The 72,089-nt window shown below is 37.5% G+C and overlaps 1 protein-coding gene and 1 pseudogene across 1 annotated transcript; both read right to left on the bottom strand.

Annotated features, from left to right (window-relative positions):
- Positions 1–8,652: 8,652 nt before the first annotated feature.
- Positions 8,653–9,520, bottom strand: LOC116889935 (annotated as a pseudogene).
- Positions 9,521–39,209: 29,689 nt separating this feature from the next.
- On the bottom strand, positions 39,210–40,196 carry LOC116889934 (olfactory receptor 6C6-like). Its single transcript, XM_032890745.1, has one exon. The coding sequence runs from the start codon at positions 40,188–40,190 to the stop codon at positions 39,210–39,212; it is 981 nt and encodes a 326-aa protein (XP_032746636.1). The 5' UTR covers positions 40,191–40,196.
- Between the last annotated feature and the right edge of the window lie 31,893 nt (positions 40,197–72,089).

The raw sequence follows: 72,089 nt of genomic DNA, 5'->3' as shown, positions 1-72,089 counted from the left end.
AAACTGTATGTTTTGTTAATGTCTAAAACTTTCATGTGCTTAAGACATCCACAAATCTGATATCCTACAAAATTGATAACACTTAAAAGTAAAACATTCTCCCAGTAGATTTAATCTATAGTTTGATTACATAATTAGTATAAGTCTTGTCAACATTATATATATCAAAGAAAAAGATCAAATCTTGTGTTGTTAGCTCACATATTTTTATACTAGAATGAAATATCTGTAAGATAACTGACTGATATATCTAGTCATGGTTTCAGATAAAAATATCTTGATTAAATTTTCACTATTATTTTCTAAAATTACTAATTTTTTTCAAGTAAACTTGAGGATAATAAAAATTAGGGGAATTCAAAATATTCTACGTTGACTTTTTGAAATTAAAATGTTTAGTTAAATTATATTACAGCTCTTTTATTATATTTTATCATTCAAAATCATTTTCTGTTTTAGGAAGCTTTATTATTGCTTTGTGAATACAGAAGTTTTTCTTAGGATTTAAATTTTTTAATATTGTTTCCAACTTTTTTTATCCCTCTCTAATTTACTTTAAAAATCATGGTAACCATTTCTTTTATTAGTTTTGAAAACTGCCAAGTAGTGGAGATGCAATCTGTATCCTATAAACATTGAGGCTTATGAATCTGACCTATCAATAATGATCAGACCCGAAATAAATTCCTAAAAAGGAAATAGTGGGTTTCATGTCTTAGCAGCAATCAACAGTTCTGTAATTGGGCCTACAGTCTACTCAACAAGAAGGAAACCTAGTCAGTTACCCAGGAAGTCCTGGATCTTAGAGGAGAATCTACTACAACTAACTTTCATAATTATTAACTGCATGTAAATGTTATCATTATATACACAGATAAGTAGAGCTTTCACCACAGAAGCTTCTATTTGCAGTGGATTGAGGCCATCGCAGAAAACCACAACTGGTCACAATTGAGTACAACTGACCTAGCAATGTCCAGCCCCCAATGACTACACAGACAAGACAACCCTTATAGGTAAGGCTCAGGGGATTTCCCAAAATAGGGGAAAAAAATCACAAGATCCAGAGACCAGGAATCTTGAAGAAATTACAGGGAATCTACATCCAAAATAGAGTTTCAAAGAAAGATTTAATTCATTACCTCATTCCTGGATCTTGTTTTCATTTGGTACTTTTCTTTTTCCTAATATATCCATTTTCTTTCTCAGTCCAAAAACTTAGCCTGTCTGTAATCAAATGTGGGTATCCCACTATTTTCAAACATAAGAAAAAGATATTTGTTTTTCAACAACTGAATTTGGCAATTAGAAATTTTCAAAAAGTTATGCTTGCTCAAAATACATTGATCACAATCAATATTTTCAAAGGACCTTTTTTTAAATAATGTACTAAAACATGTATATTTGATGCTCTTGGGAAAAGTAACTTCTAACTTTTCATGTTTGAATGACTTCTAACATGACTAACTTTTCACTAATTAGCCAACAGGAGGATTACAATTTTCTCTACAATTTTTCAGTGTGGTTTCAGGTTCAAAACCTAGAAATTCAAATATAAGTACCTGAATCAGACTTTATAACTTTTATTTTATAAATATATCGTTGATTAGAAGTTATAAATATTTTATACAAAGAAGGAAAGCAAATTTTATGATTTAGTCACTTATATTAAGTTTCATTATATATATTTTTTAATTTTTTAAATAGTATGTTGTATTCTATGGAAATCGCATGCATTTATGCAATCTACATTGATCACATTTATTCACCACTGCCTCCTTCTATGTCACCTTAGTGTCCCTCAACTTCTCCCTCCTGAGCTTGATGTTGTCCTTTTATTTTATTTTTGTTATAAATAAATTATTCTTAAATGTTTTAAAGAAAATTAATGTCATTATTTCACTTACCATTAATCGAACATATTATCATCACTTTTTCTTGAGTATGTGAACAATTATAATAAAAAGCAATTATACTCATTGAAACAATATTTAATCTTTTGGACAGGAAAATTAAAAGAATTTTCAGATTAAATAATAGCACACAATTAAGATGTGAAGTTTAAAACTCAAAGAGATATTTACTTTCAACCACATCTCTAAGAACCTCAGCTCATGCCTTACATAACAAGTAATTCATTTAACCATTTTTAAAATACCAAAGAAATCATGAGATAAGACATGTATGCACAACTAATTTAATCTCACACTTTCATAACAATTATTAAAGCTAAAATCATCTCCTGGAAATTAGCTAATAATACCAGGTCCCTGTTACTTAAAGAGTAAAATAGCCTCTTTATAAGAAACCTAAGGAGACAGTATCCCTAAGGAAAAGAAAGAATGATTTAAAAATATACAGAGCAAATTTAAAATACCAATAGGCTTTTCATATTTATCACTGAATTAAAATGTTACCAGCTGGAGATTGTGATGTACTAGGCATCAGAGTTATGAAGATGGCAAGTTCAATTCAGATTATTTGTACAGTTAGACCTCATCTTAAAAGTAAATGCCCAACCTAAGAAGTTGAGGCAGGAGGATTGTTACAACTCAGTTAAAGCTAGATTATATGGTGATTACCAGTCCATCAAGGACCATGATATCATTTCCAAAATGTTAATTTTTACAAGTATAAGGATATAAAGTACTATATTAATAATAATCACTTTAGGGACTTGGGAGTTATACAGTGGGGACTAGGTAAGTGGTCTGACTATATAAGCATCAGAACATGAGTTTGGATCACCAAAATCCATATAACAGCTGGATACAGTGTGCCTGTAATCTAGGGATGCTGTTCCTGGAATCTAACTTTCTAGCCAACCAGCCAAGCAAAAACAAGGAGCTTCAGGTTCAATAAGATTTCATATCTCAAAATTTAGGTCAGGTCACCAGGGAAAGACACCTTGATGTTAGCCTCTGACTTCTATACATGCCTATATGGGTGGATGCAAGCATGAACTTGTATCATTACTCTCCATACATACTGAAATTAATAAAAAAAAACATACTTTCAGGACCACTGTAGAAACACTGTAGCAAGTGTGAAATAATACTGAATCCTATGCTAATCATTACTTTGGAGATAATGACAAATTAATCCCTTCTGAGGAATAATTGCTTTAAGGATCTATGCTTGTATTCCCAGTGTGTGAGTCTATCACCAAGGCAACAATATCTGAGTATGTAATTGAAACATTCCTCCTATTTGTTTTCTCAAAAGGTACAGTGTTATATATCAACGAGTTAAATTAAACTCTACACAAATTGTGATTTTGAAATGAATATTGAGTTAGTTAGTTAGTTAGTGTGTGTGTGTGTGTGTGTGTGTGTGTGTGTGTGTGTGTGTGTGGCAACACAGTATGCCTGTAAGACCAGAATACAACACATAGGAATAAATTCTTTTTCAGAATATGAAATACTTATTTACCAAGCCATCTCGCCACCTTCAATTTGGGATAATTACTTCAATGATCTATGAACACCTAAATGCAAACATTACTCAGTATTAATAACTATTATAATGTCTGTCAGATACTTATCACTGCTTTGGGTTTTTTTTTTAATTTTTATCATTATCCTGCTAGGAAAATTAGTAGAATTTTTTGAATTTTGAAAATATAGAGAAACTAGAATGCAGTCCTGCTTTTAGTACACATCTTTAATCCCAAACAATGAAGTTTAATTGAGGGGCAAACAATGTAACAGATCAGAGAAAAACTTGACAGAATAAGTCAGAGACAAGACAGGCCCAACTCTCATGAGAACAGACAGGAAAGAGAGACTATTTAATAGCAAAGTGAGAGAGAGAGAGAAAGGAGAGTAAGTTCAGTTGGTACAATTGGTTGAACTCAGTTCAGTTCAGTTCAGTTTCTGAAGTTTAGAGGCAGTTTCTCTGAGCAGAGCAATTCCGTGTGAAACCTGCAGAAGTGACTGTGAATCTGTCAGATTGTATAAGAGTTTTGAGCCAAAAGAGCTCAGTTGAACTAGCCAACCAGTGTTTTGAAAGACCTAGAAAGAGAGAAGTAACAGTCACAAATACAAATGGCACTTTCAGCCAATTCTGACAACCAGAGTTTGATTGAGAACCTTGTAAGTGGAAGGACAAAACCAACTACCACAGATTGTCCTGTGTTATTCATTGTTAAACACTGTTAAAACACACGCATATTTGGGCTTTAGTTTTTTGGATCTTACTTTAATAAGAGTTGTTAAATGGTTTAGCCTCCCTTCCAGGCCACCACCCATCATAGGTAGTGGAAAAGAAAGGTTAATACGGCAAAGGAGGTTCTGGACCTATTTAGAAATAGTTCTTGGGATCGAATCCAATATTTATTGTCAAGATTTCAGCAGGTAAGATCATGTGAATCAGCAGCAGTTACTTCATCCAGTCTCAAATACCATTCACTAATTAGCAAAAGCATTTCATCCAAAAGAAATCGTGAGGCTCTTCCAATAGGCCGGAGTTCATGAAAGTAACCAGAAACCACCAGAATATCACAAGAAGTTCTTTGGGGTACTTTTCTCTAATAGGTCACTACAAGCTATGATTAGCAAAGAAGACAAGGTGAAACAATGCCACAGCATTGTCTATGAAGACCAGCATCAGGAAAACCCAAAAAGACCAGTAAAGAGTGGCAAGGCAAACCAATGTTACCACATTGTCTGCTGTCTGTTTGGTAACACTTACACCCTTTCCAAATATCACATGTCCTCTCAAGCATCTTCTCTTGGAAAACACCACATGCCCTTTTGTCAGAAAAAAAGAAATCATGTGTCTATTGTCAATAAAAGATCTACCCATTGTCTGCTTCAGCAAAACATCCATTTTTGGCAGTCTTCAGAAATATATCACATGACACAGCTGAATCTCCAAAGAAACAAGATATTTACACCACACACACACACACACACACACACACACACACACACACACACACACACACACACACACGTGAACATGTTTATACCCAAGTCTTAGGGAGCTTGTGCAGACTCGTTTTGATAACATGGGATGAACACATCAGCACCCTAAATGCTTAAGTACTAGGAACTAAGTCCCAAACAGTCTGGTCCATAGAAATCAGTTGCAGGAGTGACAAGATGTCAATCGGCCAGGGACCCAGGCATTTGTTTAGTTGGTAGAAACTTAACATCTATGTGTATTCTAGTAACACTGACCTGTGTTTTTCTTTTCTCTCAGCTGTCATCCAAACAGCTGAATCTAGTGTTTGTTCTCTCCATCTCTTTGAGCAGCACCACTGCTTGCATGTTTATCTATTAGTATCAACAAAAAAATTGGGTTAGATTTTGAAGTCTTTAAAAGAATGGTTTCTTTGTGTTTAAAAATTATTATATAATTAAATCGTCTCTAATTCCTTTTCTCCATTCAAACTTATATATCCTATCCTTGCCTTTTTAAAAGTCATAGCCCATTTTTTCATTTGTTCACTTTAATCTACAAACTTATCTATTATGATCATGTGATATATTAGAAAAATAAAGCTGCTAAGGAGAAATATCCAGTAGACCCTTGAGTATTAAAAATATGAGAGTTAGTTCCTTGATAGAAAACATTTGAGGAATCCAAGATAAGCCTGAAGTGGGATTGATTTTCTAACTGTTTATCTAAATACCCTCTAAATATTAATCATAAATATCTGTTTTTTTTCCTGTGGAGCTAGGTTTGCATTAAAGGTCCCATCTTTCTAATGGCAACAAATCATTTTCACACATTCTGAAATTTAAAATGTTTTACATCACTAAAATATTGACAAATTAAAAATACAACATTGAGAAGCACAACATATTTATAAAAAAGTTGGTAAATAAAATATCTGTAAAAATAATGTTTATTATCCTTAACTTTTAAAGATTCTCATTAAGATGCATTTTGAGTCTACAATAGAATTTGACCTATAACAAAAAGGAAAAACTGGATCTAGGAAATAGCATCCTAAGTGAGGTAACTCAGACCCAAAGGGACATGCATGAACTGCAGGGATTGAAATGGAGAGGAGCCTGAGGAAAAGGAGGTCCACTGAGAGGCTCAAATTGGGATTCAGCTCAAGGGGAGGACCCAAGGCCTGACACTATTACTAAGGCTATGAAGTGCTCACAAAAAGGGACCTATCATGACTGCCCTCCAAAAGATCCAAAGAGAAGCTGAAAAAGTCAAGTGTAAATATTTGTACCCAAGCAATGGACAGAAGCTCCTGACCCCTGTGGATGAATTACAGAAAAGCTGGGAGAAGCTGAGGAGGAGGGTGAACCTGTAGGAAGACCAATAATTTCAATTAACCTAGACCTCTGAGATCTCTCAGACACTGGACTACCAACCAAGCAGCAGACACGAGTTGCTATGAGACCTCACAACACATACAGCAGAGAAGCGCTGGGTCTGGGTTTAGTCAGAGAAGATGCACCTAACCCTCAAGAGACTGGAGGCCCCAGGGTGTTTTGAGGTCTGATGGGGTGGAAACTGAGGGGTGGGGACATCCTTGTGAAGACAGGAGGTTGGGAGGAGGTATGGGATGGACAACAGTTAGAGGGTGGACCAAGTGTAAAATCTAAAGTGTAAAGAAAACAAAGATTAAACAAAATTAAAGGCCCGGAGAAATGGCTCAGTGGTTAAGAGTGCTGACTGCTCTTCCAGAGGTCCTGAGTTCTAATCCCAGCAACCATATTGTGGCTCACAACCATCTGTAATGAGATCTGATGCCTTTTTCTGGTGGGTCAGAAGACACCTACAGTGAACTCATATATAATATATAAACAAATCTAAATAAAATTAAAACCAAACAAAAAAATCTTGTAAAAAGATTTATTTTTTAAATGCCTTGGTTTCATTAGTGGAATTTATATCAACATACAAAGATGTTTTTATATGTGCCATTCTGTAAATATACATTACATACAGGTGTGTTATGTACAAGAGATAAGCAATTTCAGCAGTTGTAGTCATCTACTTGTGCACATATATGCATATGTAATAATAGTATACTAAAAGGAGAATGAGAAAACAAATGGGAGGGTTTGGAGGAAAAAAGATAAATGGGTGAGTATTATAATCCTGTTTTGTTTAAAATGTGTAAAACTAGTAAATACCTTGAGTTAGCATTCTTTCTTTTATATATTTGAAACTATAATATAATCATATCAATTATGCCTTCCATTTTCTACTCTCATACATTCCCATATAGATCCTTTACATGCTTTCACAGTTACAGACTCTATTTCTTTACATGTATGTCATATAGATATATACGTCATATACATATACATATATAAATACACCATCTACATATATTCCTAATGGCATAAAATACAACCTGCTTAGTTGTATGTACATACACTTACATATTTTTTCAAGAATGAAAGTTTGGTATTGGCTAACCAATTAATATGCTTTTCATCAGAGAAGACGATTTCTCCACATCTCAGCACTCCTTAGTTGCTGTAGTTTTTTGTTTGTGGTGAGGCCACATGAATTTTCTTATTTCAATGTTAGCATGTCTAGTGGTGTTTTCCTTATTCAGGTTATGTTTAGGTAGTCATGTTGTTCAGACTTCTAAATATTTGTCTTTACAGTCACAGATCATTATACTTGATCCTTTTAAAGGAAATATCTTTTCAATATGTAGAAATATTTGCAGAAAAATATGGTAGATGAAAATCTAGAATTGTGGTGCCAGTCCCACTAGATATATCTATAAAAAAAACTGCTATACTTAAGGCTCAAGGCAAAGTGTTTGTAAGAGGAAATGGAAGTTTAATATGAGACTGTCCCTCCCAAAAATGTCAGAACCTGTATCCATTCATCCTCACCAACATGGCTGCTTCAGCATTGTTTATAGTTAGTGAATATTCAAAAATACTTTCCAGTAAACTTAAAGAATATTTTACATCAAAGAAACAGAATTTAGGTTTCAAAAATGCACACATATACATATACATACATGCATACATACATTTCATTTCTAAACATATCTGCTCTTAAAAACAATAAAATCTACTTTAAAATATCAACCATAAAGAAAATAAGTGATTATTTTAAATGAAAGTTTGGCAACTTGTAATAATTTTTTCTATTCTGTGAGCATCAAAAGTATTGGAAAGGAGCTAGGATAATAGTCTCTTAAGTAAAATACCCACTGAATTGGCAAAATACAAGTTATTATTTTACCTTCTTTGTATATGGTCATAAAGATATGGCAATATAATTAACTAAACATTTTACATTCATCAAATATAATCTGAAACCTTTTTTTTTAATTATGACTAAAATTTAAAACTAAAATATGTTAGTTTTGGTAGAATTAAGGAATCACATTCAGGTTTTCTGCTTTCTGTGCAGGCATTCTAGTACAGAGTCTTACTGAAAGTCACATCCTGAATTCTAAAATCTACAGAGACATTGAAAAATGTATATTCAAATCCTTCAATGTTTAAGAGAATGAGTAATTTAAGTATCTGTATTGGAAAGTAAAAGAATTTTTCATACTTGTGTCAAAGAATTTCACTGAACAGGTAGCTTGAAATGATGTATGGTATAAAGAAAAAAAGTCAAAATGGGAAGTCCTCTTTAAAATTCTGCTGATGTGATATGAATTTCTGTTCTTCATTTCCTCTATATATTTGAATAAAACAGTCATTTCTTTAAGAACAATGCAATCCTGTGTATTGTATTTAAAAATGCTTTTTTCACTTGCTGATTTCTCAAGGTATAGATAAAAGGATTCAACAGTGGAGCCACTGAGGTATTGAGCACAGAAATTCCCTTGGAAATAGATACTCTCTGCTTGACTGATGGTTTAAGGTACATGAAGATGCAGTTGCCATAAGAAAGGGATATCACAATCATGTGAGAAGAGCATGTAGAGAAAGCCTTCTTCCTTTTTTCAGGTGAAGGAATTTTTATTATTGTAATAGCAATGTGGGTGTAGGATATGATCACCATAACCAATGTGAGTAAGAGAGTTACCAAAGCTTAGACAAATCCCATTGTCTCCAGGAGCTGTGTGTCTGTGCAGGAAAGCTGCATGAGTGGCGTGGTGTCACAGTAGAAATGATCAACAATGTTGGAAGCACAGAAGTCAAGATTCAAGCCTAACACAAGTGGAGGGAAGATGACAAAAAAACCAGCAAGCCAACAACTGAGAACCAGTTGCACACAGACTTTATTGTTCATGATGGTCATGTAATGCAGGGGCTTGCAGATGGCCACATATCTGTCATAGGACATGGCAGCCAGCAAATAAAATTCTGATGCTCCAAATAGAAAAGCAAAAAACACTTGAGTCACACAATTACTATAAGAAATGGTTTTGTCCCCAGTTGCCATAGTAAGAAGCAATTTGGGTATGCATGTAGTAGTGTAGGAAAATTCTAAGAAAGAAAAATTCAGTGATGCTGAGCAGATAGGTAAGAAGCAGGAATATGAATAATACAACTTTACACTGTGGGTCATCAGTCAAACCTGCTAGGATGAAAACTGTCACCTCTGTATGGTTCTTCATTTTGACCCTCTGACTGTTAGGTGGTCTAAGTAAAATGTGAGGAAGGAGGTTATGCTATAGAACTATAATGATACGTAAGGGTGAAATACCATCAACATTTCAAAAGCCAGTTTTCAAAAACAACAACATCTGTAAAGAGGGCTGTACTGGAATATAGTTTTTCATAGCTTCATGCTATCTCAACAGAAATCGAAGATGTTGATTTACAATTCTAATAGTGAATAACTTATATCGTGGTATCATTTGTTCCTTTCTTATATGAACACACATGAGGAAATTAAAGGAAATAAAATTATTTTTTCTTATTTGTTGAAACCTTAAAATTGGAATGTTATTTCCTTTCTCTCCTTAAAGAGTTTTGCTAGCTCAGTGGTAGAACGCTTGCCTAGCAAGCGCAAGGCCCTGGGTTGGGTCCCCAGCTCCGAAAAAAAGAAAAAAAAAGAAAAAAAAAGGGTTTTGCTTGAATAATATCTTAAAAGTTTACAGTCAAATCTAAAGTCACTTGAAGCATAACACTATGTATTTTCAGATCCCCCCTCTCATCCTTTCTGTTCCCTTGCATATAGTCTCTGTCTCTCTCTCTCTCTCTCTCTCTCTCTCTCTCTCTCTTTCTGCATTTGTGTGTGTGTGATTGTGTGTGTGTGTGTGTGTGTGTGTGTGTGAGAGAGAGAGAGAGAGAGAGAGAGAGAGAGAGAGAGAGAGAGGTGAATGGGTCAGTGCACATCAGGACTCACATGTCATTTTCATGTCTTAGTTTAATATACTATCATCAGTTACCATAACAAATCAAGCTGAAGTATATCAACACTATCACTGCTATCATTACTGTGTTCTTGCATCAGGAGTCTAAATTAAACTTAGGAAATATTACATTTGCCGTTTAACTAACATTTCAATTGATTTATATTTGTATCTTATACTTTGTATAGACTCTATTCCAATACCAAGTCTGGTAAAGCCATTGTTAAAAAAAAACCTATTATGTTTGTCTTCTGCATTGGCAGTTTTGAGAATGGAACCAGTATTAGAAATGAATATTGGTGTAGAAAAGATAAAAATTTAAGTGTAGAAATATGGGTTTTGTTGGATTTTAGAGGCAGGAATATCAAGAGAAAGCCATATGGAAATGTACTGAGATAAAGATTTTTTAGAGATGAATCATGAACTTGGGGATAAAAGGTTAGAGAATCTAAATTATTAAGTAATAGAAACTGTTAAGCATAAACATTTTTTCCATTTAGTAATTCTTATATGTTTTCCTTCTTTGACTAAATAGTAAAAACATCAATGATTTTGAGATCTGCATGGTCTACAAAGCAAGAACTGAGTTTCAAAAGTACAATATATCATGAGTAAATTAACAGGTTTTAGGAAATGTAAAATCTCTGGCTACCACTCAGGTAGAAAGATGTTAAGGAACCAAGGGCATAGATCAGAATTGCAGTCCTTCTGTAGCTTGTATAAGGTCCCAAGTTTGATACTTATCATGGACAGAGTATGTACCTACCTCCAGAAGGCTTATTGACAAGTAGATAATTATGTAGTATATCTTGACAGTGGTAGTAAGAAATGAAATTGTGACTTGGGCCAGGGAAACAGATCAGTGCCTTCTTCAGCCATCATCAGAGAAGCTTCCTCCTGCAACAAATTGGAACAAACACAGAGACTCAGAGTCAGACATTATGAAGAGAGTTAAAGACCTTGGAACACTCAGACCTAAGTGAGATATCTGCATCAAAAAACTCCTGGCAGAGCTCAGGGAACCTCAAGGAAGAGGAGATAGAAAAAGTGTAAGAGCCAGAGGAAATGAAATAAACCAGGAGAACAAGGTTTACAGTTTATGTGAACTCACAGAGACTCAAATAGCAAGCACAGGGCCTGCATAAATTGGAATAGCAATTGTAGTATTTTTATGGAATTCCTGAGTGTAGGAACAACAGAGTCTCTGTTTCGTGTTCTTTCTCCAGTCCTCTTTACCTTCTATTTCTTTTGGTCAATTCCAATATGTTAGGGTTGTTTTATCTTTTAAATTTTATTTTATTATAAAAATAAAGTTAACCTTTCCCTGAAAGAAATCAAAATATTTGATACTTGCACAGATAGCATACTTAAGATGACAATTAAAGGTAATGCTATCTCCAGAGAAAATTCTTTCTAGGGGAATCTTCATCTTCAAATACATGTATAAGTTAAATTTTCATGATTTTCATGACATTATATTACAATACCTTCTTTCTTAAGACTATTAAGTAGGTCACATACAATCTCTAAAATATGCATTAATATCGATAAAATATTTAATACTAATATACACAATAGAATAGGTATTCAAGGAAAAATTAACCTACTTTACAGTAATATCAGGGGTGTTTCAAGGAAAATAAATCTAGACTTTATCATAGGTGTAAGGTTATGGAAAGATACTCCAAGAAGTGGAAATAGCCCAAACAAAAGAAATAGAGGAGTTCAACATGTCCTTTGGAATAAGAAGCAGAGTTGGTACATCCGCAATAATGACGGAAAGGAAATGTTATTTTTGTAGGACATTCCTTTCACATTCAGGTAATTGTGAAGACATCTCCTTCCAAGGTCCCAGATTTACACAAATAGTCTCATGACAGTAATAACAGCTAAAACACAAAAATTAGATGTTCCATACTTAAGAGCATATTTTTGTTGAAATTCAACAGGTACATTCAGAAACTATTCCTGGATGTACTATGTCAAAATAAAGTTTACACTAGAAATTGAATCTATGAATGAAACTTCCTTTATATTAGCAATCTTGAATATCAATTTAATGTAAAAAAATTATTTTTAAATTATCAAGTCTACCTTCATCTTTTTATCCTGCTTGAGAAAAATTCAAAAAATTGAATAAAACAAAACAAAAACAATAACAAAATTTAAGTTACAGTAGAGACAGGATGAATTTATTTTATTTAAATTTAACCAATACCAATTGTTTTCATTGTTTTGAATTCAAAATCAATTTATCAAAAGTCTTGTAAATACAGACATTTACTTGGAACATAAGGAGAATACCATATATATGCAGTGATTCTTCGACAAAGTGGTCCAAGTCCTTATATTTAAGTGTCCTTACCAGAATACTGGCTTGAGCACAGACACTATTATCTGCTCTGAATTAGTCTGATTTTAAATGTGAGTCTATAGTTTGTTTTTCTCACTGTGGGGATAATTTTCATTACCTAATTTATTTCATAATTTTAATTACTTATGTATTTTAAGTCATTTTCTACTCATTACTCAGATTGCCACCAAATGAATTAATCATGGATTTGGCAATTTTCCTGATCTTATTGCTTTAATAAAAGAGTCAAAAGGGAATAAAAATTCTTATGAGATTTTGAGAACTACACAATTTCCCAAGAAAAATGACTTTTTATGCTATGCAAATGTTTTCTCCAGACAAAAACTGTGTTTAAAATGATACATCTTCAAAGACTATAAATGATTTCTCCAAAAATCCCCATTCATGTTACCTTAATAAGTGCTCAATCATTTGGAAAAAAAATACCAACCCAAGCAAAAACTATTATTTCTATAAAACTTCAGTAAACTTGGATTCCCTTCAGTACCTTTACTCAATATCAAGTAATTTATAAAGCAACTGGTTTTGTTTTAGCTCATATTTCTGAAGACTGGTAGCCCCATTCCAAATCTAGAAGTTCCACAACAAGAGCCTCACTCTTCTTTAACCCGTAATGGAAGAGAAGTAAAGGAACTCAGGTAGAGAGAAAGAGTTGTGAAAATGAGCCCACCCCTATAAAAAAAATGGATTAATTTACCTCAATGATCCAAGCCCACTTCTCAGTCCCAGCTCCCTAACCCTATAAACTTGTAAACTAATGTTCTGACATAGGAGCATCAGAGGACCAACTCAAGTACTAACAGATTATTTATGTTGAATTTTCCACCCAAAGGTAGACCAGACTGATTTCAGTTTTCTCTTACGTCAAAGGATGTGTTCATTTTTCTCTAGAATGGAAACATACATTTTTGTTGAGCCCCAAATTGACTCTCTCTTAACTATATCCAGGAAGATAAGTTGAGGAACAATGTACAACTGCATTTATTGACCTGTATGATGAAGAGATGAACATATCATTCAGATTAATTTTCAGTTCCACAAATTTATATATATATATATATATATATATATATGATATCTATATCTAGATAGATAGATAGATAGATAGATAGATAGATAGATAGATAGATATCTTATATATATCGATGGTGTCCGCGCAGCCATGGTAGCAAGAACCAGGCCTGGGGGTTTAAGGAAAGACAAAGACTCAGGTCATTCATGCTAAGAGAATGCCAGAGCTTTACTGAGGTTCACAGAATATATAACCCAAGTCCACCAGGTCGAAAAACCCAGAAAGCATAGTGGAAAAACAAGTGTATGCCCTCAAGATAAAAACAAACAAAAACCAGGAACTGACTCAATGGTGTTACTGCCCAGCTGTTACTGCCCATTGGCCAAACAGAAAGGTCAAGATGTTCCTTTGTTAAGAACAAAAGCTTCCACATGCATCAGCAAGGCTCAATAGGGAGAAAACACTGAGTGGGTCCAGGAGGGTACAAAAAGTCCCCCTTTTTTATTTTTTAAAGAAGCTCCTGTCTTAGGTCACTTTGGGAAAACCAACACCCTTGCCTGTTCTTGGGACTTTCTGTCAGTCTCAGCACCCTATCTTAGGTGGTCATTGGTCCAAAAGTGTTACCTGTCTTTGGCTAACTCCTTCTCATTAAGGCTGAGCCAGATTTGGTCAGAGGGATTGTCTCCTACCATGGAGAGTAATACCTGTTTAGTCACTGCTCCAGACTGGGAATGTTGTCTAAGCATGTGATAAGAAGCAAAAGGCAACTACTGTGGCAATGAGGGCCATAACACTGAGATCCACTAAAAGGTTTTGAACTCTAGCCAGAGTCACACAAACATGTGTGAAAATAGGATAACAGGAGGCCAAAAGAGATCAAGTTGTTCCTGTAAAGCACTGACTGTTGATTTAAATTTAGAATTCCCAATTGTCAGAAACTTCTCCTAAATTTTTATCGACTGTGCTTGCCTTAACAATGGATTGGGAGAGCATGATCCCAGACACTGCAGCCACAGTGGCCACAGTGACAATGGCTGCTACAATAGTAGTGATGATACCAAAGTTTCTCCAATGATGGTTTAGGATCAGCTGACCTTCTCTTGAACGACTGACAGGCAACAGAACCATGCCTAGATCTGCACAACCAGGGCAGAGTTCCCTGGTCCTCAGCAGATTCATGTGGATGACATTCCTGTGAAAAATAGTCAAGACTATCTCCAGCATTACTACCATACAGTTAATGTAAAGATCATAAAACCATTATTCCAAATGCATAAATCTTCTTGAATAGTTAAAGCATTAACATTTTTGTTAAATGATTAACAAAAATAACGGTCTTAACTTCTTAGGTCAAAGCAATAGTGTTTTTAATTAAATAGCCTATACCACTACACCAGCAATAATCAAACCCACTATTGCTTCTGCTTAAAGCTGACTCACTTCTTCCAATATTTGTAAGCCTTTTTCAGAATATCTAGGTCCTATAATACTCACAAGCTATAAAACAAAAGCTGGTATATGCCAGATTTCTTTTTTTTTTTTTTGGTTCTTTTTTTCGGAGCTGGGGACCGAACCCAGGGCCTTGTGCTTCCTAGGCAAGCGCTCTAACCACTGAGCTAAATCCCCAACCCCATATGCCAGATTTCAATACAGTAACAAAATTAAAAATTGTACAATCAATATAACTTACATTAAATACTGTAGAAGAAACAAAAGTAATTTTAACATGACTAATTAATAAATGATTAGGAGTTTTAACACATGCACTAACATTTGTTCAAAATCCAGATCCTGTATCAATTTTAACCACTCCAAATGTAAGTTCATACAAGATAATTATTAATTTGGAAATGTCTCTGAAAATGTCTAGAACCAATCTTCCAAAATAAAACTATTTCCAATATTGAATTGACAAATCTATGATTGAGTCAGAATAACTTGTCACATTAAAGGAAAGAGGAGAGTCATAATTTCTCTTTGATTTTCTGAAGGCATTTTCCACAGTTTCCATGTTCTCTGTCCCACAAGGTCTAAAAACTTGAAGTAAGGCAGCTTGTCCATTCTGGGATATAGGCAAGCAAAGATGGATTAGGAACATACATCCAAAACAGCTTCCCAGTCACCATTGTCAGAGCACTCAGCAAGCAATCATTCTTTGTCCCAGCATCAGCATGTCTCACCAGCCACTCTGGCACCTAGCACACTCCTGCAGCATCCTGAAGAAAAAGCAAAAATATGACCTCTTTCCCATATTAATACCTGATCAGGATCATGCCATATTCTAGTAAGTGGATCCTTCCATTTCGCCTAGGCACAAGTATGCTAAATTGTAAGGTGCCATAGACACTCAAAGAGTTCCTTGGCATCCAAATTTTAAAATTTTAAGTAAAAAGAGCATTATTTAAATAATTGTATTATATACAGGGACATAACTCCCCCTTTTTATTTTATGAAGATATTGTTTTAAAGTTTCTCAAAACTTTGTTCTTGAGAATTATATATATATATATATATAATATATATATATAAATTTTCTAAGACAAGAAATATGAGTAACATCTATTTGCCATAACTTAGAAGGTATAAGTCCTCAAAGATTAACATCACTGTGTAATACAGGAAGAAACTGAGAACACTGAGGACTTGTATTTACAATTTGACTGTATAATTTCTAGAAATACCAAATTATCGTCTCAAGCTACTATTATTTAGATGGTATAAAGAGTGGGATTATCTCATTGTTCCTACATAAGTCCTAAAATCTGCCCAATACATTAATCTATTGTGGCATTGTCCTTGCTAAGGTGTCCAGGCAATCCAGTCTGAGTTCTTAAATGGCCTATAAAGGAACAGTGCATTCTCTTAAATCAGTTGTATTAGGATAAGTAATTGCAAAATTTGAGGGTTAGCAGTATCTAAAAAAGGATAAATTTTAAACAATTGTAAACCATAAGCTGCACATTGGCTATTCAAATTCAAATTGAAAGCTTGATTTTAACATCTAAAAAACAGTGGCTACAGCACATAATTCAATAATCTGGTCTGAAGCAGGGGAAATGCAAGAGGATAAACATGTGATCCAATTACATATGCTGCGTTTTCATTAGATGAGCCATCTGTAAATATAATAAGCACATTTTCTATGGGCTGTATGGATAAATTTGCAGGAAATACAAAAGCATTTAGAGAAGAAAATTATCAACTTTGCCTGAAAAGTTTGCATATGCAATTGGTCAAATATCAGTATTCTATAATAACCAATTTAATTGCTGTCTAGAATAAGGCATGTTTCATCAGGTTCTTTGTCAAAATACTTCTATGACTTTATCCTACAATTCTCTATTAACCCAATAACAGCTTCGTAATAAGGTGTTAAAACTTTTTCTTTGGAGATGAAGAAAGATGATTCTACATTAATGGTCTCTTTTGCAAAAGGAGTGCTGTGGGTACAAGTAGCCAACAATTGATCATACTCTATATAATTAATGTACTACCATTGACACATAGCTTTCTCTACTTTCTGTAAAGCTATTTCTCACTCATCTGTTAATTTGAGGGGAATTCGGATTTGCATCTCCCTTAAGGATACCAAACAAAGGCTTAAGTCCTCCTGTTGTGATCTTAAGGTGAGGTCTTAGTCAATTAAAATATCTTAGACGCTTTGAAAGATAATTTAAAGTAAACCATCTTTTCTTATTTGGATTTTCTGAGTCACAATTTGTTTAGGATATAACCAGTGTCCCAAATATTGAAAAGGATATTGTCTTTGAATCTTCTCTGGAGCAATAACTACTTCACAAAAACTTAAAAGCATGTTATATAAGAGCAAAGGCCTGTAGTAACACTCCTTCAGAGGGATCATCTAATAAAATACCATTCATATAATGAATACAATACACTAAAAGATTGAAAGTCCTATCCTCTTGTATTGAAGCAGTGACAAAAAATTTTACATAATGTAGGGCTGTTAGCCATTCCAATGTAAAACTTCCCAATAGTGTCGCTTCATGGACTCTCCAAAATTATAAGCAAGATCACTAAATGAAAACCTTTCACAATCACCAGGATGTAAAGAAACAGTATAAAAACAGTCTCCCAAATCCATAATAATTCTATATGCACGTGAAATGGAAGTTGGACGAAGCAAACAAGCTGTAAAGTTATCACAAGTTCCATAGCCACAACCCTTTGTAAATCCTGCAACAATCTCCATCTATTTGATTTTTCTTAATTACAAATATGTGTCAGTTAGAATCCTGAGCCTGTAAACTGCACCCAATGTAACAGTGGCAGTTTAGCCACAATCTTCAAGTTTCTCTTGTAACACAAGAGCACAACCACAACTCTGGAAAGCAAAACTCGACCTCCAACAATCTAGTCTCCACAATCCATTCTCTCCAAAACACCAATTCTATCCCTCATGCTACAAAGTTTGACTGCCAATTCTTGTGCAAAGGCACAGTCTTCAATACCTCAAAGAGATACCTCCCTAAATCTTATATTTTAAGTATGGTTTCTAGGATAAGAATTACACAAAATATTACTCAAGTTACAGGTATCTTTAGAGAACTGTTTCCCTGGGTTGGCTCATGCCATGTGTTGTCTAGAATAACTCCATCTAAATTACCAATGTTACAATTTCTAACCATGCCCAATAACTTAAAAGCCAATAATCTACAACCAAGACATGTAGACCATATTTATACCTTTAAAAGGAATCAGGAACAAATAAGAAATGGCTACACATATCTTTAACATTTAGTATTCTTACTTTTACTAGCTGTAATTTTAAGAGAAGCACCTTGTCACCTGCTAAACCCAATAATCACAGTCAAAGATTTTTCTAAGAGAAACAATCATCAGATCCCTTACCATAGAAGCTGAGAAGCTACTGGCCCCTTTAAGGTCAGCTTGTGCAGACACTGAACCCCTTGGGGAGGCTTCTCCAGCTGATCTAGCCTCCTAACTAGAGGTTCAGTGCTTCAAAGGCTAATTGAGACTGCCTTTTTATTTATTTCTTTATTTTGTAAATGAGTTAAAATTAAACCAAGGGGTAAACAATTGGCAGAAAATGTTTTAACAATATTTTCTTTTAAATGTGAAACATAGAACAACATTCAAGCAATGAAACAAAAACCATAGGCATAAACTGATAGACATGAACAGTTTGGTGCAACAAGGACAGACAAACAGACATAGTGGGAGAGAACTAGATGGTGTCACAGACCCAAAGGGACACAGATATCCTACCTAAGGAATCCAGAACCAGAAATAAGCAGTTGTCCAATAGAAGCCAGCAAGGAGGCAGGGATGTCTCCTGACTCCCTTCTGTCCCTAGGAGAGCTTCAGAAAAGCTTATGCTCATTTTCCTTCTCTTTCAACAAAGCATCCCTGGAGAGTCTGGGAGGACTGTTTTTCTCAAACCCATTCTCTCTCATGTCTAAGTTGTAAACTATCTCTAATTAGGGTCCAAAGACTAAAAGTATCTATGAGAATTGATTTTGCTTCTCTAGATTTTAGCATAACTCTAATAGAACACATACACAAAAACACTTTACCACTACCTTGTCCGTTTTCACAAGGTTTACTCACTGCTGGCCCAAATCTTTTTACTCTCTTTCACATGTGCTTTCAATTCTTGCAGTGTCATTCACCCAATATGATCTTTTCACTTCAGCAGCCGGCTCCTGGAATGATCCCATTAGGGGCTCATCTCTTTTCCAGTCTTGGTGGGATCTCCACTTGACATCTCCTGTGCCGCCATGGTACCAAGAACCAGGCATTAGTTCACAGGGATTTGAGAAAAAACAGAGACTTGGGTCATTCATCCTAAGAGATTGCCAAAGCTTTACTGAGGTTCGCAGAATATATACCCCAAGTTCACCAGGTGGAAAAACCCAGGAAGCACAGTGGAAAAAACAAGTTTACACCCTCATGATAAAAACAGGAACAGAAAACAGAAACTGACCAGATGGTGTTATCACCCAGCTGTTACCACAGAACAGAAAGGCCAAGATGTTCCTTTGTTAAGAACAAAAGCTTCCACATGCATCAGCAAGGCACTTCAGGGGGTAAACACTGAGCAGGCTCAGGAGGGTCATATATATATATATATATAAATTTGGGTGATTGAGCAAAGCCTTTACGAGCAAGCTCCATAGAGTGATGTTCAGTGCACAGAGAACTCAACCATTCTGGAGGAAACATAAGCTCCAATGTTTATTGCATAGAGAACCAAAATGTCTGTACCTTTCTATTCTAAATGAAAGAAATCCACATCTGTAATGATAAAGTCTGGTCTTTGTCAGTAAGAAGAAGCCCTGTTGTTAATAAAGATCCTGTCCCATAGTAAGAAGCCTGCCTGATCTTTCTGCTCTCTCTCTCTCTCTCTCTCTCTCTCTCTCTCTCTCTTCTTCTTCTTCTTCTTCTTCTTCTTCTTCTTCTTCTTCTTCTTCTTCTTCTTCTTCTTCTTCTTCTTCTTCTTCTTCTTCTTCTTCTTTGGCTCTGCTCTCTCCTCATCTCTTTTTGCTTCTAACCCTATTGTTATCATTCCTAGTTTTTGTACTTTACAAGATAATAGATCACATGATATTCCAAGCATCTTTTTTTCTTTCAAAAGTTCACAACACCCCTTCTGGTCTGTGCCTTCCATGGGGGCAGATCACCAGCTTGTCTGGTCCTCTAAAGATCCCACAGCCTAAAGGCCTTCCAGGAGAATAGCCAACAGTTTGACTGCTTCTTTGAAGACCCAAATGTCAAAGTCTCCCAGGAGATCTGCTGTATACAGGGCAACAGATCAGCAGCTTGTCTGCTCCTCTGAAGGCCTCACAGGAGAACTGCTACAGCCAGGGCCACAGGCCCCCTGGAAGACCTGCAGCAACCCAGGGACAGAGGAGACAGGTTCCAGACAGAGACACCCAGGTCAGATAACACCAGAGATAGCCAGATAGCAAGAGGCAAGCACAAGACCATAAGCAACAGAAGCAAATATATTTTGGCATCATCATAACCCAGTTCTTCCATCACAGCAAACCCTGGATACACCAACACACTTGAAAACCAGGATGCTGACCGAAAATCCTATCTCATGAAGATAACAGAGTCTTTTAAGGAGGATACACACATATCACCAAAAGAAATACAGGAAAACACAAGTAAACATGGAGAAGACCTTAAAGAGGAAACAAATTCCTTAAAGAAATTCAGGAAAACACAATCAAACATGTAAAGGAATTGAACAAAACAGTCCAAGACCTAAATGTGGAAGTAGAAAACACAAATGTAGACAACCCTGGAAATGGAAAACCTAGGAAAGAGGTCAGCAAATAGAGATGTAAGTATCACAAACAGAACATAAGAGAAAGAAAAGAGACTCTCAGGTGTAGAAAATACTTTAGAAGATATTGACACAATGGTTAAAGAAAATTCAAAACAGAAAATATTCCTACCCCAAAATATCCAAGAAATTCTGGACACAATAAAAAGGCCAAATTTAAGAATAATAAAAATAGAAGAAAGCAAAGACTCACAACTTAAAGGAGCGAAAAATGTCTTCAACAAAATCATAGAAGAAAATTTCCCCGACATAAAGTAAGAGATAGCCATAAATGTACAAGACACATACAGAACTCCAAATAGATTGGACCAGAAAAGAAAATCCTCTCATCACATGATAATTAAAACATTAAATGCACAGAACAAAGAAAGAGTATTAAAAGCTGTAAGTTAAAAGCACAAAGTAACATATAAAAGCAGACATATCAGAATAACACCAGAAGATGGAGAAACCAAAATATTCTAGGACAAAATCAAATTCAAATAATATCTATTTACCAATTCCGTCCTACAGAGGATTCTAGAAGGAAAACAGCAACACAAGGAGGGTACCTACAACAAAGAAAAAACAAGATTTTAATCATCTCCCAACAAAGCCAAAAGGAGAGAATCTCTCTCTCTCTCTCTCTCTCTCTCTCTCTCTCTCTCTCTCTCTCTCTCCCTCTCCCTCTCCCTCTCCCTCCCCCTCCCCCTCTCCCTCTCCCTCTCCCCCTCTCTCTCTCTCTCTCTCTCTCTCTCCCCTCACACACACACACACACACACACCATGCCACATAAAACAACAAAGAGAAATCAACAATCATCTTTCTTTAATATCTCTCAACATCAACAAACTCAATTCCCCAATACAAAGACATAAACTAGCAGACTAGATATGCAAACAGGACCCAACATTTTGTTGCATACAAAAAAACACACTTCAGTAACTGCTGGAAGCCTCCCAAACTGGAGAGAGGTAGTGTTCTGGGTACAGAGTAGGACTCTGGTGTAGCTTTAAAGTCTGAGAGTCTCTGAACATTCTAGCTCTCTAACTGTACTGAAATACTGATGATAACATCTAAAACATCGTAAAAACTTACTTGCTCTTTCTGAAGGTAAAAAGCTACAGGATTTGGTTTTTGACACCTGTGGCCTAACAGCAAGGTTTCTGTGTGTGGGTGGGGGAGGGTTAAGTAATATGCCCTTTTGTTTTTTATCTAAGCTCAGCTGAATCTGCTAGGCTCTAACTTTCAGCCTGCTAGTCAGAAGATGCAGAAAGAAAAAGGGGTACCTTGAAAAGTGACTATAGTGTTTATTACTAAGATGTAAAAAGGTTTCTGTGAAAGCTATCTAAGGGGGAAAGCAGAAAAATCCTAAGCTAAGTGGGAAGTGGGTGAAAATTTCTTCTTGTCCTTCTCATCTTTTTGTCCTCAGTACTCACACATTTTTCAGAATACATGATAACATGATAAAAAAGGTCATCACAAGTTCAGGCAAAAAAAATATCAAATTATAAATTGAAATAGAAGTTTAAAACAGAGAATGTTTATATGCATATCCGTTAGGAGTAACTATCTAGCCAAACATCCATCCCCGATCCTAGCACCATGGTTTAATAGAAGGTTGAAAACCATCACTAATTTATTAGTGAAGTTTTGTATAGATAAACGCAGTCAATATTTTATCTTCTGTCCTAGTACCTATAATAAATCCTATTTCCCTTTTTATGATCTATGGTTAATTGTTTTACAGCCTCTTAGAATACCCTCTAAGTAGGAAAAAGTCTGGTTATTATCTAAGAGGCAATTAACTGGTGACACATGGGAGACTGACAGAGTTCTCATTGCAGTTTTGAATACCAGAGAAGGATCTAATAGTGGTCCCACTATAAAAGAGCTTAATAACCACTGATATAATTTTATAAATCATAAATTTTATATGATTACCATGAAGACTTAAGAACTCATCTATTTGTCTGTATAGCATCGTCATAGATCTGCAGAGATTTGCTTATAAAAAGTAGGCTAATACCTAGTGATTGTTATATATGTTTAATAATATCAGGGACAGCATATTAATAGCAGGAATTTTTCCTAGAATGAATTCTCTTGGGCCTAGTTCATTAGAGTAAATCTGTTGCATATTATATTACAATTCAAAGCAGACCATCTCAGGAAGGTCACCTGCTAGTTATTACTTTGTCCTATTATGGCTCCTGCCAAATAACAAAGACAGACTCTACCCCAGAATAAAAGGCTAGAAAAGAGTCCTCCAAGCAAATTGTACTGAGAAACAAGCTGGCGATTCTACCCTAATCCCAATAAAATTGAGTTTCAACCTAAAGTTACCTAGAAGTGGGGAAGAACACTTCATATTCATCAAAAAAAAATCTACCAAGAGAAGGTATTAATTCTGATGTATTTGCCCCAAATGCAAGGGCACCTACATTCATAAAAAAATTGCTAATGCTCAAAACACACATTGAACCTCACACAATAATAGTGGGAGACTTCAACACCCCAATCTCATCAATGGAAAGGTCATTGAAAGAGAAATTAAATAGATACAGTGAAACTAACAGAAGTTATGAACCAATGTATTTATGAAATACCTACAGGACATTTCTTCCTAAAACAAAAGAATATATTGTCTTGTCAGCATCTCATGGTACCGTCTAAAAAATTGACCAAATAATCAGTCACAAAACAAGGCTCAACTCGTTCAAAAAGGTTAAAATAATTCCAGGTATCTTATCAGATCACCATGGACTAAGACTAGACTTCAATGACAACAAAAACAACAGAAACCTATATACCCATGGATGTTGAGCAACTCTCTACTCAATGATAATTTGTTCAGGGAAGAAATAAAGAAAAAATTAAAGACTTCCAGGAATTTAAGGAAAATGATAACACAGCATACTCAAACTTATGGGACACAGTGAAAGCAGTACTAAGAGGAAAATTCACAGAGCTAAGTGCCCTAGTAAAGAAATTGGAGAAATCTTACATTAGCAATTAAACAGCCCAATTAAAAGTCCTAGAAAATATGAAGCAAACACACCCAAGAGGAGTAGAAGACAGAAAGAGTCAAACTCAGGGCCAAAACCAACCAAATAGAAACAGAGAACTATACAAAAAAAATCAACAAAACTAAAAGCTGGTTCTTTGAGAAACTCAACAAGATAAATAAACCCCTGGCCAAATTAATTAAAGGGCACAGAGACAGTATCCAAATTAACAAGATCTGAAAGGAAAGGGGAAACATAACAACAGAAACTGAGGAAATAAAAATCAAATCCTGCTACAAAAGCTTACAGTCAACAAAACTGGAAAATCTAGATGCAATATATTATTTTCCAGACAGATACCATGTACCAAAGTTAAATCAAGAGCAGGTGAACCACCTAAACAAGACCATATCCTCTATGAAGATAGAAACTGTCATTAAAACTTCCATAAATAAAAAATGAATAAATGAATAAATAAATAGATGGCTTTAGTGCAGAATTCTACTAGACATTCAAAGAAGACCTAATACCAACACTCCTCAAATTCTTTCATAAAATAGGAACAAAAGGAAAATTACCTAATTCATTCTATGAAGCCACAATAACTCTGATAGCCGCACCACACAATAAAACAACAAAAACAGATCTTCAGACCAATTTCACTTGTGAATATCAATGCAAAAATATTCAATAAATCTCTCGCAAAAGGAATCCAAGAACACATCAACGACATTATTCGCCATGATCAAGTAGGCTGAATCCCAGGGAAGCAAGGTTGGTTGGTTCAATATATGGATTATGCATCAACATAATCCACTATGTAAACAAACTCAAAAAATCACATGTCATCACATTAGATGCTGAAAAAGCATTTGACAAAATACAACATCCCTTTATGTTAAACGTATTAAAGAGATCAGGAATTCAAGACCCATACTTAAACATAATAAAAGCACAATAAAAGCAAACTAACAACCAATATCAAATCAAATTACTTGAAGCAATCCCACTAAAATCAGGCACAAGGATGCCCACTCTCCTGTTATCTATTCAATATAGTACTCAACATTCTAACTATAGCAATAAGACATAAAAAGAATATCAAGGAGATATAAAATGGCAAAGAAGAAGTCAAAGTATTACTATACAATGTGATAGTATACATAAGCAACACAAAAAATTCTACCAGAGACAACTCCAGGATAAAAATTAACTCAAACCAATCAGTAGCCTTCCTCTACTCGAAGAATAAACAAGCTAAAAAAGAAATTAGGGAAATGACACCCTTCACAATAGTCACAAATTATATAAAATATCTTGGGGTAACTAACCAAACCAGTGAAAGATTTGTATCATGAGAATTTCAAATCTCTGCAGAAAGAAATCAAAGAAGATCTCAGAAAAGGGAAAGATCTCCCATGCTCATGGCTTGGTAGAATTAACATAGTAGAAATGGCCCTCCTACCAAAAGCAATCTACAGATTTAATGCAATCCCCAACAAAATCCCAACACAATTCTTCAAAGACATGGAAAGAACAAATCTCAAATTCATCTGGAAAAGCTAAAAAAAAAAAAACCAGAATAACAAAAACTACTCTTTACAATATAAAAGAACTTCTAGGGGAATCACCATCCATGACATCAAGCCACACTACAGAGTAATAGTGATAAAAAAAAACTGCATGGTATTAATACAGAGACAGACAGGTTGATCACTGAAATAGAATTGAAGACCAAGAAATAAAACCACATAACTATAATCATTTGATCTTTGACAAAGGAGCTAAAATCATCCAGTAGAAAAAAGCATTTTTAACAGGTGGTGCTGATTCAACTGGAGGTCAGCATGTAGACCATCCATACTTATCACCCTGGACAAAGCTCAAGTCCAAGTGGATCAAGGACCTCCAAATAAAACCAGGTACACCGAATCTAATAGAAGAGAAAGTGGAAAATGACCTTGAACTCAAGGGCACAGGGAGAAATTTCCTAAAGAAAAGCCCAATGTCTCATGTTCTAAGATCAAGAATTGATAAATGGGACCTAATGAATCTGGAAAGCTTCTGTAAGGCAAAGGACATAGCCAATATAACAAATCAGTGACCTACAGATGGGAAGAAAAAGAAAAACACCTTCAGACATTCTACATTCGACAGAGGGCTTATATATAAAATATATAAAAAAAAATTCAAGAAGCTAACCACCAAAAACTAAACAACCCAATCAAAAAACGGGGTATAGAACTAAACAAAGAATTTATAACAAGGATTTCAAATGACCCAGAAGCACTTAAAGAAATATGCAAAGTCCTTAGTCATCAGGAAAGTGCAAATCAAAACTACCCTGAGATTCCACCTTACAACAATCACAATAGTTAAGATCAAAAACCCAGGTGATAGCACATGTTGGCAAGAATGTGCAGATAGAGGAGCACTCCTCCATTGCTGTTGGGATTGCAAACTGGTATAACCACTCTGGAAATGAGCCTGGAGGTTCTTCAGAAAATTGGAAATATATCTACCTGAGGGCCCAGCTGTACCACTCTTGCACATCTACACAAAAGATGCCCCACCATGCCACAAGGGCACTTGTTCAACTATGTTCATAACAGCCTTACTTGTGATGGCCAGAAGCTGGAAACAACCTAGATGTCCCAAAATAAAAGAATGGATATAGAAAATGTGGTTCATTTCCACAATGGAATACTATTCAGTTATTAAAAACAAGGACATCATAAGGTTTACAAATAAGTGGCTGGAACTGGAAAATAGCATCCTGAGTGAGGTCACTCAGACCCAAAATGACATGTATGGTATAATAATTTGATATTAGCCAAGAAAGTACAAAATACCCAGGATACAAACCACAGAACTCAAGAAGGTTGTCAAAAGCTGAAGGGCCCAAGTGAGGATACCTCAATCCCGCTTGGGAGGGAAAAGAAAGCAATCGCTGTGGGTGTGGGGAGGATAGAGGGCGGGCCTTGGGTGGAAGAGGTGACACGGAGGGGAAAGGGGGAACATGATCAGGTATTTGGGGAGGGATCAGGATGGAAGTCTTGAGGACCAGCAGAAAGAATGGAATCAGGCAACCTCAGGAGGTGTGAGGTGGGGGGGATCCTCTAGAATGTACCAGAAACCAGGGAGCTCAACAGTAGGGAGAGTCCACCTCCAGTAGAAAGACAGGGCATCAAGTAAAAGGATGGGGTTGTCATCCCACATTCAAAAACTCTGACCCAGAAGTGTCTAAAAGAACTGAAAGGACAAAAAATGGAGAAAAGTCTGAGGAAAAGGAGGTCCAGTGACAGGTCCAAATTGGATTCAGCTCAAGTAGAGGCTCCAAGGTCTGACAGTATTATTGATGCTATGGTGTGCCTACAGACAAGAGCTAGGGTGGCCACCCTCTGAAAAGCTCGACAAGTAGCTGAAAGAGCCAGATGCAGATACTTACACCCAACCAATGGACAGAAGCCAGGGACACCTTCTAATTCTGGTAGAATTAGAGAAAGGCTGGAAGACTCTGAGGAGAAGGGCTACCCCACAGGAAGACCAGGAGTCTCAACTAACCTGGACCCCTGAGATGTCTCAGACACTGAGCCAACAACCAGGCAGCATATACAACCTGGTCAGAGCCTCTCAGTCCCCAACCCCATCTCTGACTGGCCAGAGGACTGACCAGTCTGGCCTAAGTGAGAGAAGACAACCCAGAGGGGTGGGGAGGTGGGTACATTCTCTTGTAAACAGGGGTAGGGGGTAGGGGGTAGTGGGGTGGGGGATGGGGTATGTGCAGAGGTAGGGGATAGGAGGAATGGGATGAGGAACTATGGGAAAACAGACCAGATGGGGGTAATGACAGGATTGTAAAAATATAAAAGTAATAATAGTTATTTTTAAATCCCTCTTGCAGTCTATAGTTACCTGGAGCTAACTGCTTCTGAGATAGAAAACAAGCATTTCCAAGTTGGAATACATTCCTTAGAGCTGCAAAACAATTAACCAAAAGTCATTAAAGGGAATGAAAAATCTTTGTAGGAGCAAGGACAGAAGATAAAATATTGATTTGGCTTATCTAAACAAAACTTCAATGCTTAGATATAAAAATTATGATTTAGACTCTCAATGAACCTGAGGAGCTAATCACAGATAATAAATAACTAGCTAGGATACCTTACCGCCTGGTCAGGTGGGCACTCCTGAGGCTGCAGAGCGGAAGAGACCACCAACACTGCCCACCCCTGCCCACATCCCTGACCCAAGAGGAAACTGTCCAAGCCTTTTGGGTCCCGGTGGGGGAGGGCCCATGAGCAGCAGGAGCCCTGCCTGAGCCACCGCCGGACCTTGAAGGAAACAGACCGGATAACCAGTTCTCTGCACCCAAATCCGGTGGGAGGGAGAGCTAAACCTTCAGAGAGGCATACACGCCCATGGAAACCAGAAGAGACTGTCTTCTGCACACATTAATATTGATTCCAGAGGAAAGCACTGAATCCATCTGAAACCCTGGTGCACTGAGGCTCCCGGGAAGAGGCGGCGAGATCTTTCCTGGTTGCTGCCACTGCGGAGAGCCTGTGGGCAGCACCCCCAAGCGAACTTGAGCCTCGACCACAGGTAAGACCAACTTTTCTGCTGCAAGTGACCTGCCTGGTGAACTCCAGCACAGGTCCATAAAAACAGCTGAAACCTGTAGAAAGAAAACTACAGGCCCTGAAAAAGCAGAACACTTGTCCCCATAACTGACTGAAAGAGAGGAAAACAGGTCTACAGCACTCCTGACACACAGGACAGATAGGACACATAGGACAGTTTAGCCACTGTCAGAAATAGCAGAACAAAGTAACACTAGAGATAATTTGATGGCGAGAGGCAAGCGCAGGAACCCAAGCAACAGAAACCAAGACTACATGGCACCATCGGAGCCCAATTCTCCCATCAAAACAAACATGGAATATCCAAACACACCAGAAAAGCAAGATCTAGATTCAAAATCATATTTGACCATGATGCTGGAGAACTTCAAGAAAGACATGATGAACTCACTTAGAGAACAAGTAGAAGCCTACATAACTCCTAAGGAAATAGAAGCAGTCATTAAAGGTCTCCCAACCAAAAAGAGCCCAGGTCCAGATGGGTTTAGTGCAGAATTCTATCAGACCTTCATAGAAGACCTCGTACCAATATTATTCAAACTATTCCACAAAATTGAAACAGATGGAGCACTACCGAACTCCTTCTATGAAGCCACAATTACTCTTATACCTAAACCACACAAAGACCCAACAAAGAAAGAGAACTTCAGACCAATTTCCCTTATGAACATCGACGCAAAAATACTCAACAGAATTCTGGCAAACCGAATCCAAGAGCACATCAAAACAATCATCCACCATGATCAAGTAGGCTTCATCCAGGCATGCAGGGATGGTTTAATATACAGAAAAACCATCAACGATCCATTATAAAAAACAAACTGAAAGAACAAAACCACATGATCATTTCATTAGATGCTGAGAAAGCATTTGACAAAATTCAACACCCCTTCATGATAAAAGTCCTGGAAAGAATAGGAATCCAAGGCCCATACCTAAACATAGTAAAAGCCATATACAGCAAACCAGTGGCTAACATTAATAAACCAAATGGAGAGAAACTTGAAGCAATCCCACTAAAATCAGGGACTAGACAAGGCTGCCCACTCTCTCCTACTTATTCAATATAGTTCTTGAAGTTCTAGCCAGAGCAATCAGACAACAAAAAGGAGGTCAAGGGGATACAGATCGGAAAGAAGAAGTCAAAAATATCACTATTTGCAGATGATATGATAGTATATTTAAGTGATCCCAAAAGCTCCACCAGGGAACTACTAAAGCTGATAAACAACTTCAGCTAAGTGGTTGGGTATAAAAATTAACTCAAATAAATCAGTAGCCTTCCCTCTACACAAAAAGAGAAACAAGCCGAGAAAGAAATTAGGGAAACGACAACCCTTCATAATAGACCCAAATAATATAAAGTACTGGTGTGACTTTAACCAAGCAAGTAAAAGATTTGTACAACAAGAACTTCAAGACTCTGAAGAAAGAAATTGAAGAAGACCTCAGAAGATGGAAAGATTCCCATGCTCATGGATTGGCAGGATTAATATAGTAAAATGGCCATTTTACCAAAAGCGATCTACAGATTCAATGCAATCCCCATCAAAATACCAATCCAATTCTTCAAAGAGTTAGACAGAACAATTTGCAAAATTCATCTGAATAACAAAAACCCAGGATAGCTAAAACTATCCTCAACAAAAAAAGGACTTCAGGGGGAATCGTATCCCTGAACTCAAGCAGTATTACAGAGCAATGGTGATAAAAACTGCATGGTATTGGTACAGAGACAGACAGATAGACCAATGGAATAGAATTGAAGACCCAGAAATGAACCCACACACCTATGGGCACTTGATTTTTGACAAAGGAGCCCAAACCATCCAATGGAAAAAAGATAGCATTTTCAGCAAATGGTGCTGGTTCAACTGGAGGTCAACATGTAGAAGAATGCAGATCGATCCATGCTTATCACCCTGTACAAAGCTTAAGTCCAAGTGGATCAAGGACCTCCACATCAAACCAGACACACTCAAACTACTAGAAGAAAACTAGGGAAGCATCTAAACACATGGGCACTGGAAAAATTTCCTGAACAAAACACCAATGGCTTATGCTCTAAGATCAAGAATCACAAATGGGATCTCATAAAACTACAAAGCTTCTGTAAGGGCAAAGGACACTGTGGTCAGGACAAACGGCAACCAACAGATTGGGAAAAAGATCTTACCAATCCTACAACAGATAGAGGCCTTATATCCAAAAATATACAAAGAACTCAAAAGTTAGACCAAGAGGGAGACAAAATAACCCTATTAAAAATGGGGTTCAGAGCTAAACAAAGAATTCACAGCTGAGGAATGCCGAATGGCTGAGAAACACCTAAAAAGAAATGTTCAACATCTTTAGTCATCAGGGAAATGCAAATCAAAACAACCCTGAGATTTCACCTCACACCAGTGAGAATGGCTAAGATCAAAACTCAGGTGACAGCAAATGCTGGCGAGGATGCGGAGAAAGAGGAACACCTCCATTGTTGGTGGGGTTGCAGACTGGTACAACCATTCTGGAAATCAGTCTGGAGGTTTCTCAGAAAATTGGACATTGAACTGCCTGAGGATCCAGCTATACCTCTCTTGGGCATATACCCAAAAGATGCCCCAACATATAAAAAAGACACGGCTCCACTATGTTCATCCAGCCTTATTTATAATAGCCAGAAGCTGGAAAGAACCCAGATGCCCTTCAACAGAGGAATGGATACAGAAAATGTGGTACATCTACACAATGGAATATTACTCAGCTATCAAAAACAACAAGTTTATGAAATTCGTAGGCAAATGGTTGGAACTGGAAAATATCATCCTGAGTGAGCTAACCCAATCACAGAAAGGCATACATGGTATGCACTCACTGATAAGTGGCTATTAGCCCAAATGCTTGAATTACCCTAGTTGCCTAGAACAAATGAAACTCAAGACGGATGATCAAAATGTGAAGGCTTCACTCCTTCTTTAAAAGGGGAACAAGAATACCTTGGCAGGGAAGAGAGAGGCAAAGATTAAAACAGAGACTGAAGGAACACCCATTCAGAGCCTGCCCCACATGTGGCCCATACATATAGAGCCACCCAATTAGACAAGATGGATGAAGCAAAGAAGTGCAGACCGACAGGAGCCGGATGTAGATCGATCCTGAGAGACACAGCCAGAATACAGCAAATACAGAGGCGAATGCCAGCAGCAAACCACTGAACTGAGAACGGGACCCCGTTGAAGGAATCAGAGAATGAACTGGAAGAGCTTGAAGGGGCTTGAGACCCCATATGTACAACAATGCCAAGCAACCAGAGCTTCCAGGGACTAAGCCACTACCTAAAGACTATACATGGACTGACCCTGGACTCTGACCTCATAGGTAGCAATGAATATCCTAGAAAAAGCACCAGTGGAAGGGGAAGCCCTGGGTCCTGCTAAGACTGAACCCCCAGTGAACTAGACTGTGGGGGGGAGGGCGGCAAGGGGGGGGGGGGTGGGGAGGGGAACACCCATAAGGAAGGGGGGGAGGGAAGGGGATGTTTGCCCGGAAACCGGGAAAGGGAATAACACTCGAAATGTATATAAGAAATACTCAAGTTAAAAAAAAAAAGAAATGAATATAAAAATAAATAAATAAATAAATAAATAACTAGCTAGATAACAACTTAATGGAAGTACATGTAAACATCTCTATAGTAAACTTCTTAATCTATGATTTGAATTTCTGTTTGAACATGAGATGAACTTTTGAAAGTGATACCACATGATCATGTATTCTGAAAAAAAAATGTATAAGAACTGAAAACAATGAGTAAAGAGAGTATTCTGGTAATGTTATGTCCCTAAATGTTCCTTAATTCCAAAAAGACCACAAAGGAGCCTATTTCAATGCAATTACAATAAGATCTCTTTATTCAAGCTGGAGCTGGGCTCCCTGCCAACTCTGACACAGCAGGAAAGTGGAGCCCTGAGCTTAGTCTCAGGCAAGCATTTATAGAGGCAAGAAGGATGTGTCTAGCCTGGTCTGACTGGAAGTCATTATGGCCTTTAACATAATTGGATGGGGCTGGGAGCCAAACCATAAACTTAACTTCTGTGATGTTTGTTTCTTTGTTTGTTTTTTTCTGATTGGGTGATTGTAAGGAAGTGAAGTATCAGGAGCAGGCCTGTAACCCAGGGTTGCAGATTTATTGGGGGTAACCTGGAAACTGGTGCTAGATGCAGGTATTGTTGGGGGATAATGCAATGTGGAAACTGATGCTAAATCAGTACTTGTTTGGGGGTGGGGGAGGTGCTGTGTGGAACCAGTGCTAGGTACCAATTTGTAAGTTAACTTGACTTCAACCTTAGGTCAGGTTCAATAAGATGGAGTCTGAACCCCAAAGACTTGGTTTCTTAGTAGGCTGTTTTCTCCCTCTTTTACTTTCTCTTAGAATTAAAGATTACAGTGCCCTTTCAGAGTGTGTATTTTCTTCCTGTGAGTGACTTTCACTAGCCAACTGGGAGTTAAACTCCCAGCCACAGGCCAGGAATGCTGAGAACTAAGAAAAACCTAAGGAAGGACCATTTTACTAAACCCACAGCTGTTAAGCACCAGGTGTTATTTGCACAAGCCAGGTTTTTTTTTTTCTTTTAAATAATCATTTAGTAACATTTCAAATGTTATTCCCCTTCCTGGTTACCCCTCCACAAACTCCCCACCCAACTCCCAACCACTCACCTTTTTGTCTCCACCCACTCCCCCTCCCATGCCTCACTGCTCTAGCATCCCCCTACACTGGGATATCAAGCCTCCACAGGACCAAGGGCCTACCCTCCCACTGATGTCAGATAAGGCCATCCTCTGCTACATATGTAGCTGGAGCCATGGCCTCCATGTATACTCCTTTGTTTGGTGGTTTAGTCCCTGGGAGCTCTGAGTTGGTATTGTTCTTCCAATGAGGTTGTAATCCCCTTCAACTCCTTCAATTCTTCCCCTAGCTCTTCCATTTGGGTCACCGGGCTCAGTTCAATGGTTGGCTGTGAGTATATGCATCTTTACTGGTAATGTGCTGATAGAACCTCTGGGAACAGCCATAACAAGGTCCTGTCAGTATGGCTGTTCCTCAGAAAATTGGAAATAGTTCTACTTGAAGACCCAGTTATACCACTACTGAACATATACCCAAAAGATGCTCCAACATATCACAAGGACACATGCCCCACTATGTTTATAGCAGCCTTATTTATAATAGCCAGAAGTTGGAAACAACCCAGATGTCCTTCAACAGAAGAATGGATACAGAAAATGTGGTACATTTCCACAATGGAGTACTACTCAGCTATTAAAAACAATGATTTTCATGAAATTCGCAGGCAAATGAATGGAAATAGAAAATATCATCCTGAGTGAGGTAATGCAATCACAAAAGAACACATGTGGTATGCACTCACTCATAAGTGTACATTAGCCTAAAGGCTCAGAATAACAATGATACAATCCCTAAAGCATGAGTTTGAAAAGAAAGAAAACCAAGATTGCATAGAACAGAAACAAAATATTCATAGGAGGTAGAGGGAGAGAGGTATTTGAGAGAGAGAGAGACAAGGGGGAGGAAAAATGGTGGACAGGGTCAGGTATTGGAAGGGACAGAAATATAGAGAGTTAGGAAATTGAAATAAATAAATAGCAGTAGGGGATGAAGAACTGGGGGTAGCCACTAGAAAGTCCCAAACCCCAGGGAAGCAAGAGGCTCCCAGGACCCAGTTGTGATGACTTTAGCTGATATATGTTTCAAAGAGGAGTTAGAACATGTAGAGGCCACCTCCAGTAGATAGGCACAGCCCCCAGTTGAGGGATGGGGCCACCCGGCATCTTAAAATTTTTAACCAAGAAATATTCCTATCCAAAGGAAAGACAGGGACAAAAAATGGAACAGAAACTAAAGGAAAGGCCATCTAGAGATTGGTCCAGCTAGGGATCCATTTTAAGCCTGAGGTTTTTAACCATAGAATAAGGGAGAAACTTTTTAGATTTTTTAAAAGCCAACAGTTTCAGAATTCAGTATAGTTAGAGAGCCAAAAGGCCATAGAATTTCAATCTTCTAACTGATTTCCAACCCTGTGTCCCACTTCAGCCCATTCCAGGCCTGGCAGGCTCCCTGTTTCCCACACAGTAAGCTGGGAGTGGATGTTACTAATTAACTAATGACCTAAGGTATCTGTAGACCTCACCCATATTCCTCACAATGTTTAACCCAGACTCTCTTTTTCTAGATCTTAACATTATCTTTGTTTTTTAAATTTTTCCTAACTTCTAAAATCATACTGTATTGAAATATGTCTAAAGTGAACCACTTGGTAACAGACTACAGAAGTTTGAACTTGATTTACAGGCTAAATCATGCTGAACTGAGTTTTTCTTCTTGCCTCTAGTGCTTTATTACACTGCTGGCACTAGAGCTTTCAGGGACTCCCAGAGATACCAATAGATGTAGGATCATGTAGGGATGTTCAAGGGAAAGGGGTTACTATGTACTTTTATAATGAGGAAAGATGAGAACTAATGGAATAAAAAGGGTTAAATTGGTTAAGGGGTAGAGTATAGGAAAGGGATGGGAATAATTAAGGATAAATAAGACTAAAGGCCTTTCAAAAAAGGAAAAATAAAACAAAACCAAACAAAAAGCCTATAACAGTAGAAGCCTTTGTTATACATGGATATGTCAGTGAGGTAAAATGCAGTTATCCTATAACAGAATAACAGTGTCCTATTAGATACCAGAGATTGACAAATAAAAAGCCCACTACCAGACCTGGGTTGTTTCTTTTAGAGCTGTTGGCCTGAGGAGCCCCATAAACCATGCCCTTCACAGATATTAGAAACTATTGTCATTGTTCCTAGTTGAAGACACCACATATTTGAGTTATACAACATGATATAATCAAGGTGGTACAGATTTACATTAGTAGTATGAGCTTCATGGGAATAACAAAACACTTTCTGATTAGATTTAACTTAAGCTACAAGATGAAACTATTAAGTGTCATGTCAGCACCAAGCCTATGGTTAGACAAGACATAGTCCACAGAGGAGAATCTATTGCTCTTAAGCTGATAAGTTGAAACAACCCTAGTGATTTTTATTATGCACATAAATTATTCTATCTCACAAGTCACCTCTTAGAAGCTTTCATTTTAAGTAGATGGTGATTAACAAAAATACTCAAACTAGACAAACTACAGTGAATAAGAGACTACAGATGTTCAGCCATTCCTTTTTCAATGGCCTCCTCTTCATAGTGTCAATCTGAATTTCTGAGCCATGCCATTGTTCTTACTTCTAAGGCATCTGGAAAAGGGTGTTTGACATGAGATGTATCTACTACATATGAATTTAATAATTTTATTTTCATAGGTATACGTTATACTACTTTTGAACAACAATCTCACCAAATGTAAAGTTCTTAGATGGTACTTGGCTTTCCTTCAAAAATACTTTTTCAGATTTGATAATTTCATACACTTATATTATTTAAAAGAGGCAATATTTGTATCACTGGTTAACTGACTGAATTTTTAGATGTTTCTTAACTCAAACAAGAATATCTTGATTTGATTAGCATAAAAATCATAATTACCATCATTGTTATTAACTAAATTTCAGACTCTTAAAAGTGTGAGACCTATTTTCTTGAGTTTTATTCAGGTTTCTCCTGAGAGTTTCATTTTTGGGCATTTTAATACCCTAGGCAGTAAGAATATTGTTAAGATTAATATGAAAATCACCATCACCTGGCTATTTTTATCATTTATGATTATGCACTGGTAAAAAGTACAAAGTACCTTAATAAACATATTCATAGTTGTCTAAGAAACCACAAAGAAAAGGCAAAATATTTTCCAGAATGCCATGTCCCCTTGGTCGTAGTACATAGAGACTAATATAATTTTCTAATACTTGAATTTTGAATTTCTATGGTTAGTAAATTGGTTAATATATGCAGCAGTGAGAAAAGAAGGGAAGAAAAATCCAGACACTCCAAATACTCAGAATTGTATAAATTATAATTCAATATTGAAATCAACGTATTTCTGGTACTATGGTATTGAAGCATATAGTTCTAATGCTGAATCAACAAAAATAAACATCGATTGTCAAGAAGCAGTTTAACTTTTTTGACTTCTACACAAAGCACAAATTTTAGAACTCTATTTGCAGAAGTCAGGGTAGATGAATGAATACTTGAGCACATGGGGAGTTCTCTTTCTAAGGTCTGTGATTTGTTGAGGAAACCTAATTTATTTCAGATAATCCCAGAGCAGAGGTCTTATTTCACATAGAAAGTAAGTGGATCTTAATTCTAGATGTGTTTCTCTTGGACTGGTCCTAAGTTAGATGTACTTTTCAATAAATCTTCCCCAGAAACAATTGACTCTATTCTATTGGATCACATTTTTCATCATACCTTCTGGAAGATATGAAATAACATGAGAGTGTCAAAGACTTATGCATTCAAAATGACCATGAATTTTAAACAGTTTTATATAATGTAGGATGTTGACAATAAAATGACAAATGTATCTAGGTCATAGCCTGTCTCCAGCACTGATCAGGCAACAGAAGCCATGAGTTGCTGAGTCTGAAATAATCTATGTGAGATTATTGTTGTTGTTTGTTTTGGTTTGGTTTGCTTTGGCTTGCTTTGGTTTGGTTTGGTTTGGTTGGATGTTGTTTTATTTTGTTTTTGCTTGTTTGGTTGTCCCCTTTTTTCCAAAAGGGACAGGGCACACTCCACCTGTTCTGGCCACATACTGCTTTGCTTGGTTGTTTAAGACACTTTTTTGAAATAGTTATTACCAGGTCATTAATATGTCTTTCTCTAGCTGTGGTCTAAGAACAGAGGAAAAACTGAGACACTGTCTCCCAAAGTTTCCTTATTTTTATGTTTTGAATAACTGTCAATGAAACGATTTTTTACAAAATCTGGAAGTAGGGTATAAGTGGAAACTAGTATTTGGAAAGGCCCTTGGTGGTGAAAATGATGATTTAATTTGGGGGTTGTAATAATTTTACTAAGAGTATGAGAACAATCTATATGACTGCAAAGATTACTGGAAAGATTTCTCCCAGACAAGATTAAAAACTGTTACCAATTACCTTTAACCTTTGTCTGTCCTGGCATGGTTTTAACTTCATATTAGTTCCTTAAGTATTCTCCCAACAGCTCTCATGCTTTAGCGCCCTTTATTCCTCTTTACGGGAGTTTGGGTATTGGAACCCAAAAAAGAGTAGATGACTTGAGTTGTAATTTCCAGCTGAAGCATGTCCCAAGAAGAACAGCAGTAAGTAGACTGCACTCCTACATAGTTTCACTTTTATTCATTAAAGACAAGTTTGTGAGCTTTTTTTTCCTAGAGAATTGGCCTTGGCCTGTTTAATTTCCAAGACATGGTGATGCAGTTGCTCGTGACCAATAGTAATTTTAGGAGCTGTACGTTCTTGTTCTCACATTTATACCCACTGAAGTAAATGATTTATTCTTCTGGTGATAGCAGAAATGAAATTAGCAATTATTGAGACAAAGAGGTAAAAGTTGGCCATGAGAAGAGCACAGTGGCCACACTGCTACAAAAATAAGAGCAGATGCATGGAAGTGTAGGAAACTGAAACAAGTAAACTGAAAAATGCAGAAATCCATGCTCTTGCCTTTTATGAGAGTCTATAAAACTGAGCCCCATGTACAGAAACTCAGGATTTTCAGATGGATATTGGCACACAGTAACTGGAATAGGCAGAGAGAACAATTCACTGTGATTATATAGAGTGTGAACATGTGTCTAATGCATTGGTTTGAAGTGTATAGTAGAGTTTCTTTTATACATTATTTACAGAAATTGACAGAAGAAAAATTGGAAAGAGAAGAAAAATTGGAAAGAACATTGTATCTGACTTTTATTTAAAACATTAATTTCTCCAAACAAAAATGCAAAATAAAAATAAATAGAAGAATATCTATCTTGGGTTATCATTTCCTTCAAAATTTAGACATTGTAATTTAATGTACCAGTTGATATGAGATTATGATATTGAGTAATTTTAAAATATTGTATCTTCTTATTAAGTTAAAATTTTAATATTCTCCATTAACATGCTCCTACAAGGGAATATTTTTAGCGAAATTGCAATTACTTGGCATAATTTATTATACTTGTCATAGAATTCTTAAATATTTTCTTGGCTAACTTCACGAGGTTCATCATGAGTAATCTTTCATCTTAGAAATTTATTTTTATTTTTCAAATACTAAAATTTTAATTTGTTATGACAACTTCAATTTTTCTATAATAATTGTCTTTTCTCTGTCCTTTGCAATGTCCAAAATAGCCTAAGTAATTTGTTAATCTAGCAAGTTTAAGTTAAATAGAAAATAAAATTCTACAAGAAGAAAATTTATCTATATATATGTAATTTAAGAATTTTGTTATGAGAAGATACTCACACTCCTCTGTTAGTTAGATGCACAGAACTAAAGATTATGGAAACATCTGGAAAGGAAAAACTTAATGTACCTTAAACACTCAGTGAGTGACATGCCTCAGATCACAAACAATGCAATTGAGAGTTGCTGACTATTTTACTACTGGTGTTTCAATAGCATGTCTAAACATTGTCTCATTGTTTTGTAGAGAACAAAATCTTTGAAGCACATGTTTTAAAGCTTCCTTTACCTGCTTATTCCTTAGGGTGTAAATGAAAGGGTTTAGCAAAGGGGCCACAGAGGTGTTGAGCACAGCTACACCTTTATTTAAGGTCACCCTCTCCTTGGCTGATGTTTTCATGTACATGAAGATACAACTCCCATAAGTAATAGAGACAACAACCATGTGTGAAGAGCAGGTGGAAAAGGCCTTTCTCCGTTGTTGAGCTGAAGGGAACTTTAAAATGGTTTTGATGATGAACATGTAGGAGAGAATCACTAAGATCAAGGTGATGACAAGTGTCATGACAGCTAAGACAAAAGCCATCAATTCTATGAAATTTGTGTCTGTGCAAGACAGCTGAAGGACAGGAGAAGTGTCACATAGGAAGTGGTCTATTGTTTTGGAAGCACAGAAATCAAGTTTGAGTCCCAAGAGCAAAGGGGGGAAGATGACTAAAAACCCAGTTCCCCAGGAGCTGAGGACAAGTAGGTGACACACTTTGCTGTTCATGATGATGGGGTAGTGCAGTGGTCTGCAGATGGCTGCATAGCGATCATAGGACATGGCAGCCAGGAGGTAGAACTCTGTGGCCCCTAGTAAGAAAAAGAAGAATAATTGAGCTGCACAAGCATTGTAGGAAATTGTTCTGTCACCTGAGAGAATGCTTATCAGGAACCTGGGAATACACACTGTGGTGAATGCAATTTCTAAGAAAGAGAAATTCCTGAGGAAGAAATACATAGGAGTCTTGAGGTGGGGGTCCAACAGGGTAAGAAGGATGATTATGAAGTTGCCCATCACACTTAAGATGTAATTGAAAAAGAGAAACAGGAAAATCGGAATTTGTAGCTGAGGGTCATCTGTCAGTTCGAGCAAAATGAACACAATCTCCACAGATTGGTTCTTCATTTCTGTTTTGTTCTAACAAATTTATAGAAGATATTAAACCAAAATCACATCTAATGAAACATATCTCTTCTTTCATAGCCATAAAAATTTAGTATTTAAAATCTTAATCAATGCATAAGTATTTTAATCAGCAAGTTTCAGTTCTTCCCATGAACATTTGCCCATCCACATTACTTGACTGACAAGAACTCATATTCTTCTCATGTGCAGATGTGAGTCAACACCTGTTCCAATTAGTGAAAGCATGTTAGTCACTTGAAACAGTTTTCAGTTTTAATAGTGTTCATTTCATGAGAGTTTTTCTTTCAAATATTTTTTCAATGACATATTCAATAGTTTACATTGCTTAATCTCATTGATATCTCAAGTTACTTTGCACCTAAGTTAGAAAATAATTTTATGAAACACTTTTATTCACAGTGGCCTCAATAGCTAACAATATTGTTCAACTAAACAGGATTTAATACTAAAAAGATGAGAAATTTTCTCACACAGAATAAATTGAAAGAGAAGAATTTTCAAAATAGTAGAAAGGAAAGCATCCATGATTAGGAAGATGATGTCCATGTCATTGTTAGAGCCTTGAAAGTAATTGAAATTAAGAAAGATACAAGTCTCAAGTCTCATCAACGTTTGTGATATACAGCTGTGAGATACAGTTTGTAAGATAGAGTTCCAGTCAAGGCTAGATGCCCCAGTGTAGAAGAATATCAGGGAAGTGGGGTGTGAGGGAGGGATGAATGAGTGAGGGAGAACCCTCACAGGAGCAGGGGGGCATGGCATAGTAGGTTTCTGCAGGGGAAACCAGGAAAGGGGATAACGTTTATAAAATGAAAATAAAACATGTTAGAAAGAAACAAAAACAAACAAACAAACAAGGTACAGTTAACTGCTGCTGCCTTTTAGCTCAAACTAGACTGAATGGGGAAGAAGAATCAGTCAGGAGAAATAACAGTTCTAACTAATATGTCCTAAGATTAGAAAACTGATGTTCATAATACACATGGGAAACCACACCATGACTTAAAAAGTTGTATGTTTATTTCTATACAACATATTGTTTGTATCTGTGGATAATTAAATGTTACTACATATTTACAGTAAGACCCATTTGCCTTTCGAAACCCACATGTATTGAAATAAATCTAGATTATCCAAATGACTTTACCTATTTTATTTAAGTAGTAACAAGCTCAAAACTTTCTGGTTTTTGGATTTTTGTGTTTTGTTTTTTGTTTGTTTTTGTTAGTGTGGAACCCAGAGCCTTACTCAGCTAAATAATTCCTGCACTATGGAGTTTCACTCCCAGCACAAAATTTGTTTTGTGGTTAATGATTCTGAATTTCAGATAGTTCAGAGTAATTTCTATTGTGTGCCCCTTTGAAGTCTTCTAAACCCTCTCTCTGATGGCATTTCCCTGAAGTACAACTCTTCTCATATATTATTACAAATTTTAATGTAGATGGCTGGAAATAGCTGATTGCCTTTCTATGAGCTAAATAATGTAGGGTATAGTGTAGTGATTTAATAAATAGAGAGGAAGCAGTTTTTCAGGCTTTTAGGGGAAGAGGAAATAAACATCAAAGCAGCCCAAAATTAAATGCATCTATCTAAATTAGAAGAATTCACAGTAAAAATTAAACAAACCTAAATGATCAAAACTACAGCTGCCAATGGACAATGTAAAAGTTATGTGAAATACTGATACAGAATATGCCTTCATTACAAATTCTCATTTCTTAAATAGCAAGTAAGAACACAATGTATTTTAAGAAAGCATGATCTAGAGGAAAAGAAAAGGTTAGGTCTCAAATTTCAATTTACGGTAGATGATGCAACATCTGGTGAGAAAAATGTTGAAAATAAAGACACCCTAACACAATTATAATATTAAATATCAGGGCACCTTGCAATTAAATAAGTAGAAATGCTTGGTTTTGCTCTATCTATTCATGTAAAAATTCCTATTGTCAATATTCTACGTATTTTTCATGGGTAGGAAATTTGAAGATAAAAATTATATTCAGGTTGTGTTTGAGACAGGAGGTGAAATGAACACAGACTAGTTTGAGAAGACATGCCTCTGAAATTTCAATTGCATCAAGAATTTGGACAGACTTTGAAAAAGAATTCTTACTAAAAGCCAAGTTATACACACTTCCTCTAATAAGATGTAGGAAACAATCTAAGGAAAAAAATCTCCTCCTGGGTTACTTTTACTTTTTAACACTAGTTAAAATTGAAATTTAAATGGATTTCATGTAAGATCATTTCTTCTACACTGAGGCTACTAAGAGTAATATTTCAACTATGTCAACTTCTAATGCAAATAGTATTGTTTAGAAGCAGAAAAAATAAAAACACAAAGAGCCAAAACAATGAAAACATTTTCCCAGCCTCCCTGACATGAGGTTTTAAAAGAACTTACCTAATATATGTAATGTAAATAAAAGAATTAGACAATATTCCAGGCAGGTAAATCAGAATAATTAAAAGAACAATAATAGCTCAAACATGATTTATTAAAGACAGAATCTGCATTTTTCTTGTTTGTTATTAAATTATTGGATCAAGAATGCCCAGTTCACAGGAGCATGTTAGATGGCTGTGAAACCTTACAGATGTTCCCATTTACCCAAGTCATCACAATGAAAACACTGGTACAAATACACCTTCATGTAATGAAATTCCATTGCAATTGACTTTTCCTGCCTCAAGAATCACATTTGTATTTAGTCTCATGCTTTAAAAGTTCCCTGCAGAATAAAATATACAAGTTAATGAATACAATTATGTTCAGTTTGTTCAATGGAATGTAAGAGAATATTAAAAATTCAATGTTTCTTTCCATTTTACACCATGATTGTATTGACCACTGATGTTGTACAATTATCTACAAATCAAATATAAATGGCAAAAATACGAACCCTTTTATTGTTCAGCATTTTTCTTAACAGGCTCTCTGCCGAAATTTGAGCAGGCTCTCTGTACTTCAAAACAGCCATCATCCTTGTGAATACAAAGCGCATATAATCCATCTTTCTCCACACATTCCTCATTCTACCACTAAACACATGCTGAATAAATGTTCTCTTAGAAGTATTTTTGACTAATTTATTTCATATTTATATGAAAAGTCTATCATATCATTCTCTATTCTACAGTTCCCTGCAGGTCAACTGTTATAAACCTTGCTGAATGTTCCATAAAGTGTTATATAGAATTTTACTGTCTGATGATACCAGCAAGTTATTGTTTCTTAGTATTCTACAGAAAAATCTCACAAGAATAGAGAATTCTCAGTGTAACTAGGATCCACATATATGATTTCCTGGGGGACTTATTAATTGTATAATACAGAAATGTTTTTTATAAAAATAATCTTCTGAATAGATAACACACACACACACACACACACACACACATACACACACACAAACACGCACACCACCTCTTTTACGTTCTTAATCATTGCTTTCAGAATATTGGTCTCTCTACTATTTGACTATCACGACATTTTATCTATGAAATTGTGGCTCCATAATTCTGTGTTATTTAAGTGGATATTAAAGTGAAAATGTAAGGTGAAGAAAGAATTTAATGTGCTTTAATCATAGCACTGAGGAGGCAAAAGCAAGTGGTACTGTGTTCAATGCAAGCCTGGTCTACATTGTATGTTTCAGACTAGTTTAGTGACTATGCATAATGAGAACCTTAAATTTTAGACTGATGTAGAACAATTGACCTTAAAAGTCAACTACCATAGTACAACATTTTTCTTGTCTCATTTGCTTAAGAATAATTCCTATGAAGCAAATCAATTTGTTGACATATTTAGAATCTGTATTGAGTAGTTCTTCATTGAGATACTGTACCATATAATACATTTATTTTATTTCTTATATTTAAAAGAAGCTTTGAATTTTAGTGTATTCTGATGACATACTTTCCCTGTACATTCTCTTATATATCAGCTCACAGTTTTTCTAATTTATGTTTCAATTAATAAAATTATGCGTATTGTGATAGTTCACATATACTTGGCCCAGGGACTATTTGGAGGTATGGCCTTGTTGGAGTAGATGTAGCCTTGTTAAAGGAAGTGTGTTATTGTGCACATGGACTTTAAGACTCTCATCTTAGCTGCCTGGAAGCTAGTCTTCTCCTAGCTCCCTTGAGAACATGATATAGAAGTTTCAGCTCCTCCTGCACCATGCTTCCCCAGATACTATCATTCTTGATGAACTTGATGATAATGGACTGAACCTCTGAACCTCTAACTCTAAGCCAGTCCAAATTAAATGTTGCCTTTTCCTCAGCAGTCTCAATTAACCTGGACCCCCGATATCTCTCAGATACTAGATCACCAAACAGGCAGCACACACCAGCTGAGATGAGGCCATCAACACATATGTAGCAGAGGACTCCTGGGTCTGGGTTCAGTCAGAGAAGATGCACGTAACCCTCAAGAGACTAGAAGCCCCAGAAAGTTTAGAGGTCTGGTGGGATGGATGGGGTGTGGACATGCTTGTGGAGATGGGGTGGCAGAAGGAGGGGTGAGATATGGTACAGTTACAGTGGTGGGGGGGTGGACTGGGAGGGGAATAAAATCTGTAGTGTAAAAATAAATAAATAAATAATAATTTAAAAAAAAAACAAAACAAAAAATAAGAGTTACCTCAAGATACTTTATATTATTTGTGACTATTGAGAAGTTTGTTTTTTCACCAATCTTTCTCAGCACATTTATCATTTGTATAAAAGGAGGCTACTGATTTATTGAGATCATTTTATATCCAGCCACTTTGTTTATCAACTGTAGACACTCTAACTAGAATTTTGGGGGTTGCATATATACACTATCATGTCACCCACAAATAGTGATACCTTCACTTCTTCCTTTTCAAATTGTATCCCCTTGATCTCCTTTTGTTGTCTTACTGCTCTAGCTAGTACTTCTAATACTATCTTGAATAGAAACAGGGGAGTGGGCATCCTTGTCTTGTCTGTGATTTCCATGGGATTGCTTCAAGTATGCTTAGTCTTCTGTATAGTTCAATTTAACTGCAGACAATCATCAGTTAATAATTTCAAGAAAAAGTACACAAAAATGTGGATGCTTCAGTCCTTTTTAGAATAGGGGACAAAATACTCACAGGAGGAAATAAAAAGAAAATGTGTGAAGTAGAGCAAAGACTGAATGGAAGGCCTTCCAGAGACTGCCACAAATGGGGATCCATCCCATATACCCAGTCACTACTGGGGATGCCAAGAAGTGCATGCTGACAGGAGCCTGATATAGCTGTCTCCTGAGAAGCTTTGCCAGAGCCTGACAAATACAGAAGCAGATGCTCACAGCCAACCATTGGATGGAGAAGGGTGTCCCTAATAGAGGGGGTAGAGAAGGAACTGAAGTACTGCAGGGCTTTGCAACCCATAGAAAGAACAATATCAACTAACCAGACACCCCAGAGCTCCCCAGCCCTAAACTGCCAAGTAGAGTATACATGGAGTGAACCATGGCTCCAGCCACATATGTAGATGAAAATGACCTTGTTGAGCATCAATGGGACGAGAGGCCCTTGGTCCTGTGAAGGCTTGATGCACTGTAGGGTAATGCCATGGCAGGGAGGGGGGAGGGTTGGTGGGAAACCACTCTTAAGAAAGTAGGAGGAAGTAGGATGGGATAGGGGGTTCCCCAAGGGCAAACCAGAAAGGGAGATAACATTTAAAATGTATATAAAGAAAATATCCATTTTAAAAAAGAAAATATATCGATTTGAAAAAAAAAAGTGTTGCCTTGATCATACTGTCTGCTATCAGAAGTAAAGTCACATATATTAAAAAAAAACTCAGTTTTTATAATGTTAGCTTCTATTTAATTATTCTCTACATGACTCAGTAAATCCCCAGCAATTAGATTATTCCCAAGAAGTAGTCAATTCTGCCAAATTAGGATTTTTGTTTCTATCTTCCTTAACACTGGAGTTGGTTTTTATAGATTTAAAAAAAAAATATGGTTCACCTAGAGCATAGTCAGCAGAGGTGAGGTAGGCATGGTACCCTGACCTCTATTGTCTTGCCTGCATCTCTCCCTATCATCCCAATGAATCTTCCAGAAATGTCCTGCTTTCCTGAGGAGACCTGCAGGGGATCCAGTTTAAACCCCTCACCCAGCAATCCCTTACCAGTCAGGTCCATCTGGAACTAAGCCAGCCAAGGTGAGTTCTTAGTGATTCCCTGACTTCCATGGTCTGACCCAGGATTCAGGCTGCCATTCCAAGAACACTTTTGGGGCCATAGGAATATCCACTTTAAACCACCATACCTAATCCCCTACCTGCTGGGTCCACCTGGGGCACAACAGCAGAGGTGAGCAGCAAGATGTCCCCAAGGCATCCTGAAGGCATTAAGAGCATTCAGCAAAGCCAGGGACAATCAAATAGCTAAGGGATAGTGAAAGAACACAATCCTCAAGAACCAGGGCAATATGGTAGGACCAGAGCCCAGCTATCCTTCTATAAGTCCTGGATACAGCTGAAACATAGATGATGACCTGTATCCAAACTTATAAAGATAATAGAGGGCTTTTGAAAGAGGGAATAAATAAATCCTTTAAAGAAATGCAGAAAAATACAATCAAACATGTGACAGAAATGAGTAAAACTTCCCAAGAACTGAAAATGTAACTGGGGCTTATCCTGACTCTGTTAGCTGCCTGCAGATTCCCCTAACTAGGCTGTCTTGTCTGACTTCAATGGGAGAGGATGTGCCATTGATGCAGTGACTTAAGGTGACATGGTAAGTTGGTTCTTAGGGAGGGGGACCCCCCCTTTCTCAGAGATGAAGGGCAGGGATAATGAGGGGAGAAGTTATATGAGGGGGGACTGGAAGGAAGGGGCTGTATCAAGATGTAAACTTAATTAATTAATTAAAAATAAAGAGCTGAAAACAGAAATAGAAACAAAGTGAGAAAATCCTGGATATGGAAAACCTAGGGAAAAGAGTAGGAAATCAAGACACAAGCATCTCAAGTATAGAAGATAAGATTACAGAAATTGATACATCAGTTAAAGAAATTGCTAAATCTAAAAAGTTCATGACACAAACCATCCAAGAATTCTGAAACACTATAAAAAAAAAAAACAAACCTAAGAATAATAGGAATAGAAGGAGAAGATTTGCAGCTACTAGGTCCAGAAAATACTTTCAACAAAATCATAGAAGAAAAAATTTCCAACCTAAAGACCGATCTGCCTAAACCTATAAGAAGCTTAGAGAACATTAAATAGATTGAACCAGAAAATATAATCCTCCTGCCAGACAATAATCAAAACACTGAATATACAGGTAAAAGAGAGAATACTAAAAGCTGCCAGGGGAAAAAAGGCCAAGTAACATGTAGTCAGACCTATCATCATTACACCAGACCTTTTTTTTTTTTTTTTTTTAACTTGAGTATTTTTTATTTACATTTCGAGTGTTTTTCCCTTTCCCGGTTTCCGGGCAAACATCCCCCTAATCCCTCCCCCTCCCCTTCTTTATGGGTGTTCCCCTCCCCACCCTCCCCCCATTGCCGCCCTCCCCCCAACAGTCTAGTTCACTGGAGGTTCAGTCTTAGCAGGACCCAGGGCTTCCCCTTCCACTGGTGCTCTTACTAGGATATTCATTGCTACCTATGAGGTCAGAGTCCAGGGTCAGTCCATGTATAGTCTTTAGGTAGTGGCTTAGTCCCTGGAAGCCCTGGTTGCTTGGCATTGTTGTACATATGGGGTCTCGAGCCCCTTCAAGCTCTTCCAGTTCTTTCTCTGATTCCTTCAACGGGGTCCTATTCTCAGTTCAGTGGTTTGTTGCTGGCATTCGCCTCTGTATTTGCTGTATTCTGGCTGTGTCTCTCAGGAGCGATCTACATCCGGCTCCTGTCAGCCTGCACTTCTTTGCTTCATCCATCTTGTCTAATTGGGTGGCTCTATATGTATGGGCCACATGTGGGGCAGGCTCTGAATGGGTGTTCCTTCTGTGTCTGTTTTAATCTTTGCCTCTCTATTCCCTGCCAAGGGTATTCTTGTTCCCCTTTTAAAGAAGGAGTGAAGCATTCACATTTTGATCATCTGTCTTGAGTTTCATTTGTTCTAGGCATCTAGGGTAATCCAAGCATTTGGACTAATAGCCACTTATCAATGAGTGCATACCATGTGTGTTTTTCTGTGATTGGGTTACCTCACTCAGTATGATATTTTCCAGTTCCAACCATTTGCCTATGAATTTCATAAAGTCATTGTTTTTGATAGCTGCGTAATATTCCATTGTGTAAATGTACCACATTTTCTGTATCCATTCCTCTGTTGAAGGGCATCTGGGTTCTTTCCAGCTTCTGGCTATTATAAATAAGGCTGCTATGAACATAGTGCAGCACGTGTCTTTTTTATATGTTGGGGCATCTTTTGGGTATACTTTTCAACAGAGAGTCTAAAAGTCAGAAGGGCCTGGACAGATTCCCTGAAAATTCAAAAAAGACCGCAGATATCAGTGCACACAAATATACCCAGCAAAACTTTCAAACACCATAGATGGAGAAAACAAGATATTTCATGACAAATCTAAATTTAAAGAATCGCTCCTGAGAGACACAGCCAGAATACAGCAAATACAGAGGCGAATGCCAGCAGCAAACCACTGAACTGAGAATAGGACCCCGTTGAAGGAATCAGAGAAAGAACTGGAAGAGCTTGAAGGGGCTCAAGACCCCATAGGTACAACAATGCCAAGCAACCAGAGCTTCCAGGGACTAAGCCACTACCTAAAGACTATACATGGACTGACCCTGGACTCTGACCTCATAGGTAGCAATGAATATCCTAGTAAGAGCACCAGTGGAAGGGGAAGCCCTGGGTCCTGCTAAGACTGAACCCCAGTGAACTAGACTGTTGGGGGAGGGCGGCAATGGGGGAGGTGGGGAGGGGAACACCATAAGGAAGGGGAGGGGGAGGGGATGTTTGCACGGAAACGGGGAAAGGGAATAACCCTCGAAATGTATATAAGAAATATTCAAGTTAATAAAAAAAAAAAAAAGAATATCTACTCACAAATCCCGCTCTGCAGAACATGCTAGAAGAAAATCTCCAACCTATGGAGGCTAACTATACTCAGGAAAGCACAGAAAATAAATAACACATACCCCCACATCAGTGAATGAAAAAAAGAAAAGCACACATCACACACACACACACACACACACACACACACACACACAAGCATCAAAATAAAAGGAGTTAACAATTAACAATTTCTGGTCTAATACTTCTCAGTGGACTCAAACTCCAAATAAAAATGCAAATGTTAATAGAATGGATATGAAAACAAAATCCATTATTCTGTTCTATATAAGAAATGCGCATCAGCAAGAAAGATAGACATTACCTCAGAGTAAAGAGCTAGAAAAGAGGTTTTACAAGAAATGGACACAAGAAGCCACCTGGAGTAGCCATTTTGATATGTAATAGATTTTCACCAAATTTAATCAAATGAGATGAAAAAGAACACTTCATTCTTATTAAAGGAAAAAAAATCTACCAAGATAATGTCTTAGTTCTGGACATCTCTGCATCAAACGCAAGGGCACCTATATTTGTAAATATATATACATATACATATATATGTATATATATATACATATATATGTATATATATATATAATAAGAAATAAAAACCACTACTGAAGCTTAAATTGCACATCAAACCTCAAAGCGGGGAGGGGGAAAGGGGATAATAACATTTGAAATATAAAAACATAAAATATCTAATAAAATTTTAAAAGTGTAATAAGAAATAAAAAAAGAGTGGGAGATTCCAACACTCCACTCACACCAATGAGCAGGTCTTCCAGACAGAAACTAAACAGAAAAATATGAAATAACAGAGTATCTGATTCAAAAAGACCTAACAGAAAGATGATCAATTAGATAGATGATGGATAGATACATACATACATACCATTTCACCCCAAAACAAAAGAATATACTAACTCCTCAGCACCTAAGAGAACTTTCTCCAAAATTAACAGTATAATCAATCACAAAGCAAGCTTCAAGAGATACAGCAAAACTGAAACAATCCCCTGTGTCTTATCAGATCACCATGGTTTACAGATGGAATTCAACAATTGAAACAACAGGAAGCCTATCAACTAGTGGAAACTGAATAACTCTCTACTCAATAATAACTGGGTCAAAGAAGAAATAAAGAAATTAAAGAATCTATGATTCAATGGAAATGAGGGCACCACATACCAAATTTATGGGACATTGTAAAAGCAGAAAGTTCAGAACGCTGTATTCATAAAGAGGTTAGAGAGATCTCATATGAGCAACTTAAAAGAACTCCTGAAATTGCTAGAACAAAAGACAAAAATAAAACCAAGAGGAGTAGATGGCAGGAAAAATCAAATGTAGGGCTAAAATCAGTCATTTAGAAATAAAGAGAATAATACAAAGAACCAGCAAAAACTATGTCTTGTTCTTTGAGAAAATCAATGAGGTAGACAAACTATTAGCAAAATTAAGAGATATTTTCCAAATCAAAAATATCAGAAATAAGAAGAGGGAAATAAGATCAGACAATGGAGAAATTCAAAGTATCATTAGGTCTTACTTCAAAAGCATATACTCCACAAAATTGGAAAATGTAAAGGAAATGGATGGTTTTCTAAATAGCTACCATTTACCAAAGTTATATCAGGATTAGGTAAACTATTTAAATATCCCTATAACCTCTAAGGAAATGGAAACAGTCATTAAAATCTCCCAACTGTAAAAAGCCCTGTGCCAGATGGTTTTAGCAAAGAAATTCTACCGGAATTCAAAGCAGACCTAATGCCAATACTCTTCAATCTTTTCCACAAAATAGAAACAGAAAGAACATTGCTAAACTCATTCTATAAGGCTATAGTCATAATGATACCTAAACCATGTAAAGACTCAACAGAGAAAGAAAATTTCTGACCAATTTTCCCTATGAATTTTGATGAAAATAATCAATAAAATACTCACAAATCAAATCCAAGAAGACATCAAATACATCATCCACCATAATCAACAAGGTTTCATCCCATAGATGAAGAAAAAGTATTAGAAAAACTGGGAATAGTTCTATCTCAAGACCCAGCTACACTACTCTTGGGCTAATACCAAAACGATGTCCCACCAAACCACCAGGACATGTGCTTCACTATTATCAAAGCAGCTTTATTCATAATGGTCAGAAACAGGAAACAACCAAAATGACCTTCAGCTGAAGAAATACAGAAAATGTGGTTCATTTACACAACAGAGTTCTACTCAACTGTTAAAACAGGGACATCATGAAATTTGCAGCCAAATGAATGGAACTAAAAAACATTATTGTGAGTTAGTAACCTAGACCCAGGAGGACATGCATGGTATATCCTCCTAAGTGGATATTAGCCACAGAGGATACTCTGTGTATACTCTGTACAGGATACTCATGCTATACTCCACAATTATGACGAGCTAAACAAGAAGGAAAGCCCAAGTATGGATGTTTGAATCACACGTAGGGGGAATACAATAGTTGTAGAAGGTAGTCAGATGGAGGATCTGTTTGGGAGTAGGGATGGAGAGGAGAATGAGGGAGGGGTTCAGGATTGGATGTAGAGGGAGGCAGGATAGAGGGCCAGATGGCCAGGAGAATGAATGGAGAGCAGGGGTTATTAGGGATCTAGGTATCTCTAGGCCATGCCAGATACCTGGAGTTAGGGAGCCTCCCAGTAGTCTATGGGGATGATTATAGATAAGATTTATAGAAGTAGGTATTTGGAACCTGAAGAGGCCATTTCCTGTAGCCAGCAATATCCCACATGGAAAGATAAGGATACCAGCCAACCCACAAAACTTTCAACTCAAATTTTGTCCTGTCAGCAAGAAATACAGGGACAAAGATGGAGTAAAGATTCATGAATGGCCAACCAACAACCAGACCGAATTGAAACCTATCACAGGGAAAAGCACCAATCCCTGACACTATTAATGATACTCTGTTATGCTTACAGACAGGAGCACAGCATGACTGTCCTCTAAGGGGATCCACCAAGCAGCTGACTGAGGCTGACACAGAGACCCATAAGCAAACATTGGGTAGAGCATGGGGCCTCTTATGGAAGAGTTGGGAGAATGATAGTGAGCCTCAAAGGGGCCCTTCACAGAAGACCAAGGAGTCAACTAATATGGACCCTTGTGGGATCTCAGAGACTGAACCACCAACCAAAGAGTATACATGGACTGAACCTAATTCCTCAGCACATATGTAGTGGATGTGCAGCTCACTCTTTATGTAGCTCCCCAGAAACTGAAGTGTCACTTGTCTGTGGAATCTGTTCCTTTGGCTGCTACCTTGTCTGGTCTCAGTGGGAGAGGATGTGCCTAGCACTACAAAGACTTGATGTGCCAAGGTAGAGAAACACCCTGTGTGAGGGGGATACCAGGAAAGCGGGACAGCAACTGAGACTTAAAGTGAATAAGTAAGTTAATTAGTGAAAAAATTTATGAATGAAATTTATTTAGATGTATTAGCAATTGTGGGCATTGGATTAATATAAAAATGGAAAAGGTTTTCAGGTATAATTAACAAAGCATCTCATCATTTTCCTTCATCCTTTTTCTGTGACTTAAAATTTAAAATGTTGAATTAAAAGATTGTAATGCTTTAATGATTAAAAAAACAGAATACAAATGAATTGTAACAAATCTTAATATTTTTAACTTTTTTCAATATTAATTATTTTCATTTGTTTTAACTTTCAAACAGTGTGTCATAATTTTTTTAATATAGACTTTTATCTGGTACAGAAATATATGCTGAAATATATGAGCATAGAATATTACAAAAGGGGTTCTCATTTAACTCTTCTACTGTGGGGCTGATTTGCAGAGGCAATATCCTCATCTGATTCTGAATCATATTCTAATATGTTCTGGATTTTCCCCCCTCACTTATAAAGACACTCTTGTGGAAAAAAATCATAAGTAATTGATTTGTTAGATCCCTTTACAGCAGTTTAATCGGTTAAGTATATATTGAGTCACTTCCTAATTATAACCCACTCTGTCACACACACACACACACACACACACACACACACACACACACACACACACACAGAAAACCTGAATGAGTCCCTATCTTCAGTTTTCCTAATCTTGTAGCCTGAATGAAAATATTAAGAGTTGATGAGAATTCTCATGAATAATTTAAGATTTACAGCAACATTTCCCAAGAATATACCATTTCTCATGATATTTGAATATTTTCCTTCGACAATCTATAATTCTAAGAGAAACATTTTACTGCTAAATTAGCTCTGAATTATTTGTCCAGAAAATTCAATATGGATTACCATTTTGAAATTTTTTTACTTTTTATTTATTGGATTTTTTTTTGTTTACATTTCAAATGTTATTCCCTTTCATGGTTTCCCAGACATAAGCCCACTAACTCATTCCACTCCCCTTCTTATAGGGGTGTTCCCCTCCACAACTACCCACCCTTCCTGCTCCCCCATCATACCCCAACACTGGGGGGTCTAGCCTTGGCAGGACCAAGGGCATCTTCTTCCATTGGTGCCCAACAGGGCCATCCTCTGCTACATATGTAGCTGGAGTCATGGGTCATTCCATAAGTAGTCTGTGGGTAGTGGTTTAATCCCTGGGAGCACTAACTGGTTGTCATTGTTGTTCTTATCTGTTGCAAGCCCCTTCAGCTATTTCAATCCTTTCTCTAATTCCTCGAACTGGGATCTTGTTTTCAGTTTAATGGTTTGCTGCTAGCATTCGCCTCTGTGTTTGACAAACTCTGGCTGTACCTCTCAGGAGACCGCTATATCAAGCTCCTGTCAGCATATTCTTCTTAGCTTCATCAAATTTATCTAGTTTTGGTGCCTGAGTATATGCGAGCTGTATACCAATGTGGGGCAGGCTCTGAATGGCCGTTCCTTCAGTCTCTGCTCCAAACTTTGATTCCATATACTCTCCTATGAATATTTTTGTTGCCCCCCTTTCAGAAGGAGTGAAGTATCTACACTTTGAATGTCCTTCTTGAATTTCATGTGGTCTGTGGATTATATCTTAAGTAATTCGAGCTTTGGGGCTAATACGCGCTTATCAGAGAGTGTGTGTTTTTCCGATTGGATTAGCTCACTCAGGATATTTTCTGGTTCATCCATTTGCATATGAATTTCATGAAGTCATTGTTTTTATAGCTGTGTAGATGTACCATATTTTCTGTATCTATTCATGTGCTGAAGGGCATCTGAATTCCTTCCAGCTTCTGGGTATTATAAATAAGGCTGCTATGAACATAGTGGATCATGTGTCCTTGTTTTATGTTAGAGCATCTTTTGGATATATGCCCAAGAGAAGTAGAGCTGGCTCCCCAGGTAGTGCAATGTCCAAGTTTCTGAGAAACCTCCAGACTACATTCAAGAGTGGTTGTACCAGTTTGCAATCCCACCAACAATGGAGGAGTGTTCCTCTTTCCCTACATGCTCACAAGCATTTATAGTCAACTGAGGTTTTTATCTTAGTCATTCTAGTTTATGTGAGGTGTAATCTCAAGGTTATTTTGATTTGTATTTCTCTGATGACTAAGGATGCTGAACATTGCTTAGGTACTTCTCAGCTGATAATTCTTTGTTTAGCTCTGTACTCCATTTTATTTTCCATCTTTATAAATTGAGTATTTCTTATTTACATTTTAAATGTTATTCCCTTTCCCGGTTTCCATACTAACATCCCCCTAACCCCTCCCCTTCCCATTCCATATGGGTGTTCCCCTCCCAATCCTCCCTCCAGTAACGCCCTCCCCACAAGAATCCCGTTAACTGGGAGTCCACCCTTGGCAGAACCAAGGGCTTCCCCTTCCACAGGTGCTCTTACTAGGCTCTTCATAGCTACCTATGAGGTAGGAGCCCTGGGTCAGTCCATGTATAGTCTTTGGGTAGTGGCTTAGTCCCTGGAAGCTCTGGTTGGTTGACATTGTTGTTCATATGGGGTCTCAAGCCCCTTCAAGCTCTTTTAGTCCTTTCTAAGATTCCTTCAACGGGAGTCCCGTTCTCAGTTCAGTAGTTTGCTGCTAGCATTCACCTCTGTATTGCCATATTCTGGCTGTGTCTCTCAGGAGAGATCTACATCCGGTTCCTGTCAGCCTGCACTTCTTTGCTTCATCCATCTTATCTAGTTTGGTGGCTGTATATGTATGTGCCAAATGTGGGGCAGGCATTGAATGGGCGTTCCTTCAGCCTCTGTTCGAAACTTTACCTCCCTATCCCCTACTAAGGGTATTCTTGCCCCCTTCCTTTTTTAAAAAGATTTACTGACTTCTTTACTTTCATTTCTGTAACATGAATTTTCATTACTTCTTTAGTTTTCTGTTTAAAGTTTTTTTTTCACCTTTATGGCCTCATGAACTTTTTCACTTTTTTTTCCTCCATCTTTGTTAAATTGGGTATTTCTTATTTACCTTTCAAATGTTATTCCCTTTCCCAGTTTCCAGGTCAACATCCCCCAGCCCCTACCCTTCCCCTTCTATAATGGTTGTTCCCCTTCCCATCCTCCATCCATTACCGCCCTCTCCCCAACAATCCATTTGTGTTTTTCTGTGATTGGGTTACCTCACTAAGCATGATATTTTTGCCTATGAATTGCATAAAGTCATTGTTTTTGATAGCTGAGTAGTATTCCATTGTGTTGATGTACCACATTTTCTGTATCCATTCCTCTGTTGAAGGGCATCTGGGTTCTTTCCAGCTTCTGGCTATTATAAATAAGGCTGCTATGAACATAGTGGAGCATGTGTCTTTGTTATATGTTGGAGCATCTGTTGGGTATATGTTCAGTAGTGGTATACTTGGGTCTTCAGGTAGTGCAATGTCCAATTTTCTGAAGAATCTACAGAATGGTTGTACTAGTCTGCAATTCCACCAACAATGGAGGGGTGTTCCTCTTTCTCCACATCCTCTCCAGAATCTGCTGTCACCTGCGTTTATGATCTCAGCCATTGTCACTGGTGTGAGGTGAAATCTCAGGTTGTTTTGATTTGCATTTCCCTTATGACTAAAGATGTTGAGCATTTCTTTAGGAGCTTCTCAGCCATTCTGTATTCCTCAGCTGTGAATTCGTGCTTTAGCTCTGAACCCCATTTTTAATAGTGTTATTTGCCTCTCTGCAGTCTAACTTCGTGAGTTCTCTGTATATTTTGGATAAAGCCCTCTATCACTTTTACGATTGGTAAAGATCTTTTCCCAATCTGTTGGTTGCCATTTTTTCCTAATAGCAGTGTCCTTTGTCTTACAGAAGCTTTGTAGCTTTATGAGATCCCATTTGACGATTCTTGATCCTAGAGCATAAGTCATTGGTGTTTTGTTCAGGAAATTTTCTCCAGTGCCCATGTGTTTGAGATTCTTCTCCACTTTTTCTCTATTAGTTTGAGTGCATCTGGTTTGATGTGGAGATCCTTGATCCACTTGGACTTAAGCTTTGTACAGGGTGATAAGCATGCACCGATCTGCAATCTTCTACATGTTAACCTCCAGTTGAACCAGCACCATTTGCTGAAAGTGCTATCTTTTTTCCATTGGATCGTTTTTGCTCCTTTGTCAAAATCAAGTGACCATAAGTGTGTGGGTTTATTTCTGGGTCTTCAACTCTATTCCACTTGTCTGTCTGTCTCTGTACCAATATCATACAGTTTTTTTATCACTATTGATCTGTAATACTGCTCGAGTTCAGGGATAGTGATTCCACTGGAAGTCTTTTTATTGTTGAGAATAGTTTTTGCTCTCCTGGGGTTTTTGTTATTCCAGATGAATTTGCAAATTGTTCTGTCTAACTCTATGAAGAATTCGATTGGAATTTTGATGGGGATTGCATTGAATCTGTACATAGCTTTTGATAAAATGGCCATTTTTACTATATTAATCCTTCCAATACATGAGCATGGGAGATCTTTCCATCTTCTGAGATCTTCTTCAGTTTCTTTCTTCAGAAGCTTGGAATTCTCATCATACTGATCTTTCGCTTGCTTGGTTAAATTCACACCAAGTTTTTTTATATTGTTTGGAACTATTATGAAGAGTGTCATTTCACTAATTTCTTTCTCGGCTTGTTTCCCTTTTGTGTAGAGGAAGGCTACTGATTTATTTGAGTTAATTTTATACCCATCCACTTTGCTGTAGGTGTTTATCAGGTTTAGTAGTTCTCTGGTAGAACTTTTTAGGTCATGTAAATATACTATCATATTATCTGCAAATAGTGATTTTTTTCTTTCTTTTTTTTAATTTTGATTTATTTTTATTTTTTTTATTAACTTGAATATTTCTTATATACATTTTTCGAGTGTTATTCCCTTCCCGGTTTCCCCTTCCCCCTCCCCTTCCTTATGGGTGTTCCCCTCCCCACCTCCCCCATTGCCGCCCTCCCCCAAAAGTCTAGTTCACTGGGGGTTCAGTCTTAGCAGGACCCAGGGCTTCCCCTTCCACTGGTGCTCTTACTAGGATATTCATTGCTACCTATGAGGTCAGAGTCCAGGGTAAGTCCATGTATACTCTTTAGGTAGTGGCTTAGTCCCTGGAAGCTCTGGTTGCTTGGCATTGTTGTTCATATGGGGTCTCGAGTCCTTTCAAGCTCTTCCAGTTCTTTCTCTGACTCCTTCAACGGGGGTCCTATTCTCAGTTCAGTGGTTTGTTGCTGGCATTCGCCTCTGTATTTGCTGTGTTCTGGCTGTGTCTCTCAGGAGCGATCTACATCCGGCTCCTGTCAGCCTGCACTTCTTTGCTTCATCCATCTTGTCTAATTGGGTGGCTGTATATGTATGGGCCACATGTGGGGCAGGCTCTGAATGGGTGTTCCTTCAGTCTCTGTTTTAATCTTTGCCTCTCTATTCCCTGCCAAGGGTATTCTTGTTCCCCTTTAAAGAAGGAGTGAAGCATTCACATTTTGATCATCCGTCTTGAGGTTCATGTGTTCTATGCATCTAGGGTAATTCAAGCATTTGGGCTAATAGCCACTGATCAATGAGTGCATACCATGTGTGTTTTTCTGTGATTGGGTTACCTCACTCAGTATGATATTTTTCAGTTCATTCCATTTGCCTTTGAATTTCATAAAGTCATTGTTTTTGATAGCTGAGTAGTAATCCATTGTGTAAATGTACCATATTTTCTATATCCATTCCTCTGTTGAAGGGCATCTGGTCTATTTCCAGCTTCTGGCCATTATAAATAAGACTGCTATGAACATAGTGGAGCACGTGTCTTTTGTATATGTTGGGACATCTTTTGGGTATATGCCCAAGAGAGGTATAGCTGGGTCCTCGGGTAGTTCAATGTTCTTTGTATATTTTGGATATAAGGCCTCTATCTGTTGTAGGATTGGGAAAGATCTTTTCCCAAATTGTTGGTTGCCGTTTTGTCCTAACCACAGTGTCCTTTGCCTTACAGAAGCTTTGCAGTTTTATGAGATCCCATTTGTTGATTCTTGATCTTAGAGCATAGGCCATTGGTATTTTGTTCGGGAAATTTTTTCCAGTGCCCATGTGTTCGAGATGCTTCCCCACTTTTTCTTCTATTAGTTTGAGTGTATCTGGTTTGATGTGGAGGTCCTTGATCCCCTTAGACTTACGCTTTGTACAGGGTAATAAGCATGGATTGATCTGCATTCTTCTACATGTTGACCTCCAGTTGAACCAGCACCATTTGCTGAAAATGCTATCTTTTTTCCATTTGATGGTTTTGGCTCCTTTGGCTCAAGTGATCATAGGTGTGTGGGTTCATTTCTGTCTTCAGTTCTATCCCATTGGTCTATCTGTCTGTCTCTGTACCAATACCATGCAGTTTTTATCACTATTGCTCTGTAATACTGCTTGAGTTCAGGGATAGTGATTCCCCTCAAGTCCTTTTTATTGTTGAGGATAGTTTTTAGCTATCCTGGGTTTTTTGTTATTCCAGATGAATTTGCAAATTGTTCTGTCTAACTCTTTGAAGAATTGGATTGGTATTTTGATGGGGATTGCATTGAATCTGCAGATTGCTTTTGGTAAAATGGCCATTTTTACTATATTAATCCTGCCGATCCATGAGCATGGGAGATCTTTCCATCTTCTGAGGTCTACATTATTTTTTATGGATGTATTGTTGTTTTCCATGGTATCTTCTGCCCCTAAGATTCTCTCTTGTGTTCTCTTGTATTCTGTTTGTGATGCTTGTATCTATGACTCCTGACCTTCCCTAGTTTATCTATCTCCAGGATTGTCTCCCTTTGTGCTTTCTTTATTGTTTCTATTTCCATTTTTAAATCCTGGATTGTTTTGTCCATTTCCTTCACCTGTATGTTTGGGTTTTCGCGTAATTTTTTAAGGGATTCCTTAAGGGATTTTTGTGTTTCCTCTTTAAGAGCTTCTATTTGTCTACTTGTGTTGTCCTGTATTTCTTTAAGAAAGTTACTTATATCCTTTTTTGTTTTGTTTTGTTTTTTTTCCATCTTTATTTGATTGGGTATTTTTTTGTCTTAAATTTTCTTCAGTTCATTTATTTATTTTTTTGTTATCTTAATTAACTTAAGTATTTCTTATTTACATTTCAATTGTTATTCCCTTTCTCGGTTTCCATACCAACATCCCCCTAACCCCTCTCCTTCCCCTTCTATATTGGTGTTCACCTCCCCATCCTCCCCACATTACCGGCCTCCCCCCTACAATCACGTTCACTGGGGGTTCAGTCTTGGTAGGACCAAGGGCTTCCCCTTCCACTGGTGCCCCTACTAGGCTATTCATTGCTACCTATGAGGTTGGAGCCCAGGGTCAGTCCATGTATAGTCTTTAGGTAGTGGCTTGGTCCTTGGAAGCTCTGGTTGCTTGGCACTGTGTAGATGTACCACATTTTCTCTATCCATTCCTCTGTTGAAGGGTATCTGGGCTCCTTCCAGCTTCTGGTTGTTACAAATAAGGCTGCTATGAACATAGTGGAGCAGGTGTCTTTGTTATATGTTGGGGTGTTTTGGGTATATGCCCAAGAGAGGTATAGCTGTGTCCTCAGGTAGTTCAATGTCCAATTTTCTGAGGAACCTCCAGACTGATTTCCAGAATGGTTGTACCAGTCTGCAGTCCCAACTCAGCTGTGAATTCTTTGTTTAGCTCTGAACTCCATTTTTTTTTAAAGTCCTCCATCAGCATCATAAAATGTGATTATAGATCCAAATCTTGCCTCTCTGGTGTGTTTGGATATCCAGTATTTGCTTTGGTGGTAGAACTGGGCTCTGATGATGCCAAGTAGTCTTGGTTTCTGTTGCTTCTGTTCCCGTGCCTATCTCTTGCCATCAGGTTTTCTCTATTGTTGGCTTGTCTTATTGACTCTGAAAGTGGCTTGGCCCTCCTGTAGGCTTGTGTGACAGCACTTCTGTGGACCTATTTACTTTCAGTTAGATCTGGGAACAGAATGCTCTCCTCTCAGGTGTGGCAGTGCTCCTGCTGACTGGATTTCAGCTCTTGGCACAGGCAGAAACAGCAAGGGTCCTGCCCCTGGCTGCTCCTAGGTCCTTGTGCCTAGGGGGCACAGATGGCACTAGGCAATTTCCTCTTGGGTCAAGAATGTGGGCAGAAAGGTTTTTTCAACTTTGGGTTCAGGAGTTTCCACCCTTTTGAGTATTCTGGTTCTCCCCCAAGGGATTTGGGTGCAGGGAGCTATGACTGGTTCAGTTCAGTTCTGGGCGCAGACGTTGACCATTTTTCTTAACTTATTAACTGCTTATGATCACTCTGTATGGACATATTATATGATTCACTTATTTATTATTTATTTATTCAGTTATTTGCAGTCAAAGAATTTTATTTTAAATCAACCATAAGCACACATCACACACTTTACTCAGCAGGTCACTATAGAAATCATGGTAGTATGGGTGAGAATCCTTGTGGTAGTTTGAAAAGGAATGGCTCCAACAGGTTGGTAAATTTGAATGCTTGGTCATCAGGAAGTGGCACTATTAGAAAGTATGTCCTTGTTGGAGTAGGGAGTAGGTATGGCCTTGCTGGAAAAAGTGTGTTACTGAGAGTAGGTGTTGAATTTTAAAATGCTCAATCCAGGCCCAATCTCTCTCTCTCTCTCTCTCTCTCTCTCTCTCTCTCTCTCTCTCTCTCTCTCTCTCTCTCTGTCTCTGTCTCTTTCTCTCTCTCTTCCTATTACCTATGGATTGAGATGTAGAACTCTCAGCTACTCTTAGCACCATGTCTACCTGCAGTTCACTATGGTCCCTGTCATGTCAATAATGAGTAAAATTTCTGAAAGGTAAACTAACCCCATTTAATGTTTTCCTTTATATGAGTTTCTGTACTCATTATATCAATTCACAGCAAGAAATATTCTAAGACACTTATCAATGGGAGATGGGATACACTGTGGCTTCACCTCTAGAGACTCACTTGTTCTTCCCCATGTTTCAAAGGCATTTTCTCCAAATCCAATAACAGCATATATGTGCAAACAAATCAGCCATTGCTGCACCTCAGCAGTGTGGATCTGCTGAGGCTCTAGGGGCCCTTTGTATTCTTTCATAATTGAAATATATATTCAATGATTTAATATTTTAATAATTATCAATTAAACTTATCATTTGTACATAAATATTTATGTATGTATACTCATTTGAATAATTGATAAACAATAATAGAATTTTTATTGTAATGAGAGATTTAATTTAGGTCTGGAACACACTATTGTTAAGAGTAGATCATTATTTTCTATTTCCAAAAGTGTTGGGGTTTGCATATAAAGAATCTTTCACAGGCTCATGTGCTAATATTTAGGTAACCAGACAATGACCCTATTTTGCAAGTCTTTGGAAATCTTGTAAGATATTAGATTAGATTAGAAGTCTTTATATAGTATGGCACTAGATATGAGTTGGAAGAGTCTTTTGGTGTGTGTGCGGAGGGGTGGAGACAGAGAGACAGAGAGAGGTGATGAAATAATGGAATACATGCCAGTGTTGGTGTGTTCCTACTTGTGTGCATATAAGAAGGCTATAGGAGGACTTTGGGAGTATTGCTATGTCACTATCTGTATAATTGTATTGTTCTCTTGATGTAGAGTCATTCACTTAAACCTAGAACTATATGCTGTCAGCTAGAAAACCTGAGAAATATCAATTTTACTCCCATAGCACTGGAATTACTGGTTTGTGTGGAGCTATAAAATTTCTTTTCCTTTGGATTCTTGGATGAAAACTCAGGTTCTCCTGATTAGTCAGTAAGCACTCTTACACATTTATGATCTCTCTACCATCTCTCTGGAGATATCTTATTGCTGACACTTTTCTGTTTCTGTTTTCTGTCACTTATCCTGCCAATATTAGGTTTTAACCAAGAATATGGGTCCAGAATATAAATGAAATGACTGCAACTGAATCAAAATAAAAATTTCTTACCTTACATTACCAGCTACTTACATGTCCAGTACTTTGGCACAGCAATGAAAATAAGTATTATAGAAAATTGAGTGTTAGAACTAGTTTTAAAGGCAGAAATTTTTAACATGCAATTTCATAAATTCTTTGATACTTTTATACATGCATATATTTTTATTATATGTACTCCCATTATTTAATTTCCTCTCAGATCCAACCCTTACCTCTAAACCCACTCTTAATGCCCCTCTATTAAAAAGAAGAGACCTGCCAACTCTTCTTTGTACTGTCTATAGGCTCATGAGTATAAGGCCACCTACTGGAATCATGGTTCATCTCTTTTAAAGATAACTGACTTACCTCCACCAGCAACCATCAATTGTCAATTTTTCCTCAGCTAGGAGTGGGAGCTAATGATCTCCCTACACTCCATGCTGGAATATTAATCACCATATTTTGCTGGTATTATGCAAGTAACCCAGCTGTTATGATTTCAAAGAGCAAAGGAAAACTCCCAAATCTCCAGTTCTTTCTCCCCTTCTTTTGAGATAGTCCCTTGCATTAGGGAGTGGAAAGAGTGACATTTAAACCTTCCTTTTACTGGTGTACATTCAGGGAAACTTAACCTATGCACTTTTATCAATTTTAAGTTTTGCAGAAGATGCTTAAACCTTAGAGCAATTTCATTTATTTGATAGATAGAGATAGCTCAATATATTCCTGATTACATTCCTTACATTATTCTTTTAGATAAGTGCCAGAAGCCACTTAAGAAAGGCTATGGCAAGCAAGTTAGTTTTCTGGAGATGGTCCACCATTTTGAATGGCTGCAATGGGTTGCAAACTTGCTTCTTGTTGCTGATATGCCTTTCCCGCCACTATTAGATAGCTTGATGATTTCCTGGGTATTTACCTATCCTGTTGATCAAATCCCCTTCAGAATCAATATGAAGATGTATTTTCATGTAATAATGCTGGTTAAACAAATTTATTATTTCCTAATTCCTGATACTGATTTCATAGATCTCCTAAATTGATACAAGTAATTTTAAGACACCTAAAAAATAAAAGCTACAGTTAGAATTTGGTGAACCTTCATGTGTCACAAGTTAATTTAATAGGAAAAGAAATCAGATTTGGAACAATTTTACAGTAAAGCAAAACATTCCTTCTAGGTTATGAATGAGGCCATTATCTGGTAACTGAAGGTCATAAACTGGGAATGGGCAATTTACTGTGCAAAAACAGAAAATAATTAACTAGTCTATCTATACAAGTCTTAAAAATAATAAGAAGAAAGCAAATAATTTATTTCTTGAGAAAACTGTGCTAACTTGCGGCATAAAACTATTACTTTAAACTTATAATGAATTTGCAGAGCCATAAAATACATAATGAATGTTTGGTCAAGTACTAGTCTTAATGGAAATATGTATAAACAATTCTGCTGTAACTCCTTAAATCTTAACAAACTATGACACAAACTATCGCCTGAAACTTACTATGAATGTATGGAATGCAAAAATGCTTTAAAAACACGTGATCAATTATCTTGAGAAGGTATAAAAACTAAGAACAACAATAAAGTGGTGATGTAACCCTTTTCTGCTTCATTCAGTACATGTGTGTTTGTGTAGGCTTGAATTTCTTTCCTTTTCTTTAAATTATTTTACTTATTTACATTCCTAATGTTGCCTCGATTCTGGTCCCCCTTCCCACAGTTCTTTACTCGCATTTGCCTCTGAGAGGGTATCTCCCCATCCCCCTTCCCTGGGGCCTCTGACTCCACAGTATTAGGCACACCCTTTCATACTGAGGCCAGATAAGGTCCTTTTGTTTTGGTTTCTTTTCTTATTTTCTTTCTTGCTCACTACCTGCCTCTTGCCTGGTCTTCAGGAAGCTGCTGGGTCAAAGAAAAAAGAGTAACTTAAAAGGTTTTTTCTTAATCCCCTGCAGCTATAATAAGTTAATTGCAAGAAGTCATTAACAGTAAGAGAGAGTTAAATGCCAGAGGTTATCAGATTTTGGCCTTCATCCTATGTTGTGCTCCACCTCAGTACGTGCCCCCACCTAGATAATTAAGAATAAGTCCAAACTTTTTTATTAGTTTCTTCATCAGTGGTCTGCAAGGTCCTCAAAGATGCAAGTTCTTGAACTATAACATTTTCCTTCTGCTGGAAGCTCACTAAATATAAAATTCTTGAATGGTAGTATTTTTTCCTCCAATTGGAAATACATATTTTTTCTCACATAACATATTCGGATTACAGTTTTATCCTTCCAGTTCTTCCTCACCTAATTTCCCATCCTGATCAACTCCCTCTCTGACACTTATTAGAAACAAACAGTGGACATTCAGAGCCTGCCTCATATGTGTATTATATATATATATATATATATATAATATATATATATATACCAAACTTAGATAAGATTGATGAAGCTAAGAAGTGCATGCTGACTGGAGCCAGATATAGCTGTCTCCTAAGAAGCCAGAGAATGTCAAATACAGAGGCAAATGCTAGCAGCAAATCATTGAACTGAGAATGGCATCGGAGTTGGAGGAATTAGAGAAAGGATTGAAAGAGCTGAAGGGGCTTGCAACCCCATAAGAACAACAATGGCAACCAACCAGACCTCCCAGGGACTAAACCACTAGCCAAAGACTATACATGGACAGACCTATGGCTCCAGCTGCATATGTAGCAGAGGATGGTCTTGTTGGGGCCCAATGGAAGGAGAAGCCCTTGGTCCTGCCAAGGCTAGACCCCCCCAGTGTAGGGGAATGTCAGGAAGGAAAGAGGCGGATGGGGAAGAAATATGAAATTCTTGGATGGTAGTATTTTTTTCCTCTTATTGAAAAGGGGAACACCTTTATAGAAGAAAGGAAGGGGGATGGGATGGGGCTTATCTCCGGGAAAATGGGAAAGGGAATAACATTTGAAATGTAAATAAAAAAATATCCAATAAAAGAAAAAAGAAAAGAAACAAACAGGCTTCTGAGGGATAGAAATAAAAAATATGATAAGACTGAAAGAATAAAAAATGCAGCTAAGAAGTCAGAAGTTTTAAAAAGCCCTAAATACCTCAAATTCCAGACCCTGCCCTCTACCTGTACTAGTTGACCATAAAGTTAGATTAAAACCTTAGAGAATAATCTTGAGAAACAGGAAGCTCCTCCTTGTGATTTTTCACTGGTATTCTCGACATTTTCCAATGATGCCCTCCCTACCTGCTGGGGTTGAGGTTTCTTCCTTTAAATTCCCCTTGTCTTAGTTACTGGGGGTCAAACTCCACTGCCCCTGCGTGGGATATGAGTCTCGACCCCAGTGCACTGGTTCCTGTCAATAAACCTCATGTTTATTACAGCAAAGACGGTCTCACGTGAGTTCTTGGGGGGTCGCATCATCCCAAGACTTGAGTGAGGGTCTCCCCACTCCGGGGGTCTTTCAAAGACAAAACAAATCTAACACATACAAATTGAACAAAAAAAGAAAGAAAAGAAAAAGATGCCAAGAGAAGACACAAGAAATAGATCCACTCATTCACACACTCAATATTCCCATAAAAACACTAGGCTGGAAGCCATAATGGATACACAACAGACCTGGTGCAGAACCCTTCAGACCTTGTTCATGCTGCCTCATATGAGTTTATATATATATATGAAATGTTAGTAGCAGGAATGTTTTCTAAAATGTAGTTCCTTCAGCCTTGCCTAAAAGGGCTCATTCACCACAGTTTTGCAGTCCATGATAAATCACCTAAAGGAAGATCACCTGTTAGTTTTTAGCTTCTCCTAGATGGCTCCTGGCATTTTTTTGGGTGGGGGGTTGCAGGGAGTCTGGAATATGTCACTTAGGATTACTTTTTTCTATTTCATACATTCATTTGTAAATTTATTGATTGGTTTGCACCATGTAGGAGGAAATGCAATGGGCAAGTGATCTTTCTGGAGTTGATGCAACATTTTGCATGGCTGCAATGGGTGAAACCTGGAGAGGTGTGGTCCCAAGGGCTTTGTCCCAGGATTGCTTCTTGCTGTTGATGTGCCTTCTCATGTTGGTCATTGCTGTACTTCTCAGTTTTCTGATATAGTGTGAATTGGCAAAGAAAGAACGTTTTGCCTATAGCCTGTTATGATTGATTCCTGGATTTTAGCCTACCTCATTGGGCAAATTTCCGACAGATCAACATGAAAATGAATTTTCATGAATTAATGATATTTACATGAATTAATAATTTCATAGAATTTGACTTGATTCAAATAATTTTAGTAAGTTAAAATAATTGAAAGAAAGTTTAAGGAGATGGTTTTAGTTGTTTTGTCAGAAGGATATAATAAGCTAGAGTCAAGAATAGAATGTGCCCCCTCTTCATAGAATAGTAAGTAAAGGCTGCATGAAAAGGAGTTCAATTCATTCATTCACTATAAGCATGTAAATTGCACTAGGGTGAGAAATAGGCTTGTGACAGATTTTTAATCAAGAAAATACATTCATTTTAGGTCAGGTCCAAGGATGAGGTCACAGGTATGCACCATGATAAAGCAAGGTCATGAATATATAAAATTATTGCTTCAAACTTATAATGAGCATAAAGTATGAAACACAGACAAAAAACTACTTTGAACTTATTATCAATATCTTGCTGTAACTTCCTCTTATATAATATTTTATGTGACTTTTTTTTCTTATATAGACAACTTTTTTCTGAAAAGCTATATAAAAAGCTAAAGGCAAAAATAAAGCTTATTAGAGCCTGCTTGTTAGACTTTGGCTGTAACCATCAACTGTAAATATGTTCGTGTAAATATTTCTATATATATATATATATATGTGTGTGTGTGTGTGTGTGTGTGTGTGTATTAATATGTGAAATTGTTGGAACTTGCTTGTTGGAACTTGCTTTTAGAGCTTGCTTTTCTTCATCCAGTTTGATTTTCTTTCTTTCCTTTTCTCTCTCACCAGCTCCTTATGAGTTTAGAGTTCAGCTTTAAAAGAGTTCATAGAGAGTAACTGGCCCCTCTAATTGAGTTTTGCTTTTGTCATCATTACCAGTGCTGACCTCATAAATTGTCTACCACTAGCAATACTCCCATCAGCTGCTGTCCCCAATCACAGATGCTATACCTTGCTTTCTTCAGTTTTCCCTGGATGTCAAATCTCACCTTCGACCCTTGATGACACTTTCAAAGCAATACTCCATTGTGTTCTTATTTTCTTCTTCAGAGAGAAATCTCCATTGGTTCCGATTTCTGGCTATTTGAGTAGAGCAGCAATGAAGGTTTTTGAGCAAGTATCCTTGTGGGAAGGTGAAGTGTCTTTTGGGTATATGCCCAAGACTGATATAGTTGAGTCTTGAAGTAGATTCATATCTTCCTGAGGAAATGCCACACTGAATTCCATGGAGGCTGTACAAGTTTGCACTCTCACAGCATTGAATGAGTGTTCTTCTTACTCCATATCCTTGCCAGCCATTAGCTGTTATTTGTTTTTGTTGATTGTAGAGAGAATTTCTTATAAGCATCACCTGTCAATGAGAAAGTGTGTGGCCAATGAGCAGGATTAGAAGGTGGGACATCGGGCAGAGAGGGGGAAGGGGGTATTCTGGGAAAGAGTCAGATGGGGGAGATTCACCTTGAACTATGGAGGGTTCACATAAACCTGAGGAGAGGTAACTAACTATAGGGAAAACACAGCTTCTTTTAAATAGGTTATATAAGTAATAAGCCAGTTGGGAAAGAAACTGAAGTATACAGCCCGGACATTTACTGATCAATAACCCAGTCTCAGAGTTGTTATTTTGGGGGACAAAGAGGTGGGTGAGAAAGCCTGAGGTTACAAGTGATCATAGCCATCCTCATGCTTTAAGATGAACCTTGAAAGTTGTTTTGATTTACATTTCTCCTATGGCTAAGGATGTTGGCCATTTAAGTGTTTCTCAGCCATTTAGAATCTCTTCAATAAAGAAAAATTGGGTTTTTATTGATTCTATTTCCAATTTCAGTTTTTGATCAGTTTTATTTTCTTGTATGTGTGTGTGTGTGTGGTGGGGGGGTGTATGTGTGTGTGTTCCTGGTTTTTCTTTAAGGGATTTATTCATTTCCTCATTAAGAACCTTTATCATATTCATAAAGGCTACTTTAAGGTCTTTTTCTTGTGCTTTAGCTATGCAGAAATATATAAGGCCTGCTGTGGTAGGATAGATGCGAACTAGTGTAGATATATGTCCCTGATTACTATGGATTTTACTTTTTCCACTGGCATCTTTGCATCAGGATTTGAGATGATTATAGGTTTAGATTCAGATTTCTTCATCTGTCTAGTGAGGTGGGTATTTTGTTCCTTGGATTCTGTTTCCTCTCTGTATTTTTGAAGAGTGTGATTACTCTGTCTTGCCTCTTTTTTGGCCCATTCAGGTGGTGTGTTCACAGGAAATGCCTGCTGGTGTTGGAGGCTGCGATACTGGGATGAGTTGGGGGAAGGGATGTTAGAGGAGAAAATCTTTGGGCATGGAGTCAAAAAAGAAAGGGAGACCACATCAGGTATCCAGCTACAGAGCTTTGGATGAGACTGGGTGATTGAATTTCAAGAGCAGTAGAAGAGGTGTTCAGCCTTGAGCCTATCTTTTACTTTAAATGGGTGGCCTTTGGGTTAGCAGAGGTTCTGGGACAATGCAATAAGTTGGGAGAGGAAGATTAGAAGTAGAAGATCTGTGAAATACATAGGGAATTGGAACAGGAAGGAAGAGAAGACTGCTTATGATGTTCTGCTACAGAGATGAGATTGAGTGATTGGGTGCAGGCAGCCTACCTGGTCGGAGGTTGAATATTGGAATATATTACAAAACATGTAATATATTTCCTGATTTCCAGCTGAGGTGGATCCTAAAAGGAGCAAGAGAATGTGGGATGTGCCTCATTCAGCATTTTCAATCAAGCTCTCTAGGGAAAATGTCTTAAGATTCTCTGCTCCTTGAATGAAACTCCCAAGATATAATGGAACTTTTGTTTTGTTTTGTTTTGTTTTTATTATAAACTGATTCTTAGTGAGAGGGTGTTTTTTGTTTTTGGTTTTTTTTTTTTTCTTGTTTGTCGTTTTTTTAGGCACACTAGAAAGACAAAGGCTTTTATGAACTGGAGTTTGTTCTTCATATTTTTGACTTAAACTGAAGTAAATGATTCATCCCTGTTGGTTGATTGCTCAGGGAATAAAATTGGCAAACTATTGAAATAAAGGAAGATTTACTATGGTAAGAACACAGTGGTCATACTGCTACAGAAGGTCAGAAAAGATTCATGGAGAAACATGGAAAACTGAACCATGTAAATTGGAAAAGGCAAAGAGCAGATAGATGTACACTACCAAATGCACTTTTCCTCCACCTCCCCTCCTCTGCTCAACTTTCCTGAGTCCAGAAAGGTGAGACTATGCAATTACCAAAGGTCCTCAGGTGGAAATGGGTAGTGGTATAGAGTGACTAATAGAAGGAACAATTTTCTCTGGGGCCCTATAGGGACTCAGGTGTGGACACTTGTTCAATACATAGTTTTAAAATTACTAGTTGTGTTTTAAAATGCATAATTAAATTTGTGAAAATTGACATAGTCAGAACTGATAGACACTCTATCTGCTGATTTTAGTTTAATAGAAAGAAAAATCTCCAAATGAAGTTATAAGTGAAAAACAATTAGAATGTCTTTCTTAGGTTATAATCACCTTCAATATTTACAAATTATAAACCAGTAAAACCATTAATAAAAACCTTCAAGTTTAATTATTTTAAGCAAAACTCATCAAATTAAGCTATACTCGCTTCCTGGTTGCTGCCGCCGCGGAGAGCTCGTAGGCAGTACCCCACGAGCGAGCATGAGCCTCGGGACCACAGGTAAGACCAACTTTTCTGCTGCAAGAGACCTGCCTGGTGAACTCAGGACACACAGAGGCAAAATTCCTCTAGGACCAGGCACTTCCTGTGTTTACCGGGAGTCCCAAACCCACGGACCCCGGCCTGCAGCAGCTCTCTGCTCCCAAACCCCGTGGGAGAGAGACCTCACCGCCTGGTCAGGTGGGCACTCCTGAGGCTGCAGAGCGGAAGAGACCACCAACACTGCCCACCCCTGCCCACATCCCTGGCCCAAGAGGAAAGTGTATAAGGCCTCTGGGTGCCCGTAGAGGTGGGCCCAAGAGCAGCAGGACCGCTGCATCTGAGACACCGCCAGAACCTGAAGGGATCTACCGGATAAACAGTTCTCTGCACCCAAAACCCGTGGGAGGGAGAGCTAAACCCTCAGAGAGGCAGACACACCTGGGAAACCAGAAGAGACTGCACTCTAAACACATTTCTGACGCCAGAGGAAAACACCAAATGCCATCTGGAACCCTGGTGCACGGAAGCTCCCAGAAAGGGCGGTGCAGATCTTCCTGGTTGCTGCGGCCACGGAGAGCTCATAAGCAACACCCCACGAGCAAACTTGAGCCTAGGGACCACAGGTAAGACCAACTTTCTGCTGCAAGAGACCTGCCTGGTGAACTCAAGACACAGGTCCACAGGAACAGCTGAAGACCTGAAGAGAGGAAAAACTACATGCCCAAAAGCAGAACACTCTTTCCCCATAACTGGCTGAAAGAAAACAGGAAAACAGGTCTACAGCACTCCTGACACACAGGCTTATAGGACAGTCTAGCCACTGTCAGAAATAGCAGAACAAAGAGAGACACTAGAGATAATCTGAAGGCAAGAGGCAAGCACAGGAACCCAAGGAACAGAAACCAAGACTACATGGCATCATCGGAGTCCAATTCTCCCACCAAAACAAACACGGAATATCCAAACACACCAGAAAAGCAAGATCTAGTTTCAAAATCATATTTGATCATGATGCTGGAGGACTTCAAGAAAGATGTGAAGATCTCCCTTAGAGAAAAGGAGAAGCCTACAGAGAGGAATCGCAAAAATCCCTAAAAGAATTCCAGGAAAACATAAATAAACAAGTAGAAGCCCATAGAGAGGAGACACAAAAATCCCTGAAAGAATTCCAGGAAAACACAATAAAACAGTTGAAGGAATTAAAAATGGAAATAGAAGCAATCAAGAAAGAACACATGGAAACAACCCTGGATATAGAAAACCAAAAGAAGAGACAAGGAGCTGTAGATACAAGCTTCACCAACAGAATACAAGAGATGGAAGAGAGAATCTCAGGAGCAGAAGATTCCATAGAAATCATTGACTCAACTGTCAAATATAATGTAAAGCGGAAAAAGGTACTGGTCCAAAACATACAGGAAATCCAGGACTCAATGAGAAGATCAAACCTAAGGATAATAGGTATAGAAGAGTGTGAAGACTCCCAGCTCAAAGGACCAGTAAATATCTTCAACAAAATCATGAAAAAACTTCCCTAACCAAAAAAAAGATACCCATAGGC

The sequence above is a fragment of the Rattus rattus genome, chromosome 1, assembly GCF_011064425.1.
Source record: "Rattus rattus isolate New Zealand chromosome 1, Rrattus_CSIRO_v1, whole genome shotgun sequence".
NCBI classification, from domain to species: Eukaryota; Metazoa; Chordata; class Mammalia; order Rodentia; family Muridae; genus Rattus; species Rattus rattus.
This window is presented reverse-complemented; position numbering and strand designations above follow the sequence as displayed.

Excerpts from the sequence above, each read along its gene's own strand:
- LOC116889934 (XM_032890745.1), bottom strand. The coding sequence starts at position 40,190 with ATGAAGAACCAATCTGTGGAGATTGTGTTCATTTTGCTCGAACTGACA.